Source organism: Arachis stenosperma, chromosome 2 (genome assembly GCF_014773155.1).
Source record: "Arachis stenosperma cultivar V10309 chromosome 2, arast.V10309.gnm1.PFL2, whole genome shotgun sequence".
In the NCBI taxonomy this organism is placed as follows: domain Eukaryota; kingdom Viridiplantae; phylum Streptophyta; class Magnoliopsida; order Fabales; family Fabaceae; genus Arachis; species Arachis stenosperma.
The window spans coordinates 61,892,575-61,964,663 of record NC_080378.1 but is presented as its reverse complement, the minus strand read 5'-3'; the positions used below and the strand labels follow the sequence as shown (position 1 = coordinate 61,964,663).

The following is a 72,089-nucleotide window of genomic DNA, read 5'->3' as shown; positions in this document are numbered from 1 at the left end:
AATAATACAAGCATATCACTCCTTCTATTTTCTGTGTTTTTGGTTTCTTACAGATCTTCTGTTAACTTGCTTCTAGTATTATTGCATACCCTTGTCATTTTTTAAAATAATTCCAAAATCATTTTCAGTTTTAATCTTAACACTGTAGAAATTGACTAAAATATTTTGAATTCTATAAAGAAATAGTTAGTAGATATATATTATGTTCTCCAGTTTTTATGGTGTTAGTACGTGTTGATCTAATGTTTAACTGTTTATATAAATTATTAGGTGTTCGTTATTTGGAGAAAGCCGTCTTTAAGTTTGATTATGGCCAACTAAAGTTAGTATTCCATGCACTCGAGGAGCGTAAACAAGTTATTGACAACGCACCCCACCTGTGCAATGCTTTGCCTTGCATGACTCCATGTTTTGACTGGTTTGAAGTAGTGTACTACTGGATTGGCTTGAAAATGTATGACTTGATTGCTGGAGCACGATTATTGCACTTATCAAGATTTTACTCTACAGAGGAGTCTGTTGAGCTCTTTCCCACTTTGGCAAAGGAGGGAAAAGGTAGAAGACTGAGAGGCACTGTTGTGTATTACGATGGGCAAATGAATGATGCTAGACTTAATGTTGGATTGGCTTGCACTGCTGCATTAGCTGGTGCAACGGTGCTGAACCATGCTGAAGTTGTATCTTTACTGAAGGATGATATTGGTGAACGGATAGTTGGTGCACAAATAAGGGACACTTTGACCGGTAACATGCAATTTTATTTTATTTTGTTAGTCTAGATATCTTTGATTTACCTTTCCGTTTGCATGATATATTGAATGACACCTATATATTGTACGATAGGACACAGTTTGAAGAATCACTTGTAGATTTAAAGTGCGAAGTCACAGCCAACTCCCCCTACATTCCTCTGCGTTTTATTTTAGGGGAAAAAGCTGCTGCCTTCTATCAAAAAGAGGGAAATAAAAAAAGTTGCAGTGGAATATGAAAGTGAAAAACTGGAGTATTTTGTAAGGAACTTGTGGGTTGGCATTGTTGAGTTTTTCTTTTACGATTATTTTGTTGTTATTTATTTTTAAGAATAAGATTGATTTTATCAGAACAAAAATGATCATATATTGATATCAATATGGTTGGTTCATTTAATAAGGATTTCAGATGTCATTTAATTTAGTATTTAATGTGAATCAAGTGACAAATAACTTCCAGTTGCATTTGTAACAGTTGGCATACATCTTAGTTTGTGACTTTTAAACCTAACAACTAGTTTTTCAATACCTCAATAGTTAAAAGTTCTATTTTTATATATATATTTCAGGCAAAGAATTTGATACATATGCAAAAGTAATTGTGAATGCGGCTGGCCCATTTTGCGACTCCATAAGGAAAATGGCTGACAAAAATGCAAGAGATATGATTTGTCCAAGTAGCGGCGTACATATCATACTCCCTGATTATTATTCTCCCGAGGGAATGGGCCTAATTGTTCCTAAAACAAAGGATGGCCGTGTTGTTTTCATGCTACCATGGCTAGGACGAACAGTAGCTGGGACTACAGATTCTAACACCACCATTACTTTTCTCCCTGAACCACATGAAGATGAAATACAATTCATACTTGATGCTATATCTGATTACCTTAATGTTAAAGTATGATATACCTCAAGCCACTCAGTACAGGAAACCTTTAAATTCATTATTTGTCATTTTATTTCTTGAACTAGATGCAGAATTGAATATTTTCATAAATATTGTCTGAGTTATAAATATTTTTAGATCATCTTAGCCATAAACGGTATATCGCATCATGTTTCTTGCTCTACTGCCATAGAATTCAATATATTTGTTTGTAGGAACCTTCCCCCTTCTCTTAATTAACTTGGTCAGCCCTCTGAAACCTTGATTAAAGAAAAGGAAAAATAATTTGATATTCCAAGTTAGACGTCACTCCATATTGATAGACTCGTTTGCTCTTTATTGATTTCTCCTTTTTTTTCATCTGTTGAGAACTAAATAATTATGGAAATTTAGGTCCGGCGCGCTGATGTTCTCTCTGCTTGGAGTGGCATTCGCCCATTAGCAATGAATCCATCAGCAAAAAATACAGAGAGTATCTCCAGGGATCATGTTGTCTGCGAGGATCTCCCTGGTTTGATCACTATCACTGGTGGCAAGTGGACCACCTATCGTAGGTAATGTATAGACCAAGCCAAAAGCTGTTGACCGTTGTTAACATGTTGCAAGGGTTAGGAACTTAAACACATTGACCTTTTGACCATTCAGTAGGTCAATTTAACGAGCATAATTTAATTGCATTTCCAACTTAATTTAGTTATTGCATTTACTCACTTTGATTCCAGCATGAAATGTCCCTATTGTGATTCTGGTTAGAATATGTTTCAGCATGGCAGAAGATGCTGTCGATGCAGCAATAAAGTCTGGGAAGCTGACCCCCACCAGTGGATGTGTGACTAACAATCTCCATATTGTTGGTGGGGAAGGGTGGGATCCTGCTTCTTTTACAGTTCTTACTCAACAATATATGCGCATGAAAATATCATATAAGGGTAAAGTTGTTCCTGGGGTAATGGACACTGCGTCTGCAAAGCATTTGTCTCATGCATATGGAACATTGGCTGAACGAGTGGCTGCCATTGCTCAGGTTGGCATGTATATATTTTAAGTTTTTCATAGCAGTATTTGCACAAGAACTTTTTATAATGACTTAGTACTTGATTTATCTTATCAATGAGTTGGGTGCTTAGTTGAGATTATCGATCCATGGTGCCATCGCGATCAAATCAGATTCTAATTTGATCATTTTCTGTAGACCATGAAGGTAAATGAATTATCAACTATGCATCTTTCTAGAGATATAAAATCATTTCTTGGTACCCACCTATCTGCTTAAGTTGCTTAGACCATTACTGCTTCATCACAACCTCTCAATCTATTTGGAAATCCAAAGCATCCCTCAAAGGTCAAACCCTTTAATTGGTCAGTTGTGCTGACTGGAATTAACACCAATGATACAGGATCAAAGACCTCAGAAGGCTATTTTGTCTAATATGTGCATTGGTTGCTAGTTCAGAACCAGTGGCATATCTATTTTTTCACTTTTCTATGACTAATTTCTAATGGAACTTGCTGTTTGGTAATTTGATGAGTATTGAGTTTGTCCTAGAGCGTTGGATCAGCTTGTATTGATTGCGTTTGTTGGTTTTTGGAGAAGCAAGGAAGCCAAACTTTTATAGCAATGTGCTGTCTATGCCTATATCTTTGCTTGGTGCAGATGCTTTCAGAAAAGTAGGTCTGTGGGATAGGGTTAGGTGTCTTTTAGACCAAGGTCGTCTGTTCTCTAGTTGCTTCCTTTCCCTGAGAAGAAAACCCTAATTCTCCAAACGAGTGCTGCCACTTCATGCCTTCCTAAGGAGGCCCTCCATCCATACTCTTCTCTTCCTATCTCATATCTTGAACTCTGTGGTGTTGTCTTGATTTTGGTATTTTTAGTTAATGTTGATGTTGTAGTAGTTGATTTGGAAGAAGAGGTGAGATGTCTCATCAAGGCGACTGCTGATGGTGGAAGTTGGGCCAGCCGTGAAGAGAGAGCATAGAATGAGGAGAAGAAGAAGAACGACATCAAGAGTCAGAGGAAGGGAGGAAGGAGAGAATGCTTTAGACAGAGAGAGGAAGGGGCAGCAACAGCAAGATGGTGAGAGAACAGCAATAGCAATAGTTCGATGCCAATGATGGTGGCGTGACAATAATATTCCAGTGTAGCTTTCGCTGGTTGTGTATATGCAGATTTTTTCCCCAGGGTGGTGGTTTGCCCGCTGGCATCTCTGTGGGGTTGCTGTTTGTTTCTAATGGTGCTTAGCAAAGGGACTAATGCTGGAATGTTTAAATAAGTCTTCGACTCTTTTGACGAAGAATGTGCTTGAGGTGTGGCAATGTGGTCCCAAAAACAGGTACTAAGAAAGGATTATAAGACAGAGGAGATGGTGCTTTTGGAGATGTGATCATAGAAAGGGAAAGGCAAGACATGGAACACAATGAAGACATAGGTACTTACAAATATATTTGCCGTACAATTTTAGTAGCTAACATTTATTTCAAAAATCTAGAAGAACATCTCATAAGAATGTCTAAGAGTGGGGCGATAAGTTTGCAGAGTATAAAACTTACTAACAGAATATACAACTTGGAGAAAGAGTAACTATCTGATGTAAGATATCTTGGGGATGAGTATACAACTTACTAACAGAGTAAAGAGAAATGACCAAGATAGGGTTTTAAGGATCAAGTGATGGCAACTGAAAATTGAAAAGCAAAGGAACTTTGCCTAAACGAGGATATGTAGAAAATATGTTGAGGGGTATACAGACATTGTGCAGAAAGTATAAGCAATTAAATCTTTAATGCTGCCAGTGAAGTGAGAATAGAGAATTTGATAGGCTATACCTTGTTAGACACTAAAGAGGGGGAAATGAGTATTTACAGGATTGCTAAAAGTAGACATAAAATGACAGTGTATTTAATACAAAATGAAATGCATCAAGGATAAACAGGGTAAAATAAGATCAGGTATTTTACAAGTGTGGCTGGTACTGCTATTTATATGATCAAGGATAAATGTGAAACTCTCATATCCTGAGGGTGTACTGCTATAAAGCAAGTATTTCTTTCTTATTATAAACTATTACTTATTCCCTCTAAAATCTATTATTTTTTCCTATATACAGAAGACGACATTCTATAGTATAATTCACATATGAGGAAGGGGTATATCATTGGCTTGTATATATAAACTATTTTGCGATATCACTGATATGTGCAGTTCTGCAAACAGGCTTTGAAGGTATGAACTGATCAATGTATTAGACATAGTTGGAATTCCTGTTGATAGAGTGGCTTACTGATATGGCGCCATTAATGATGTTGATCTATTATAATTTCACCATCTACAGGACGGGTTTCCGGTTTATGCCTTTTGTTACAGTACTTTCAGTGATTCAGTCGATTTGACTTTTTCCTTTTTTTATTGTTTTTGTTCTAAGAGATGGCATTAAGGGTGTGCCTAAATTATAAAGTCCAAATATTCAATATGCTGTGAAGTTTAGTTGTCACATTATATAATCATAGATGGTATTAATTTCTGTCTTAACTCTTAACCATTTGCTTTTGCATTTGATGCTAGTTTTTGTAATTTTGGTTGTCTCATCAATCAGTAAGGTTGTATTGAATATGTATTCTGTATGTAGGATGAATGCTTGGGTAAGCGACTTGCTCATGGTTACCCTTTTCTGGAGGCGGAGGTGGCATACTGTGCACGGCATGAATATTGCGAATCTGCCATTGATTTCATTGCAAGGAGGAGTCGTCTTGCTTTCCTCGACACTGATGCAGCAGGACGGGCATTGCCTCGAGTGATTCAAATATTAGCAGCAGAGCACAAATGGGATAAGTCAAGACAGAAGCAGGAGCTACAGAAGGCTAAAGAATTTTTGGAGACTTTTAAATCCTCCAAAAATGCTCAGTTCCATGACGGGAAACATAATTAGTACTGTATTTCGTCTAGCCATGTAACATATGGAAGCTCTGCAATTATTTCCTTTCTTCCTTTTTTATTTTATTTTCAGTTTTTTTATTTCATGTGTGTTATGGGGAAGTGAAGGTTGAGATGAGATGAGATGAGATGATACAAAAATAATGGCTTGGAACTATTTGATGTTTCTCAGATTCTGGAAGTAGTAGGGGCCAATTTCGAATTTGGTGTTCAGTTGCCTAAAGTTAAGTAGGTCAGTAGGAGACATCGATCTTTGAAATCGATTAATTGACCAAATTTATTACACTATCTCTGCCAAAAGAATGATTTGATAAACTGAGTAAACCTAATACATCATTGTAACGTGTAAGGTTAAATCTATCTGTTACTTTAAGATATTTGTAGTGCTCGATACAGAAGAAGCATGAGCAACTTTACTAGAGATCGAAGAGAGAATTTCAAAGGTGTGTAGGTCAACATTTAAGAGTGTGAATGTGTGATGAACTTGGGAAGAGTTTTACTGCAGTCGTTAGGCTTGGAGGAGGCTGAAACAGTCGAGGGGTGCGTTGTTGAAGAACTCCTGGTCGATGAGTTCAAATCTGAAGAGGCGTGCAAGATACTCCACCGAACTGAGCTTTGCAATGTGTCCAACGTTCGATGGTGACTTCCGTAATCCTATAGTGAGAACGGCAAGGACGATCTTCTCACTTTTCTACAGATTTTTCTGTTTTAGGATATGGGCATTAAAGTTTTAGAAGAGTTTTATTTCATTTTCTGTTTATTTGATATTTTGTATTATCTTAGTTATTATTTTTTTCTCGTCTTTATTTTTATCAATTTTGTAAGAGAGATAGGAATTTGTGATAAATAATGCTTGTAAGTATATGTTTTCAACGAGAAAATATTTTGAAAGGTTATACGGCTTTAAGTTTTAAACAGACTTCTATTTTAGTATTAATTATGATTAGAGTCGTCGTAATATCCAATTTATCTGAGTGACGCAGTCAGAAGCGTGACATTCTCATAGTGAGAGTATTACATTTGTGGTATCAGAGCAGTCTTTCCTGTAGATGCTGAAAAATGGACTGACTATACTTCAATTACATATTCTGAGCACCTGTCATGCATTAGTCTTATTCGAATAACAAGAATTAGTGTTTTATGCACATGATGGTCTAGTGATTAATGTTGTTAGTCTATCATTGCATACTTCTTGGTATTAAGTTTGGTTGGCTTAAAACTAGCCGATTATGTATTTAGAAGCACTAATGGGTTATCATGGACGAGATACGAGAAATAGGTAACACAATTCGTGGGTTTTGGGAACGTTAGAAGCTATTTCTCGAGGTTACTCATTATGTGTCTTGAATTCTATTGGAATCATGTGACTTGTTCTTTCATAGCCTATCTTAAAGTCCTTGTTTGCTATTTCTTTTCAAGAGTAGTTTGATTTTTTCACCCATATTCTTTTATTCATATGCATTTTTGTTTGATCCTAATTGCATATGCTTGCTTAAAATCCTTAGTGTATCTGCCTCTCTTTGTTTAAATTCTTCTTCTTGATTCATGTATTTTTCGATATAACTGTGAACTTATTTTGATGCAGTGTGCCTTTTTAAGTTCTTATTCCGAGTCCCTTTTAAAGAAATTGTGATTCAGTTTTTTATTTATTTATTTAACTGTAATTACAACCATCTTCCAAATTTTATAGAATCGCTTTTGATTCGATATGCACTTCTCTATATAAAACTTTGAAAATCCCTGATACAGTTTAAAAACTATTTATTTCCAATACTTCGCCCGTTCTTTTACTGGTTTACAGACATATACTTACTTTAAAAATAACTTGATTTTTCTAACAACTTTACTATAGTTCTTATGCATATCTTTACTTGATTTTGTATTTAGGTATTTTTCAAAATTCTTGAAAGAAAGGATTTTCGTCTTTATTCCAGTTGATCTTCGTTTGATAAACTTCACCTAATTTATTTTAAGTTGAATTTGGTTTAGCATAATATATTATTTACGTATTTGTTGTTCTTTTGAAAATATTTGGCTCATATCTTTCCTTTTTAGGATGGACTAATTCCTTAAGTTTCTGTTTTTATGGATGTCATGCTTGATTCTGATCTTAGTTATTCTTTTACATCTTGTGAGCATTACCATTAATTTCAGTTCTCTTCTCTTGTGAATCTCATTAATTTAGTGCACCGTTTATCCTCTTGTTGTTCTTACCAGAGTTCTTTAGTCAAAGATTCTTTCTTGAGAGTTTGCTATTGATGAGTTAATTTCCTTCTTAGCGTCTCCTAATCTTCTTGAATGTTCTTTTGAGGTGGTGATTTCAAGTATACTCTCGGAGTTTTGGTTTGAACCTTTTTAAAGAAGTTTTGAATTCTTTTTGAAGAAATTTCAAATTAAACTTTTCTGTTGCTTGATTGTAATTGAAACCATTCCTTAGATTTTGATAAAAGTGTTTTGAATTTTTTATGCACTTCTTTATATGAAGCTAAAAAAAAAGCAGCATTGGCTTGCGTACGCGAAGATGAACTTTTTCAGACACTCGCGTACGCGGCAGTTGGCACGCGACGCAGATCAGCCTTTCTGTTTCGAGCACTCACGTACGCAAAGGTGGCATGCGTATGCGAGATGGGCATTTTAACACCCATGCGTACGTGGAAGGGTGTTTGCGTACCCGAAATCCTATTTTTGCTAAAAGTGTGTTTACAACAAATTTTACCTCGGATTTTTTTTTCTAAATAGAGTTTGACTTCTTCTATCTTTGCTGTAACTTTTATACACGCTTGTTTGAATATGAACTTTGAAACTTTTTGAACAAATATTTGATTTCCTTCCGAGTTTTATGCATACCCTTGGATAAGTTGTATACCTAATTATCTTTCTAAATATTTGAAGAAATATTTTGCTTTTAGCCAAACTAGTGTTCATTTTGTTTCAAAAGTCTAAATATTTGAGGAAATTGTATTAAAGTAATGCCACATTTATACATTGTGATACTTTTACAAAATGTTTGTTGCACACTTTTTCTTTGAGAATATGAAATGGTTTTTGAAAAAGTTTTTCATTTTTTATGAGCAATGCATTCGAAAGTATTCTTAATCCTACTCTTGAGTCTTGTAAGCCTTGTCTTCGATTTTAGACATTCTTCTTCTGTAAAAGTCACACTTCTTTGACTCAACTTGATTTTGTTCAAAATACTGCACTGCTTTTTCTTTTATCGTTCCTATCGAAATTCTTTTATTCGGGGGGTCATTTTTGAGGTTGCCAAAGTGATTTTTTTTTCCAGCACTCTTCATTCCTTGTATATCCTTGATTACCTGTGATCCCAACAATCCTTTCAAGTTCTTGCGGATATTGACCTTGTCCTTTTCTAAGGTATAGTACCCTTCTGAGTAAAATTGAGAATTATTTTAATGTCACGTGTGACCTTTAGGTATAGTAATGTGATGCGTTAGTTCTTTAAGATGTGATTTGTGGATATGGAAGGTGAAGCGGTAAGTGTCCAACGTTATGAGAAGTTGTGGGAGTTTCGTTTCTCGCAAAAGAGTTTGCGGATGTTAAGCTTATGACCGGTTATGGGGTTGTGAAGTGATTGATGGAGTTAGGAAGTTAAATTTCTGAAGTGAGTACAAAATCTGTGAGCAAACGTTATATCCGTTGTTTAAATACCATCCTGCTTTGTAGCATTTTGCCACATTAATTACCGCTTTGCTTTGTGAATGCCTATCTTGACTTGCATCCTATTTTGTTCCTCCAAGTTTTTGTAAAATTTAGAAACCACAGAACCTTTTTGCATCGTGTCTATCTTGTATCTTCTCCTATACATCATACTTTACTCGTATATTTAAATCTTATGGTTATCCGGTATCTGAACATTTATATATGTGTGCTAAGATTTCTTACTTTTCTAAAAAGTATTTAAAAAGTAGAGCACTAAGGCTTTGTATTATCTTATGTATTACCTTAATTTTCGAGGACGAAAATTTTTATAAGATGGGTAGAATGTAAGATCCAAAACTTTTGAAAAGTCCTATTTTAAATTAATTTCAAATCATATATTATTTACAGTTTTAATATCAAAAATTATTTTATTGAAAAAAATTAAAGACAGTTTTGATTAATTGGATTTGAAATAAATTAAAGTTTTTATCCAAACTCTATAATTATGAATTATTTTTCTATTTACAATTTAAAGTTTTAGAAATTCAAAATAATGAGGTTTGGCTATTTAAATTAGTATTTTATCTAATTTTATAATTATTGAATTATTTTCTATATTTAAATTAAAAATTTGGTAGTTATGAAATAATAAGAATTTTTATATGATTTACTTTAAATAATTGATATTTTCATATTTTAATACTTTAAGTTTTATAAATAAAGAAAATTAATTACATTATCTTATAATTTCAATTCGAGTATTTGATTGAAATTTAATTAGTAATTTGATACAACAAATAATATTTCTAAAAGTAAATTTATGGGTTTAATTAGATTTCAAATTAATACTCTAGATCCTAATTTAATTAAAATTAACATCAACCCAAATTAATTCCAAAATCCCCAAATTGAACCCCTAACCCTAACCCTATTACACTCAAACACACAATTCTCCTTATCCAAGAAAATCCTAGCCGCCACCTTTCCCCTTTAGCAACATACACACAAAATTCAACACACAACACTGCAATAGCTGCTGAAAAAGAAAGATGGAAATGAAGAAAGAAGAAAAGAAATAAAGGGATAAGAGGAAAGGGGATCCGCGGGAAAGGGAGAAGAAGAGAAGAGGGAGATGCGCCGGAGCCGTGGGGCTTTGCTGCCACTGTCGCACCGTCGTCGGGCCTTGGAGGGAGGCCACGCCTCTAAGCTGTCGCTGCCGATCTGCCCACGAGCTGCCATCGCGAGTCATAACCGAGGCGAGAGGGAGAAAGAGAGAGCCACGAAGGAGGAGTTGTTACGACCCAATTTTTAGTAAGTCTAGATCATACCAAAAACTGAGCGCTACCAACTTGCCTTCCTAACTATTATCTATTATTTATTATATGAGCTTGATTTGTTGTTAAAAGCGTAGTTTTTTTTTTAGCGAGGCACTTTTTTTTTTGAAAAATGTTTGGATTAATAAATGGAATCATGCATAATTAATTTGCAAATAATAACAGATAAAACAGTTATAAACAACCACACTTAACTACATATCAAGCAATTAACAACATTCAGTTATCCAGTCTTTATTAGAGTATAGATCTTAGTTAGAACACCCCTAGATATAGTTAGATAATAACTATATACTTATATATACTTATAATCTCGTAGGCCCTGACCTGTTCAAGAAGTCCCTAAGCTGGCGCCCAGACTAGCCTAGATTCTATACTTGCCTAATCTCTCTAAACTACAAAAGTGAGGGAAAGTACGTTCTAGGTCTTCAAAACTCGAGTCAGGTGAAAAGTCATCAAAGGTAGAATATCATCTAATACTCCTCTGCACGATCATATGTCGTCAAAGAGCATCTAACTGGTACTTTATTGAGTGGCCACAAAACAGCAACATCGTACGAAGGACCTAGGCTAAAGTTCATAGATAAAAGGGGTATAAATTTTGGCTGGTCTCACGGCATTGGCGTATACATATAAACAGATAACAGAGCTCACCTTAGACTCAGAAGACTACCTAGAGCGGAATCCTCCTTGCGAAATGGTCATCAGCGAACTACGGAAGGGTATTCATGCTTCCATCTGAAGGGGGAAGGGAGAGAGAAGCGGTAAGAACTGGGAAGTTCTTAGTAGGGCCGGGGTTAATAGTTATATTCATTAATTCTGTGTTGTTCAGTAGACAAATAGCAAAATACAGAGAATTAGTAAACAGAAAAAATAGACAAATAGGGAAAATAGAAAAAACAGAAAGAAGAACACAAACAGAAGAATACATGAAAATAAAACACAGACACAGAAAATAGAATACAAACAAAGAAAGCATACATTCATACAACAATCATAACAGAGGAAATGCACAACCAAGTATGATGCATGTCTAGCCCTAGTGTAGGTAATAAGCTCATTTGTCGGTTACATACCCGCCCCGATGTTACCCGATGTCTTTTGACCAGGTAAGGCTTTCCTGTTGGCAATACACATCGCAAAAGTCCTTTAACTTGCAGGGCAGAGCTAGTTAATTTATATCTGTCCAACACACTCACTGTATGAGTCCTTTGATTTATAGGAGCATATGCTAGTTAAGTGTTATCTCAATACCTTTGTAAGAGTCCTCTGACTTACAGAATAGCATTATAGCTAAGTATCCCAGAAAAGCGTTCTCAGTGGTTGCACCACCATCTATCTGACTGCCTCAATGCAGCGGATGAACATACAAATATCTCTAGAGTTCCCTTAATGCAACAAATGACCTTTCAACAGGCCCTCTGCTTGTTTTCTAATCTCTTTATCATAATACTCTTTTATCTTTGCCTCTTTACTCTGCTTTGATTACTCTTTTCTCTTTGTCTCTTTACTCAACTCTGATTTCCCTATTTAACGTATGTATTTATAACTTACGTAAATTTTGATATGAATAGTTAGCTTGTCCCAAATATAGGTTCATTAAGTCTATACTAAAACAGTTTAACTTTTCATATTATACCTAGCCCTAGGCGTAACTCAAATACTAACAATGTTGCTCCTAGTATGCTCACTAATCACCATTTATTTCAATCATTACAACTTTTCTGACTTTTTTTTCGATCTTTGTCTTTTCTTCAACTTTTTATCTTTTCTTTATCTTTACCTCACTAATATGTTATTACTACTCTCTAAGTATTTTATGAAGGTAATTATGAGATTCTATGCTTAAAGTTGTATTTCTAAAACTTTTATGAAAAACTGTTTTTTCTGTATTATTTTATTATTTTTAATAAAACATTATTTTTAATTAAATAATATCATTTAATATTTTATTATTATTTATTCTTTTATTATTAAATTTTCGAAAATTAACTTACCTTTTACCTTTAACTTTAAAATAGACCTTTTACCCCCGTAACTTTTAATATTTTTACTTTAACCGCCCTAACTTTTAATATTTACAAATTAACTCCCAACACACCAAAATAATTACTTCCTTGCCCTTTTTAAGATCAAAAAGGAATTCTTCATTGTTCTTCATCACACTCAACGTGTTCTTCGTGTTCTTCATAAATTCTTCAGATTCTTTCTCTGTTTTTACCCGTTTTTCAATTTTTTCCGTAACCGATTTTTACCATTATTCAAAATAAAATTGCAGCCACCAAAGACCCATATTTTCCACTTGATTTCAACACAAATTCAATCCCAAATTAAGGGTAGGGTTTTGTTTTTCAGCAGCCACAAGAACACAAGTTCATAGCTTGAATTTCATCAAATTTCATCAAATTTTCACCAGAATTTCAACAAGAATCACTCATATAAACCATCAATTTCAAGCATAACCAAACCATATTATAATCACACAACTCAAACATAATTAATCAAGATTAATTTTACCAAACCCTACCTTGATTTGCTGCATCAAATCCGGTTATACTTTTAAGTGTTCTTTATGCACTTTTTCCTCTTAAATCACATTAAGAACAACTTTAAATACAAAAATCTTCAACTGACCGAACCTTCATATGAGTGTTAGGATGAGATTTCTCACCTTACTCTTGCTGGAAATTGAGGTTTCTTAGCCCTCAAGTCAAGTTAAGTATGATTCCTAAGGAAGAACATCAAGAAAACACATGTTTAAGCATGTTTTTTTGAAACCAAAGCAAAAGGGAGAAGGAGCAGCCAACTCACCTTAATTACAGCCGTGATTAGTCATATGATTATGAAGAGAAAGAAGAGAGGATCATTTTGGTCGGGTTGAAATTTTGATTTGAGTTTTAGTTCAGAAGAAATCAAGCTTTGAAGATTTGGAACTAAGAACTTTTATCTCTTTTTCTCTCTAGATATTTTCGGCCACAAGGAGTAAATGAGGCAGCCTTGGAGGTCTTGGGGGGATAGAGGTGGGCTGTGATTGGTTGGTTTGGAGGTGGTTTAAAATAATATTAAAATATCTCCGGTATATAACAACAAAAACTAGATGTATCAGAACACATGTAAAAACACTTCTAAAAAATTTTTTCTGAACTACTAGTATAAATGACACTAGTAACATATATAATATGAGAATATAACATGTATGATGAGACAGTAGAATTGCTAAAGTCATCCAAGAGTGTTGGTGCTAATATGCACCAGTAAACTGTGAATCCGGTCAAACCGATCTCCTGTTTTTAACTAAAATAGACCAGGTAATATTATAATATCATTCACGCAGCTTCTAGTACTAATATAGTGATAATATTATATTATTATCTCTCTTCTCTCATGAATTGAGTCCGATTCATCAAACTGAAACTATTTACGAAAACCAGAATAAAAAACTCCTAACAGATACGGCCCAAAAACTAGGTTCTTCGCGACTATGTTGTCGGGCTTGCCTCAAAAGAGGTTCTGGCTTAGTGATGACTTGATGATGATGTAGATTGCGGTGCTTGATGATATAGCGGAGATGTTTCCTTCACTAATCTTCTGGAAAACTCTGTATCTTCGAGAAAGATCCCGTGTACCCAAAAACTAGGTTGTTACATGAGTGAGTCATACCGCCCAGTCGTCGTTTGTGCCCCCGTCGCCACCGTGTCCTGCTGCTTGCGCCGCCACCGTTCGTCATCCCCGCTGCCAGACGCCGTCGCCATTCACAAAGAGAGAAAGAGAGGGTGCTCACGCTGCCTTCTCATCACCGTCAGATCCTCCCTTCGTCGCCGTTTTTGTTGCCGCGGTGACCGAGTTGCACCGCCAACGCTGCTGAGATCCACTGTCGGTAAGGGTTTTGAGTTTGGTTTTTGCTTCTTTCGAGTTTTCGGGAACTTTATCATCACTGCATGTTTGTTACAGTCGCCATCACTGTAGTTTTGGCCATTGTTGTCACTCGAGATAGTTGCCAGATTTGCTGCCGAGTCGATTCAAGGTTTCGATTCTTTGTTTTGTCATTACAGTAAGTGTTTATGTTTCAAAAATCCCATGCGTTAGTATTCTGTTATGTTTGGTTATAAACTCTGAAGTTCTAATAACGGAGGGTCGTGCTCTTAATGTTGCATGTCGCTTTAATGTTGCTGTGGTTGCTGCGAAAATGGTCTGAGCTGAGGTTGCGGCTTCTGCTGACCGCAGGCCTAGAGAAAAGATTTTCTATGATGCGTTTGGGTTAGGGGTTTGCTTATCGAGTTAGGAACTTTTTCTAAAAATTTATTTTTGTAATTGGAATTATTATAAATTGATATGGATGTGTGAAATGCATTTTTAGTGATTATCCAAGTCTTATGAACTGTCTGGTTTATCTTGGATTAATATGGTTGTTGTTGATTGAATTATTGACTGATTTTGTTAAAATGGAGGTTGCTAAAATTGGTTTGGTTTTGAAATCATTTTAAATACTTGAATGTTTGAATTTTGTTTTAATGGAAACTGATTTGGTTTTGAATCCGTTGGAAAGAGTTGAGGATTGTTTTAGTTGGGACCCAAAAAGGGTGGCAAAGTCCAAGTTTTAGAGGAGGTACTGCCAAAATTTCTATAAAATCTGAGACTTTGTTTGAAACGTTATTTTGAAAATAATGAATTATGCTTTGAATTGAATTATTGATAAATGAATTATGTTTAAACTTATTTTATTAAGAAAATTATTATATTTTAAATGTAATTTATTTAAGAAAAGAATTATGTTTTAAAGTCGATTTAAAGATGAAAATACTTATGTTTTAGAATTTGATTAAGTAAGCAGATTTGGAGTAGTTTTTAGTGGATTTAAAAGAAATTTGAATTTCAATTGACAAACTTCACTTTATGATGTTTTAGGAAAAGTTTGAAGTATTCTTTAAAATTTTGATTTAGCAAAACTAAAACAATTTTTGAGCATTTGAAAACACTTCAGATTTAAGAATGAAATTGAAATTAATTTTCGGTTTAAATGATTGGGTTTTGGTTTAAGTAAGTTAGTTTTGGAATTGGTTCGGAATATTTGGATACATGACTTTAAATTCTTTTTTTTTATTTATTCAAATAAAAAGCTAAGGTTTTAGAGATTTTCAAAGATTTAAAGAAATGAGTTAAGTTATTCTCCTCTAAAGTCTTGAAACTCTGCTGAGGAATTTTATGACCAAATCCTAATTTAAAATGAATGATTTTGAGTCTTTCAGAAGAGATTTTACATTTGGCATGGTTTTGAAGTCGTTGGGGAGTTTTGGCAAGATGTTGCGAAAAATGGCTCTATTTTGAAAGGAATATGAATTGAGAAAAATTGGTCCTTTAATATGTTTGTTACTTGGAAATAAATGGGCCAAGAATGATTTGTGAAATAAGATTTTAAGCCTGATTGATTGTGGATATTATTGAGATTGATGAGATATTGTTTGGTAGGCGTAAAGGTCGGGTTCGTCCCGTTTGCGCTGAGTTGTGGGCATAAAGATCGGGTTCGTCTCGCTTATGCTAAGAGATTTTACCATGAATCATTAAACTGTTTATGAAAATGATAATTTCTTTTGAATAATATTGATGAGATGTAGGCTTAAGAGCTGTGGTTCGTCCCGCTTATGCTGAGTTGTAGGCGTAGGGTGTAGGGTTCGTCCCGCTTACACTGAGGTGTGAGGGCTGTGGTAGAAGTCCCGCTCACATACTTTCGGTCATAAGAGTGGCCGAGCACTATATCTCATGGAAATTGAGTCGGACACTATATCCCAAGGGGTCCCCATTTATAAACGTGACCGAAAGCGACATTCCCATGGGAATATGTCAGGTTGGCAGTTGAACTGACAATGTGATATTGCAGCCAGTAGGACAAACATTCATCATATGCATCTATGTGACATTGTTTGGGTGTGCATATTGTAATTGGTTTGCGTATGTGAATAATTATGTTTAACTGCTACTTGCTATACTTGATGTAACTGCTTTGATTGTGGTTGAACCTCTTTACTTGTGTTTGTGACTGAAATTATTTGGATTGTGGTGATTTGGATGTTTATTGAATTGTTTGAGTTTGAGGTCGTGTTTGATTTTGTGATGGGCCTGAGACTGGGATTGGTTTTTGTTCGAGGTCTAGTTCTGTATGAAAAATCAAATTGGTTCAGTATAGACTTAATGAACCTATTCTTCGAATAGGTTGGTCATTCATACCGTCTAGAATAACTTTTAAGATTTTACAAGAAAGAAAAAAGGTTTCAGATTTTGTTGAATTAACTAAGTTCTCTTTCAAAAGGATTTTTAGATTTTTGAAAGTGAACCTTTGATTTTTGAAAAGGCACATAAGACGAGCAATGATCACTATACTTTAAAAATAGTTTTATTTTATGTATCTTATAATAACAATTTCTGTAACCCTATAGTGAGAACCAACAAAGACGATGTTCTCGCTCCCCTACATATATTTTTTTTCAGGATATGGGCAACGAAGTTTTAGAAGAGTTTTATTTCATTTTTTGTTTATTTGATATTTTGTACTAAGAAGGGATAGGACTTTGTGATAAGTAATGCTTGTAAGATAATGCTATATACATATTTTCTTCGTAAGTATTGTATCTGGTCTGTATGTATATATATATATATATATATATATATATATATATATATATATATATATATATGTTTTCAACGAAAAAGTATTTTGAAAGGTTATGCAGTTTTAAATTTTAAACAGACTCCTATTTTAGTATTAAATATGATTAGAGTTGTCATAATATTCAAGCTATTTGAGTGGCGCAAGTGGAAGCGTGACATTTTGATAGTGAAAGTGTTACAACAATACCTTCCATAGCCTCAACTTCACCTAATCTAATTTTTTTTGCCACAACTAATTGTCAAAAATACTCACTAACTATGAAATATATGAAAGCAAGAGGAATAGGAGTAGAAGTGAGGAACTTCAGATGAATCGCATTTCATATTTATAGGCAAGTCTCTCATTTAAGTATTATTTCCTATGCAAAACGCAACCTATATTTTGAAGTTTTCGAAATAAAAGTTTCTGACACATTTCATAAACGCAGGTTGCGTTTGGGCCAAAAGCAAAACAAAAAAAATTGAAAAATCTTAAACTACTAAAACGCAAGCTGCATTTGGTTATTTTGATAAACAAAAAAGATAAAAAAATAAAATAAAAAGGTAAAATACAAGTTGCGATTTGGACCGACATCATAACAGCAAAATTTTTAACATACGTTCATTTTATTGCATTATACCATATTTTTTTCTATATGAAAAAAAAATGAGCCTCAAATTTTGCTCTTAAATTTGGTGTACCTTCTTAATATTTATTTAAATATTGTCACAAAAATTAGATCAAATGGATAAGTCATTTGCTAAATATGAATATTGTTTTGTCACTTATAAAAAAATATTATTTATTGGTTATTTTTATCGCATTTTCAAATTATTCAAAAACTATTTTGTCAATAACATATTTCAGGACTTTTTTGCCAGCACCTTAATTTTTCGAGTACTAAATTAATAGTTAATTCCTATATAATTTTTGTTGTTTTGTGGCGATTTTTGCTTTTGTTTGTGGCAGTTTTAAACTCCATCAAAAGATTTATAGCTATTTCCTAAACACCAAAATTTGAGGTGTCAAGAGATTATTTGTGATTGTTTTCTAAAACTGCCCTCTGACGATTTTTACCATCTTTGTGGGAGTTTTAGCTTAATGTTTTGTAGTTAATTTCCTTTTTGTAAGGGTTTAAAATTTTAAAATTAACTTCAATTAAAAAATTGCTATTCTATGGTATTTCAAATCTCCACATATCTGGCAATATCATATAAAAAAGATTAATCGATAAAAATTAGAATTACCTTAGTAAATTTACACTAAATTAGTCGCATCAATCTCTTATAGGCTAATAAATAATACTAGTGTATTTGGATTTTCATTGAATCATCAAGAAGAATAAAAAACAATGGAGTCAAACCACGAAGAATAAAAAACAATGGAGTCAAATAATTTGTTTGACAAGTAGCAACTACTTTTAATAACTCTTTGTCCATGAGTGCCATTGGAAAAATTGTCTCAAATTTGTTACATACCAAACAAAGAAAAAATAGGGGGATTAATCAACCTTGTGGCATATTGGAGTCCTTCAAAGCTGGGGACAACGTAGATTGGCTTTAGTGTCAAAAGAAAAGGAAATAGTTGAAATTGTATGTTAACTAGTCTCAAAAGGAAACTAGACTTCATAAGTGTAGCGGTACCATGGATGAATCATGAATGTGATATTTGTTTTTCTTTGTTTTTTTCGCTTATTTATAGAAGGTAATCACTCTAAGTAGTCAATGTTGTATTAGAAGTAGGGATGCTTTAGAAATTGATGCTTGCACCGTACATGCTCTAAATGTAGTTGTAGACTTGTAGTTTAGTTAAATAACTATTTAATGTACTCATGTCTCACTTATAAAGCTGGCAATACTAATTTATCTGTAGATATCTAACTCAATTCAATTCGTTCAGATAGCATTGACAACTAGACTCATAAAGTTACATTTTGGATAAGATCTAGTATGAATTTAGGTTTAATCATATTTGATTTACCTATATTTTTAATATAAGAAAAATAGACAAAAGTATACATGAATTTTTATACGGTGGACAAATGTATATTCCAATTTTTTAATGAGTCATTTGTATACATTAATATAAAATTTCATTGTCATTTTTAACCTTTCTTCGCTTGAATAATTTTTTTGATGGAGGTAGAGACCAGATAGCACGTTATTGTGTGATATGACTGTTTTGGATGATACAACAGAAAATAAAATTATTAAATTTATTAAAATAAAATTATTCTCACTGCCACTCCTCCATTTTTCTTCCTCATTTCTATCACCACAACCACCACCCTCACACCTCCATCTCCAACTCTACAACCTTGACTTCATACCCCTTTTCTCCCATTTCTGTCTCCAAATCTGTTGTACCATTCTTCTATTTTCCTGGATCTTGATGTCTTTTTTCTCTCAAACTTCTTTTTATTATTATGAAAAAAAAAATTAATGTTGTTATTGTTGGAATTAAAAAATGTTATAGTACTAATAGAGTTGTGGTGACGAAAATTGAAGATGACATAAAGATGGGATAGGATGGAGTTGATAAATTAGAGATTCGGGAGAGTAGGTGACAACAAACAGTGAGAGATTGAGGGTTTGGGAGGGTGACATGGCTGGGGTGATAGTGGAAGGGACGTGGTTGAGTTTTGAGGTAGTAACCGTAAAAGGTGGTGTTGATGCCATGGTGTTCGATGTTTGTTCGAAAATGATGCCGCAGCGGTGGCGGCGGTGGCGACAAAAAGGTGAAGATGATACTGCAAATGGAGGAGTGACAGTGAGAATAATTTTATTTTAACAAATTTAATAATATTATTTTTCACTGCCATTCAAAACGACCACATCACACAATAACATACTACTTGGTATTTATTATTGTCAGAAAAATTATTTAGGTGACGGAATGTTAAAAATGACAACGAAATTTTATATTGATGTATACAAATAACTCATTAAAAAAATTAGAGTGTACATCTGTTCATTGTATAAAATTTGTGTATATTTTTCTCTATTTTTTTTAATATATTATAATATATTATTAAAATATATATATATATATATATATATATATATATATATATATAATGAAGTTGATAGGAATTAAATCTATATTTTTTTTTTATTTTATAATTTTATATATGTATAATAAAATTGATAGATTGATAATTATAGTATTCATAATTTTAATATGAATTTTATTATGATTTTGTTGCTTATATTATTTCCCACCGTGCCTATCATTAAAGAGTCTTTGGTCTGGAAAGTCCAGCAACACACCTGTCAATGCGCTTCACTTACATCAGCTCAGCATGTACTGAAAATGAAACCATTCCACACCATAAGATTTTTCTTACAAGATTACCCTTATTGCTTAATTCTTTCTTAATATGTCTTTGCTTACTTGCAACTTTCTTTTACAAGGTTCTGAAAATTAAATCCATCATCAAATTAATAGAGTTAAAAGTTCAAATGTTTTGAAATTCAACTAAAATTTAATTAAAATTAAATCAGATTAACAAAATAAAATATATATGTATAAAATATATAATTTAAAAAATAAATTTTTTTTATAATTAGTATTTTAAATCAGTTAACCGCTATAACATTGCATCAGTTTCACATATTGACCGGTTTTTTAACAAATTTTTTCGACTTTTAACTTGTCCATTAACAAACGATTTTTACCTTCAACCAAACCAATTTGATTTCTAGTTTCCGATTAACCAGGCTCAATCTGATCCTCAAAACCATTCTTTTTTACAAATCTCCTTCTATGCTTATTAGAGACACAATATTGGATATAAGTACACAATTATTGGGTACATAAATTAGAGATTTGGTACATAAAACTTGAATAGTCGACATTTATTTTCAGACTGAGACAGCAGAGTATAACTAACGAAAATCCTTTGGAAACAAGCATAAACATCGTCACTCCTAAAACTGCGAAAAGTGGAAGGGCAAGCATTCAAACTTCCTTTAAATTAAGCTTTCTGTAGATGCAGCTTGACGTGCTTCACAATATGCCAATGCATAATGATGGCTACCAGTTCATTTGTTTAGGCCACCTTCGTATCATTGTAACGGTCTTTTGGGACGCAAGAAGTTAACAAGAAAAGAGTCCAGTATAATCTGCAAGCAGTTTGGGGGTATAGCATGAGATGGAACGAATAATTAGAAACAACCAAAAGAAGAAAAAAGAATTAATAAAAAACCAGGAATAGCATACTTAATGGCATCAGATATTTGTTCTAAGTTCCAATCTCATCCAGTTAGTCTTTTGTTCGTTTTTTTTTTTCCACCAACCTTTGATTATTAACAACTTTTAACGGAAGAGTCAAATCAAAACCCTTTAGAAATGTTGAGGATAACTAAAATGTAGCTTCTCACTAACTAAGGAGTGCTGCACTCCTTATCAATTAAACAAATTTTCACTCTTTATTATATTTGATATAAATGGTTCAGATTCAGAGTTTAAGATACAGGGTTTAGGCGTTAGGGTTCAGGAACTCTGCACTCCTTACTTTCTCTAAAAATGCATTAGCATTCTCCCTAAAATGTTTTCAACTTTGGGGAAAAATTGAATCGTTATTTTCAGAACACGAGAAAGAAAAAAGGACGACCTGGTTTAGATGTGCTGCAACACAAGGAAGAACAAGTAACCCAGGTTCTCCAAATGCATTACCAAGTGGCTGTATCACTGCCACCATTACAGGCAATGTTTTCTGCAAGATTATGAGAACATATTAAGCTTTAGATGATCGAATCCAACAATAGTATGTATGGAAGTGCCTTTCTCACAGGTCTCAAGTAGTGTGCACCTGGCTTGCAACAAGTATGAGTGCACTGGCATTTTCCTTGCGCGAAAATGTCGATTTTCTACCCCCAGAGATAGCTGAAAGGGCCGAGACAGCTACAATATTGAATATCAGCAAGGTCAGATGAAGAAGTCTGCAGTGCATCAAGCAAACGAATTTCAGTAACCATCCATAACTCTATCAATGCTGGAAACCAATTTTAGCAATGAACTAAAATGTCAATTCCTATAATATTGTAAACTATGGTCCCTATGATCAAAAAGTGCATCTGGTCATAATACACAGCATTTCAGAATAAAAACAATAAAGAATATAACCAAAGATATTGATAAGAATTTTCACTAACAAAAACACACTTATTTCCCAATTCAATTCAATTTAAAGTCTATTATATAGTGAATGGTGAGAATGAGGAGACAGTCAAGAATTAGAAATAGAAGAGAGGATAGGAATGGGTAGTCTCTCTAGTACTACCACACTATGTTCTAATTTCCTGCCTCTCAGTATAATTGCATAACTAGGAAGGGGTTGATATCACACTGATTCCCTCTCTGTTTCATCCCATCTAGCACTCAATTTTCGTTCATTATCCTATTTTCTGTTGTAACCAGTTATTACAGTTAACCAACCCCCCCCCCCCCCCCCCCCCCCCTCAAAAATGCACCAACAAAAAAACTTTATTACATATATGGGGAACAGAAAACTGTACCCATGCAAAATATGACCTATACAACATAGGCATATATCATATAATGTTGAAAAATTATAAATACTAGGTCTCATTTCTATTTACTCATCGAAGAATGAAACATAACTTTTTATATTACAGCTTAAATTGCAAATAAACAACTAAAGAAAAAGAAGAATAACTCATTCCCAGTTATGTCAAAATTGTGATATAAAAGTCAACTGATTCATGTGAGCTTACGTTCCCAATCCAATAGCCACAAGAAATACTGTAGGCTTCACCGTTAATAATAGTGACTTTGACTTGCTAACTTGAGTCCAAGGTACCTGCATACAAATATATAATTAGACACAATTTGACCATACCATAACAAACCTATTATAACATAACCTGCCTCAGTGAAATATAATAACTTCGACAAGAAAAAATTAGTTCCTGAGAAACAGCTATGATCATAACTTTGCAATTTGTGACAGGATTAACTGCTAAAGGTATGTTGTTACACATGAAACTCGTTTAGGTAAAATTTACCCAACTTCTATCCTCCCACTAAAATAAGCATTAGAGTATCAAATTAAATCGAAGCATTTATGAATGCAGACACTTGCTTAGTATTCATTATGACAAAATTCATTATGACCTGGCCCCAAATGAAACTCTAGTAGCCATAAAGTCAATTTTAGCTTTAATCAAATGGAATGTGATAATAAAAGCAAAATGGTTTGATCTCTAAATGGTCAATTACCAAATTTGACGAAATATCAAGGAAAGAAATATGCTGACAACAAATATAAAAATATTATAACAATCTTAGGGGTATGAAAAGCACTATCAATACATCATTTTTATAATAGAACACATGTATGACATTGGTTTTGTAGGAAACTGTAACAGCCTAGAGAAGCATGGAAAGATTATTACATGACCACAAACTAATGGTTATTTTTTTCCATCGATCGATCACTTATGAGCAATGATCCCATGAACAGTGCACTTATACAATCAATTATAAGATATAGGAAAATGCATACAATCAATTTATTACAACTTATGATCTCATACAAATTTAAAGAAAAGAAACCATAAGCATCCCAACAAGACGCACATGTTAAAACCACCAACTTCAGGAAATGAAAGAATGAAGCAGACAAGCAGTGTAAGGGAATTTGACTTACTAGACTAAGAAAAAGAGCACTGATTCCTGAGAAAAGCTTACGGTTTCTGTCAACGAAGTCAGCCACATCTATAACAAAGATTCAATCATGACAAAATATTCCTTGATTACTTAACATAGTTCTTACAATATTAAAAAGAAAAATGGAAAGTGAACATCTCAATATTTAGAGCTCTTATAAAGTTCTAAGAAGCATATCAGATTAACATAGAGTGCTTTAAATAGTGATCTAAATGTGTGGTTAAGAACAAGGAATTGTACAAGAGATTAAAGAGGTGAAATGAATGGGCAATAGCAACACAGTGGGTCCTGAACAAAAATCAACATTTCGATCCAAACACAATTGAGGATTTTTCAATTATGGAAAAGCAGCAAAGAGGCTGAGCACCGGTTAATAAGACAGAGAAAAAAGGAATGAAAATGAAAATATTTAGCCATAACATCTAACAGAGACAGCATTGACTCTCATGCTCTTCAAGGGTTGCAGTGTGTCAGGGAGCATGGGGTGACATCTAGTGGCATTCTAAGAGTCTCACCAATCAGAGACTACTGAGCTTGAATATGAATTCACTTTTGGATGGGTATCAGTTAAGAACAAGGAATTGCACAAGAAAAACATGTAGAATATGATATTCCTAAGTGCATGACAGATGCATAGACCAGCTGGGTCAGAATCTGCTTTCACACCAAGTTGAAAATACAGGATGTGAAAAATATGAATCAAATTTCATTAATAAATAGTATGTTTGCACGTGCTTGCACGCAGCAGACACTGCACTATAACTCAAGCAGTATCAGCTATTTTCACAAAAAATTTAAGATCACATTTCTCCATTTTATGTATCTAAACACGTGCAAACTGTCTGCTCATACAAGCATAGACAAAAGAACACACCTTTAAAAGATTCACGTAGAACCTGCCCAATGAAAGGAACAAAGAAATTAAAATACTTCAATGAAATTGAGTGTAAAATAGGAACAAGACTGTCTAACTCTGCAGTTTAAATGCATCTGCTAAGAAAAATAGACAAGGAATGTAATGCATACAGCCAATAGTAGATACGGAATAGTATATTAGAAAAAGAAAATGACGTATTGAAAAATACTACTATAAACTGCTCAGAGAAAGACCAATATCTTAATCTGCAATCAATAATGGTGATGATATATACATAGCTAATTTTCCTTTGAAATTGGCATTTATTTTATCATAATGGTAAACATATCATTTGTTAATCAATCCTTACTACTAAGAATGGATTTGATAAAGTATGTTGAGATAATAGAAATAAGAGAAAAATTGCATAAATTATTGGCTAAATGACATAGGCACTATGTAATAAATACAAAGATATGAAGAATATAAACTAGGTCAAAATATATGGTTAATAACATATTTCTAGATTCTAACACTCCCCACCAAACTTGAGCATATAGATCACATTTGCCAAGCTTGTGAGATAGATAACTCATTCTATGGTTTAAACATTAGGTGACAATGCCAGCTAGTCGATAATTTGAATTAACAAAATGTTTGGTGATACCACAACCACCAGACAATATTCTTTGTGATGAAATGGAAATTGACCACTATGTGTTTGGTTCTCTCATGGAAACCGAGTTAAGAGGCAATGTGTATGTAGCTTGACTGACATAGATAAATTTCTTTTCCTTGTTCTCCCCAAATTTAAATTTAAGCTGCTTAAAAGTTGATTAAGCTAAATTTTGCTCAAGCCAGATGCCATGGCATGATACTATAATTCAGTACTAGACCTTGCAAATACTTGGTGAAAATGTCTCTTAGACTTAGATGATCATTTGAATTCACAAAATCTGTGGTGATATCACCAAACAATATTCTCTGTGATGAAATGGAAATTGACCAAAATGTGCTCGGTTCTCTTGTGGCATGAAACTCTAATTTAGTAATAGGAATGTGCTCAAGAGGTACACAAAATTAGAAGTAAACATCCATCAATAGACGAACCTGCCCAATTAACATTTGAATATCTAACCATATCGGTAGACGAAACAATCCAAGAACTATTATTAGCCGGAGGATCAAAAACCATGGCACACAGCAGGGGTAAAAACTGAAATTGGAAACATAGCATGACATGTCAGGTCTAAAATGAATACGGGTCAAAGCAATGGCCGGAGAGGTGGTGGCCTGCACCACACATGGAGTGGAAAGTGCCATGGGTTAATTAGGATGCTGCGTATGGAGGCAGGACATCGAACATTGAACTTAGGGCACGGAGCGAGGTGGATGGTGCGATTGATCATTGAAATCAGTGATGGAGGGCCACTGCTGACGGTAGTAAACAACACTCGATGCTCGTTTTGGCCTGTCAGAATGGCAACATAGCGGTGCTGATGCAAGAAACAGAAGGGCAACAGTGTTTCAAAAGAAAATTATTGGAAGGCACTAGAGCAGTGAGTTTTTCTGATGAATCAAATAGGATTGCCTTTCTCTCTGAGCTTTGATACCATGAAAAGATGAAAGGAAGGAGAAGAAAATTACATAACTTACATGTTTCAACTGCACAGAAAAGGTTGAATTAGGTATACAATGTCTAATAACTCCTAATAAACATGTTTACATATTCTAATAAAGTACATGATTATTTATTAAGTATGTTCATGATATAAATCCTTGGACTGAGTTGATTTCTGTCAATTTATTTCACACCAAAATGTTCATTTCTAATTTGCTAGCTAAGATAAAATATTGGGGATGACAATGGGACTAAAACACTGCCTTTTTAGTAAATCCAGCACTTTGGAACCCAGATACCCTGTCTTTATACCATCAACTATCCAAGTGGCATGCATTTTCATCGAACCTTGATACCTAACTGTCGTCACTGAAACCATCGTCACTTGCCTACACATGCTGCAACTCTGGTTTAGTTTCCCTAGTGCATGTAGCTCATGTTTCCCGTCATATTCGAACTAACTTGAAACTGAGTATTGATATTATGTCAATTCTATCTTTAAAATTTACACCACATTCAGTAATTAGAATAATTAGCTAATAAATCCCTAAATCTAATGAATTCAACTCTTCACATAATTGTGAATACTCACTTTACAAATGCTTTAACTGAGATGATTTCTTGCTAGTTATTTTACACCATGACCAATTATATTAAATAAAGAAAAAGAAGAAACCAGAAAAGCATCTAAACTGCCTTTTATTAAACCAGACTATAAGCTGAAGTTCGGTTTCAATATAATGTTTGAAAACAATGGTAAATGTAGTATTCTGTGGAACAAGAAGTTAAGGCCCTTATGGAATGTTTAAATAAGACAGAGGGTAGTTGGAAAAATCATTAATGTTTCAGAAAGTTGAACACCTCATAAACCTAAACTCAGCAAGATGAGACAGAGAGAAGTTATATTTCCATTCTAATATCACATCTCTCAAGAAATATCTGAATATGCACAATATTATGTTACAAAGTGCTAAAGAAAAGTAGATTACCTTTCCCAAAAGAAGGGGGATTAATATAGTCAGCACAAGACTTTTAAATAACTGTTGAGTCGGTAAGGTCATTCCAACTCCATCAGCTACAAATTTTTTGAGGGACAACGGAACCTAAAATAAGATGAAACATTATTACAGAATCATTATTACTATTTATTACAACAAATACTAAGCCAATTTCCAACACAAAATCATTACTAAAACATTTTGTTCACTTATTTGAAATAGCAGCAAACTAAAGAAAGCTATTCAGCGTAATAAAGCCACAGAAGCAATTGCAATCTAAATCGTAAGAGGTAAAGAGAAAGGGAGCACACACAGAAAATATAATCAAATCTAAAGCAACAATGTCGTGTAATAAAAGCACAACACAAATATAAAATTAAAGGGGACACAAAAAATAATATTAACAAAGCAAAGATAATTCATCGAAAAATGGTAAATATGCAAATTATAATAACTCACAATGAAAATCCCTAACATATTAGATATTACTGTCATTGCAAGAGCCAGTGCAGAATTTCCCCCAGCAAGCTGCAAAGCAAAATATGGAAGGATATAATTTGTATACAGTATATACTAAAATAAATTTACGTAGATATCCAATCATTTATTTGCTACATTAGCAAAAGTGCATGATTCGACGCTTTCTTATAAACTATACAAATGGAAGAATCTAATTGAATAGCAATGTAGAATTGTTTTACAATGTCAATTCATAGCATTAAACTCAAATGTAATGCAAGTTCACTGGATGATATAGAAAAAACTTTATATAAATTGATGCAAAGAGAAATGCAGAAGAAAAACAGGAGAGAAGAGGAACACTGTCAGTACCTGGGTAAGTGCAACACCACTTGATAATGTGGTTGGCATACAATTAAACATGGCCAATCCTGTATAAACGTGGAAATATTTAGAAACCAGATGTGAATGAATAGTAAATAAACTCCGCCTATGTTACACTTGCGGTACATAGCCGGTCCCAAGCCCGGATAAAGGAGGAGGGTTGTGTTAGGTCTTCGGCAACCAACATAAAAATATAGCCGAACCCCCATGACATGAATCAAAGACATTATTGCGCTAAAGCTAAGTCGTTGCCCGGAAGCAACGCGTCGTATGGCTCGAGTACGGTGTCGAAGCAAGAGCCGCTGCATCGGTGCCCGGATGTAGTGTTAAATGAGCAAGGGTTCTCGCGTTTTCGTGAACGGACGAGGGTAAATAAGCTAGTTCACAAAGGAAAAGATAAAGGTCGAAACGACAGAAGGTTGAGATTTGGGACATGGAACATAGGCACTCTAACAGGAAAGTCCATGGAGGTGGTGGACACCATGACAAGGAGGAAGATTAACATTATGTGCCTACAAGAAACGAAATGGGTTGGTGCAAAGGCTAGGGAGTTGGATACTTCTGGTTTCAAACTTTGGTATACAGGAAAGGTGAAGAATAGGAATGGGGTTGGAATAATTGTGGATAAGCAGTGGAAGAAGGACGTAGTGGATGTCAAGAGGGTGGGAGATCGGATCATCTCTATCAAACTAGTGGTAGAGGGAGGTGCTTTCCATGTGATTAGCGCCTATGCACCGCAAGTGGGTTCAGACGAACAACACAAGATAAGGTTTTGGGAGGATCTAGAGAGTTTGGTTCAAGGCATACCTTTGGGAGATAAGATTTTCTTAGGAGGAGATTTAAATGGCCATGTTGGGAGAGAAGTGACTGGATATGGGAGTATTCACGGAGGCCAGGGTTTCGGGGTGATCAATGCCGAAGGTAAAACTATTTTGGACTTTTCCTCAACTTTTGATCTTCTCATCGCAAATACATATTTTAAAAAGAGAGACGAACATCTTATAACCTATAAGAGTGGCATGACAAGCTCTCAAATCGACTTCTTCTTGTTGAGGAGAGTCGACCGGAAATTTTGCATTAACTGTAAAATTATCCCGGGAGAGAGTTTGACAACACAACATAGGGTGCTCGTCATGGATTTTCGCGTTGAGCAAAAGTTGAGGAAAAGACATCATACGAAGAACCTAAGGACGAGGTGGTGGCGGATGAAAGGTGAGGAACAAAGAAGCTTCCTAAGACGGGTAGGAGAAGAGGCAAAGTGGGATGGGAATGGAAGCGCGGAAGAGATGTGGAGGGAGATGGCAGAAGTTATTAGAAGAACAGCAAAAGAAAGTTTTGGTGAATCTAAAGGAATAGGACCAAGAGACAAGGAGTCCTGGTGGTGGAATGCAAGTATACAAGAAAAGATAAAGATAAAAAGGAAATGCTTTAAAGAGTGGTCTTTATGCCGCAATGCAGATAACTGGGAAAAATATAAGGCGGCTAAGAAAGAGACAAAAGTGGCTGTAAGTGAAGCAAGGACAAGAGCATATGAGGGTCTCTACCAGTCTTTGGGCACGAAAGAAGGAGAAAAATGTATATATAGAATCGCAAAGAGTCGGAAAAGAAGAACGAGAGATTTGGATCAGGTTAAGTGCATAAAGGATAAGGATGGAGAGGTGTTGGCTCAAGAGGAGAAGATTAATGAAAGGTGGAAGAGCTACTTCTACGAGTTATTTAATGAGGGACAGAAGACTCTTCCGAGCCTTGGTCGATTATGCACAAGGGAAGAAGATCAAAACTTTGACTACTATCGAAGGATTCGAAACTTCGAGGTAAAAGAGGCTCTAAAGCAGATGAAAAATGGCAGGGCAGTAGGACCTGATAATATCCCGATTGAGGTTTGGAAGGGTCTTGGAGGAAAAGGCATCAACTGGTTAACCAAGCTTTTTAATGAGATTTTAAGGTCAAAGAAGATGCCTGATGAGTGGAGAAAGAGCACCTTGGTACCTATCTACAAGAATAAGGGGGATATACAAAGTTGCGGAAACTATAGAGGGATTAAGCTTATGAGTCATACTATGAAGTTATGGGAAAGGGTGATAGAACGGAGGTTGAGAAAAGAGACACAAGTAACAGAGAACCAATTTGGATTTATGCCAGGCAGATCTACCACTGAAGCGATATACCTATTAAGAAGGATGATGGAGAGGTATCGTAGTAATAAAAGGGATCTGCACATGGTGTTTATTGATTTGGAAAAAGCGTATGATAGGGTACCAAGGGAGGTCTTATGGAAGGTTTTAGAAAAGAGGAGAGTAAGGATCGCATATATTCGGGCAATCAAAGACATGTATGATGGGGCCACAACTAGTGTGAAGACTCAAGGTGGTGTGACAGAGGAATTCCCTATTGGTATAGGATTACACCAGGGATCATCCTTAAGTCCATACCTTTTCACATTAGTCTTGGAAGTACTCACAGAGCACATCCAAGAGCCTGTGCCATGGTGCATGCTTTTTGCCGATGATATCGTCCTTATGGGAGAGTCAAGGGAAGACCTAAATAAAAGTTGGAGTTATGGAGAGAAGCTCTAGAAGTGTATGGTCTGCGCATAAGCCGTAACAAGACGGAATATATGGAATGTAAATTCAGTCTGAGAAGGGAAAACTCCAATATAGAGGTGAAGATTGGAGAAAACATCCTACGAAAAGTTAAAAGTTTTAAGTATCTTGGGTGCATCATACAGGATAATGGAGAGATTGAACAGGATGTAAATCATAGGATCCAAGCAGGTTGGTCAAAATGGCGGAGTGCATCTGGTTTTATATGCGACAAAAAAGTGCCTTTAAAACTTAAAGGTAAATTCTATCGCACCGCTATAAGACCGGCTATGCTGTATGGTACGGAGTGTTGGGCGGCTAAAGGGGAGTACGAACATAAGCTGAGTGTGGCAGAGATGAAGATGTTGAGATGGATGAGTGGTCATACGCGATTGGATAAAATAAGGAATGAAGATATAAGGGAGAGAGTTGGAGTAGCACCCATTGTGGAAAAGATGGTTGAATCGCGTCTCAGGTGGTTTGGACATGTGGGAAGAAGACCGATAGAACATCCAGTCAGGAGGGTGGATGAGATGGAAGATGGACAAAGAGCGAAAGGCAGAGGAAGACCTAAGAAGACCATCCGTGAGGTGGTCAAACGAGATCTACATGTAAACGGTCTCTCTGTAGACATGATACATGACAGAGCACAATGGCGTCGTTTGATTCATGTAGCCGACCCCACTTAGTGGGACAAGGCTTTGTTGTTGTTGTTGTATTTGTAACTTATATTTCCCCAAATTATCATAACCCAACTCAATTAATGTTTTTCTGTGTTATACCTTCAGCAAACAATCAATCCTTCAACAAATCTGGCCACCAGAAATAGTTTATGGTAACAGATATGTCATAAGCTTCAATGTGGAAAATTCTAGGAATTAACAGGTTGCAGCTTGAATTAATTAAGAGTAATTTGCTATTGCAATGGGAACAGAATTAGATCCCAGCCTTGTGTTCATAAGATTTAATCTTAACATCCTTTTCTTGCTAAATGCCTGAACTAGCTGTTATCATTGAGATATTGGATTTTAGGTAATAAAGGAGAAACAAGAGAACAAATATATTAAAATCAATAACTATGAATATATTTATGAAATAACAATATTATATCATAAAATTCTTGAATTTGACCACATTGATTTTGATTATAGAAATTTTTAGTTTCTCCAACTTCAATTTCATATGCCGCAAGTTGCATGTCTCCCATGATTATAGAATGGTTGGTGAATGGACGTGATGTGGAAGGTTGTGGTATGGAGAGAAGAGGGAACAAGAGGAGTATGGAAAGGGGGGAGAATAAGAAGGAGGAGAATAGAGGGCCTAATTTTGTCACCAACTAATGTCACATGATTGCTGATAGACCATTTGGATGGAGAAGTTAACAAGGTAAATCAAAGAGATGTTAGGTCTCATTTTTTAGAACTTCGAAGGTGAAGTGAACTTAGGCTATAGTTAGGGACGTTAATTGCATTTTTCGCTTGAATTAAAGAGTGTTGAAGAGTCCAAAATTGCTAAAATCCTGGAGTAGCATCATGTGTTTAAAACAACTAATAGTTCCATTTGACAATGCAATACAAGCCCATGCTAGAAGTAGACCGAAAATAAATGGAAAAACCTGTAATAAATTCTTGGGGTTGGAGCTGAATTTGCAATATTATCCGGGAAAAGTATGGTGTGAGAAATAAAATAGATACCTGCCATAGAACACATCACACATTCAGACATAAATAAAAATCAGTTGATCTACTCCTGTCTTTTAGGGATCTATAGATATGTAATGGCATTTTGAACACAATGATCAAGATGATCTGCGATAACTTCATGAAATACAGTAGTTCTAAGAAGATATGAGAGGCAGCAAAAAAACTATGTCTCTGCAGTCTTTCAAATCAAAAAGCATTCTTCGTGACCTAGAACAAGGTAATCTACATATGGAATATCACAACAGCCTCAGTCAAGACATTTACTTTTGATCAAATGGAAGTTAACCGAAGTAAGGGAGCAAAACCAAATTCAAGGAGAAAAACAAGATGCATATATTGCTCCTGGTACTTAATAAAACCTTGAAGGAAATCATGAGATTATTCTTTGATGCCAGCCACTTCGAAAGTCTAGAGAAATTTTGTTAAGGCAAGAAATGAAAGATAGTGGATATTTTGGGAAGAACCGCAGAAGTAATAACAGGGCTCTAAGCTAGTGAGTGAGTTAACTGACTTTATCTAAACCGAAGAAGGGATTAGTTCAGGCCTTTTATCTTTGGTATTTGTTTCTAGTCTTGGGAAGGTTGAGTGTTCTTTCTACTATCCTCTCTATCATGTAATTCCTCAACCATCAGGCAAAACTTGGTCAATAATAAGAAAAATCCAGAGTTTTTACTACGCTTTGCTGTAACTGATTGGAAACAAATGCTAGACATTATAATGATTCATTTTTAGCTGTTATTAAAAATACCATATTTGGGGCATATTGCATTATTGCTCTGTGCATAGTCTGTTTAATGGTATTTCTTTAACCAATGTACAAAGGCAGGGACGGATCCAAGTATAGAGGTGTGGGGGCAAGCGCCCCCACTACCATTTGGAATGTTTTTAGTAGTGTATGATAATAATATTTATTTGTTCCATTAATTTATTATATTTGATCCCACAATAAATTTTTATTCAACTTTTGGTATTTAATCGTCAATTTAAAAAATTTATATTAGATATTCATTAAAATAATCAATTCTCATATTTAAATGAAATTAGTGTTTTTTTTTTAAATTAACTCAAAGAAATATTATTTATCTTCTTTTCAAATTAGCTTTAATTTTTGTGTAGCAACTGTATTAATTAAAAGAACTTTTTTAACTATGAATATCAATAAGAGTCGACTTCTAATTGTGTTGGGAAGTGAATTTCTAAATAATTGTTTAATAATATATATGGAAAGAGAGAAATTTTGATGGTAGTGTTAAGAGAAAAATTACTTAATTTTTTAAAAATATAAAACCTAAAATAATAGAATTTTAAATTATATATTATTATTATTTAAATGACTATTTTAGTGTTTTAATTTGTATATTAGATATTTTGAAGGCTAATCATATTTTACAATAATAAAATATAATCATAACAATAATTATGCTATATATACATAAAAAATAATTATCTATTAAAATATAAAATACACAATAAAAATAAGTTAAACAATATATGTATTTATACACAGATATATAATGATTAATAGATAATTTAATATTTAAGTTTTTTATACACATTATTTTTATTATAAAAATCATTACTATGTTATATAAATTTTGTTCCCACTACTAAAATTTTTTAGATCCGTCACTGTACAAAGGTATTAACATACTTCAATTGCATGGTTTATCCATATGAAATGCTACGCTTGTAATCAGTCTATAAAACACAGATATAGGAAATTCAAGGTCATACTATCCCAAACAGCCCAACAGGGAATGCTTCTACAGCTGCACTGATTTCCTCACTGCGCAACATCAACCCTACATGAAAAGATCAGAACACTTTGAAAAAAGGGCACCAAAAACAACACATAATGCAAGAGAGTAGACTCCAAAACAAACCTGAGATAATAAAAATTCCAAATGGCCCAAGTTTTGACAAATTGTATTTATCAGCAGCACAACCAAGACTAGGATATGCTAATCCTAATCCCACCGCAGAGACCAGAGCTGCACATTTTGCCACAACACAGATCAACTAATTTGGTCATCTGTCAAAACATAACAAAATTAAGTAGACCATAAAATAAGATCAACAAGAAGAGGGGAAAAATTACAAGCAAAATTTGAATGCTCAGGAAGACAGAGAGCTACCCAAGGGTAAAAGATTGTTCCCAGCAAACCTCAAAATGGGTTGCACCAAACTCAATCCATTCGTCCCTCTGCTTCCACTCCCACCCATCTGAATTTCCAAAATGAAGTAAATTGAAAAAATAAATTTAAAAATAAATCAAATTCAAATAACAAAAAAAAAAAAAGAAAAAAAACTATGCTTTGTCATAAAACTTCCTTACCCACAGCTTAAGCTAAGAGTAGGAGTCATGTGAAATTTTTGCATAGCCTTTCTATCATTTTTTATTGGTCCTGTATGCTAAAATTCCCTCTTTAGAGTCAACAACGATCGAACACTTCTAAGTCATAAAGCATGTCATGAAATCACTACTCACAAAAATAGTTAACCTAATAGGAAGAGTTACATACATAAATAGTTATATCTTATATCTCTAAGATTGCTCCTTTCCTCCTTTCCTCAAAAACACGGGACCAAAACCTAAAAATGGGTTAAAAAAAAATAGAAACATAAAAGATTGAAGTTTTTCGCCAGTCAATACATTTCAATTCAGCTCCAAAGTTTTGGTTCGTACTTAAATATTATTGACGATGAACAAGAGAAGGAACCTGTTGGGGTTGGCCACTGGCTCTTACGGGTGAGCATTTCGGACGGAGAGCTACGCAACTTGTGGGGACAAAATTGGCAACCTTAACTGCTGAAGGAAGACAGCGAAAAGTGGTGGAAGGTTTTGTGTAATTCGGGGGGAAATGAAGGTTGGGGCGACAGAAATATGAGGAGATCGTAGCGGTAGGAGGAAGCAGCGTAAGGGTGAGCGAGCGGGTGATCTCCCACATGGCTCCAAGGCTGTAATACTAACAACTAAGGGTGGCAGTCCCGCGGGTTACTTCTTCTATTGTTCAAGTCAATTGGATAATTGTGCAACCCAAATCTCGGGTTTAGTCAAAAAGAAAATTACCCAATTGAGTAAAATACCGTGAAAGACTATGGGTCTGTTTGGTTTTGCCTTAGAAGGAAGAGAAGCACGTTTGAGTGCATTGAACGCTTCCTCTTTTTGTTTGGATGCTTTTTTTTCTTTAAACGCTAACGTGATTTTAGGTTCTTAACGTGCGTTTATAAGAAGCTAGAAATTGTAGCTTCTGCGTTTAGATAATCACGTTAGGATTGAATTTATTTTGTTTTATCAATTTTACCCTTTACTTCTTTGCTTGTAATCCTTTTAGTATTCAAATATTTTAAATATATAATTATATTTTTTTATTAAATTTTTACTTTTGATTTTGTATAAAAAAATATTTTTGTTTGGCTTTGTTAAAATTTGTAAGTGTAATTCTTGTATATTAATTTATTATTATAATTTTGTTATAATATAAATTATTGATCCCATTAAAAAGAACAAAATAAATAAAAAATTAATTATAACTAAGAATCAAGTCATGAATAATTAAAATTTATAGTTTAAAATAGTATTAAATAAAAGAGTACAGAGAATACTAAAAAAATTATAAGTAATATAATTTAATAAAGTATATTTTGATATATATTTTTCATATATTATTTTTGTTTTTGATATAAAAATATATTTTGTCAATTTTTATATATTATTTTTATTTTAGTAAGTAAATATTAATTTTATTATAAAATTAATTAATAATATTTATTTAAATAAATAAATTAAAATGATAGAATAATATAAAAAAATTTATTTAATTTGATGTCTATTTTAGTAATTTTTTATCTAAAAGTAATTTTGAATAGTGTAATCCAAACAATATTTACTTTACTATAATCCATTTTGATAAAAGATTACCAAACATAAATCACTTTAACACAAACTCACTTTTCATCAAAATCAAGTTTGTAAAATCAATTTTATGCAAACTCCCGTTTACAAACTGAAATCCAAACACACTATTTGTCCTCAGGATTGAAGAGAATCTGTGTGGCATACATTGAGTTATGCAAATAATAGTTGTCAAAAGTTACACACTCCAATGTTTTTCTGTGACAAATATAAATTTTATAATTCACATGTATCATTGATAGAAAATATATTTTAATAAAAAAATAAAATGATTGATTATCTTTCTTCTACTTCCAATGTAACTATAAGACTTACCTTAAGGATTCTAAACTAGATATAATTAACGTATAAATATAAGCATGTATTGTTTGTCGAGATCTTGTATTAGCCAAATAAAATATAAGTTAAATAATCAAAACATGCAGCATATAATTATACACAAGCATAGTAATAATATACTTTTTCCGTAGACTCAGTTTAATACACCCTAAAAATTACATAGATTGCTTATTTATAAGTATTTATAAATTTTAGTACTTACATTAACAAACCTCATTTCTATAAGAGTCATCCTAATTTAGGATCAGTCAAACTTATATAAATATTTATAAAAGATGCTAGTCTTCTATAACAACGTGAGGATAAAGACTGCTACTACTACTACTACGAACCATAGATCGATGGTAGCTGAAGGAACACAAAACGTTACTACTATTACTGCTGCTGCTACTACTACTACTACTACTAGCCATAAATCGATGGTAGCTGAAGAAACATGATACGTTATGATGAAGTAAATGGAGTCGTTCTGGCATGCCAGTAGTGTCAATGGTAGCTAAAAGAACACAGAAGTTATGCTGAAGTAAATGGGGTCGCTCTACGGTTTCTAACAGGGTACTACACAGAAAACTTAAGGGATTCGCAGCTTAAGTCTAAGTATTCACGAGGTTACAATAGTAATTCACACAAATAAGTACAAGAACAAGTATATAACAGAATAACAATCATAGGTACAAGTAAGCAATCACAAACACAAAGAAATGCAGTAACCAAAAATGATGTATGCCTGGTCCTATACAGGTCATGAGTTCGCGGGTTAATTTACATCCTACATCCTACAACCCGACATGACCTAAAAACTAGTCCTAGATACATTTTTTGAATTACATTAGTCTGTGCATATGTGTCGTGTGGTTAAAATACCACCAGTTTGTTATAATAGACAATCATCGAAGAGTTTGACACCATAATTATGCCCTTAGTACTTTATAAGTTTTCTGTTTGTGCTTTTTTCATTAAATCTCTCTTCAGCTATCATTCTTACGTTTCATAAAGACACTTTTATTCTTAGAGTTGTTACTTTACCACTTTACCCTTATAATTTATACAAAAGACCATTTGACTCCTAATTGTTTAATTTATACAAAAGACCGTTTAACTCCTAATTGTTTTATTGATTGACTCTTCTAAGTTTTGTAACAAGTCTTTTGCCAAAACAAATTTAGCGAATCAATTTCTTTATTATCTTAAAAATATTAAACAACCTCGAAATCATACAAACTTCATATCCATCGACTGTCTTATACTAAGGTTTCTAGCAAGCTAACGACCTAGGAACTAGTCCTCAAATCTTAAAAATATAAAATTTTAAGGTAATAAACTATATTGAATAAAATTTCAAATAAAATTAGTTTCACTTAAAAATTCAACTTGTAGAAGTTGCAGAAAAATGCACAATTTGCTACCTCATTTCACATCCTTGTGTGGCTGACTTTCCAAGGATATATTTTCATACTTTTTTCCACTCTTTAATAATTTTTAAGGCTTGAAACTTAAATCTCAAGTGTTACAACATTTTTAGCCCTTTCATACAAGAATAATAGACATTAAGACTTCATATTTCACATATATATTAAGCCAAAAATAGAGGTACATCATAAAATTTTTAGAATTATAGTTTATGCACAAGGTCATCATAAAATGGTTCATATGAACACATAATCAAGTACAAAAATAATCTAACTAATCCTAACCCTTACCTCTTCTTTAAATCAGCCCTTAAACACCTTAAATATCAGAAATTACCCAAACAAATGCAAGAAGATAATAATGAATTTTGGAGTTCTCTTGGCCAAAAATCTACTGAAAAAGTGATGAACTTCAACCACTTTGAGCTTGAATTTTACATGCTTTTTTGGTGTGCTCCTTAGTAACTCTAAAAGTGGTTTTCTAGATATGGAAGAGAGCAATTATCCTCTTAATTTCAGGCTGAAAATCGAAAAGAAAAGGATAAAGAACAAGAATTACTGTTGTTGGAATTTGTATGGATGTTCAAGAAAAATCAAGAAAGAGCAAGGAAGTGGGCTGGGATGACTTGAATCCTTGAAGAACCAACCAAGAGCTATGGAAGAATACGATGAATACTTGCTGGAAAATATATGAACTTGGTTGAAATACTCTCATCTTTCTCTCAAAAGAACTCGGCTCTTTCTCTTTCAATCCTTACTAATTTTGTCAAATTTTTGCTTTAAGTGTTTGCTTAAATAAAAGGCTAAAGTAAACATGTAATTATAGTAGTAAAAGTTGCTGAAAATTTTGTCGTCAAGGGATGGAGATTAATGAAGAAGGGGTTTAAAACCTAGGAAGCTTGGATAACACTTGTGTGTTGAGTTTATCCGCAGTTAACCGTAGTTAATTACTTGGGGTCAAAAACAATGTAGAGAGGTTAAGAAGCAAAGAGAACTAGATTATTCTAGGGGAGAGTGGTTCGAGTTTCTTGGGAAGCAAGCAATAGAATTCAGGATCTCTAAGAGGTGTTTGCAAAATACTAGGTGGAGGTTTGCTTCGAATTAACTTTAAATTTTACCGCGTGGTAAAATAATAAGAGGCTGAGATTTATTTTTAAATGAATAAATCAAGAATGACTGGTTAAGATTAATCACGGGATACAATTACCAACGTAGGAATTATTTTTACCATTGATTCTGAGATTTTTGGGTGCTAACTTTTTTCCAGCGCACGCAAAACCGTCACTAAAAGTGAATTCCTATTCAAAAAGTCTCTAGTGAGAAAAACAGACCAATGAAAATGAATATTTTTTTTTGCTAGTCAAATTTGACTAAAGGGATTAATTACCCTCAAAAATTCAATTTTAACTTATTTATTACTATTTTTCTATTTATTTTTGTTTTTTCTTTTCTTTTTTTTATAGTTGGACTTGTCTCAATAATTCTTTTTGGACTTTGATCCTGGGTTTTAAGGAATAAGTCATAAAATAGCCGAAAAAGTCAGTTTACCAAAAATCAGGTCCTCACATCCAACAAAATAATATTGTACTTGATAGATTTGTTATTCATTTCGAGAGCTTTTTCAACTTTAATTCCAGTAAGATATCCAATGACATAAAAAATGGGGTAAAAAAAAAACGCAAAAACTTTGATATAAAAAGAATGCTAGCCAAATTACCATTTAATTAAAATATTTTTATTATTAAAAAAATAAACTTCACAATTAAGCAAGTGAAATCAAAGCCAAATACATGTGCAATAGTTGACACTAAAAGTATGCGCTCATTGCCACGTTGGTCAAAATTGACCATAAACTCATGTTGTGTAGTCTTGAAGTTACTAACATTGAGTCAAACTTCAACATATGTGATATGATAGGCGACCTCTTCTCTCAACAAATGATGAATCGAGACACCAAATTCTTCCTAACTGAGACATATACCTTTTCCTCCAAGAATGTGTGAGTAACATAAAAGTGCGATAAAAAATTGTATATAAAAAAATTTGAAAAAATATAATACAAATTAAATCTAATTAAAGAATTGGCTGAAAGCTTACATCTTCATTGAATTAAACCATCTCAATTGAATATCGTGGTGGAAAATTTTCATAGCATAGTAGTCTACACAACCTTATCACATGTACACACACAAATTTTCGAAAACAAGGTCGATTGCATAAGTCTTGTGTACACCAACCAGAGTTGTACAAATTTGGATCCAATCCAAAAGATCTGCAATATTTAACTGCATTTAATTTGAAATTTACAGATATGATTTGATCTACAAGAACATCAAATATAATAGTATTTGATCTGAAGATAAATATGATTTGATCACAAATTTTAAATATGTATTTGTAGATAAGATCTATATATATATATATATATATATATATATATATATATATATATATGTTTGTTTGTGAACTTATGCAATTTTAGTATGTTTTGTTTAAGTGTTCTTTTATTCAGTTTAGATTTTAATTTATATTGTACTTTTAAAAGTCATATTTTTTCATCCTTCAAGGAATCCATCCAAATCAAATATCTCCCAAACTCTTCTCAACCTTTCAAATATCAAATAATTTATCAACATAAATATTCTTGGCTTGTTATCTTTAATTGTCTTTAAATTATTAATTTTTTAATCTTTAAGATAACAAACAAAGGTTCAAATTCTAATCTACCCAACAAGAAATTTCAAGCATTATTACTAATAAATTTTATTATTAGTGATATTTATTCATTTTTAACCTTTTCAAAATTTCATTCAATTATTAAAAATATTCATAAATTATCAAAATTTAATTAATCAAACTTTAATAAAGAGAATCAAGCCATAAAATATGAATCAACTCTATACATGTATTTGCTAAACTTTTAAAGAATTATAAATTTATAAAACAAACATCTCCTACCTCAATTAGTCAAAACTTGTAGAAATTAGAAAATTTAAAACCTCGTAGCAGCTATACATCATGATTCACAATTGAAGCATCCTCAATTAGTGAAGAAGAATGGCGAGCAAAAGAAATAACCATAGATGTAGCAGTTCTGGGTAACAGACAGAATCAAACACGACAATGAAGGTAAAAAGGGACATTACACACGATTAGAACATAATTAGTAATGGAGTATTGCGGTAAATTAAAACAAAACCAAATAATCTCACCACAAAAGACAATGCATGATGGTGCAATAGTAGCCCCGACAGCCACCTACAATAATAGTGGCGGCCGACCAACTCATGATGACAGAATTGCAACCACAACGACACCGTGCAACTCGCCGACAATCATGGCAATGGCAGAGAATGCCTTTCTCTCTCCCATTTTCTCCCTTCTTATATGCCTTGTTTGGCATCGACGGTAGCTTTAACAGGGACAGCGACAGTTTTGACGGTGACGGCTTGATGGCGACAAAGACAACCCCTAATCGCTCTTCTCTGTTGGATTTTCTCTCTACAAACTCTTTCTCTCTCTTTGAAGTACCTTTTTCTGCACAATGTTTGGCGGCGATTAGAAACTCCAATATAATCAACTCTGGGGGCGACAATGGCGATGGCTTGGCAGCGACAGAAACTCTCTCTCTCTCTCTCTCTCTCTCTCTCTCTCCATCCACACACACACACCTTTGTTTATATCTCTCTCTTTTTTGACTTCTCTCAACTACGGTGATGGCGGTGGCAATGACTCCCATCGATGCTATCTCTCCTTTTCTTTCGTCTTCTTCCTCTTTCCTCTGTTTCCCTCTCGATCATTTCTCTTTCTCTTTCTCTCTTTTGTGCGTGGGTGTGGGAGTGAGATAGTGAGTGTATGTGAAGATGATGAATGGTGGCTTAGATGTGTGAGAGAGTGTGTGTAGATAAAATTAGGGTTAGTGTTACAAAAAGGAGTAAGGGTAAAATTGATATTTTGATAAAATTGAAAGGTAGGATAGTAATTGAAAACTAAATGTAATCTATTAAAATAACTTTATGAACAATATTTATTTATCAACTTATTAATTGATTTTAAATAAATACTCTAATTTAAAATTAGAGATAATCTAATTAGTTTTCTTTTAGTTCATAAAATTAAACTAAAAATTCTAATTATTCAAATTAAATTATCCAATCCTCATTATTTCTTAATTACTAAATCTTTAAATTAAAAAAAATATGAAATTATTATAAAATTTATGAGTCCGAAATAATGTCAAACTCAAAGTATCATTAATTTGACTTAAATATTTTTAATGAAATAATTTCCTAAATATAAAATCCTAAAAAAATATAATAAGTTATAAATAACTAATTATTTTAATTTTTAAATACTCAGTGTTACAACAAAACCACTCACGTTTAAACTTTTATTTATTTTGAACAAGTAGTACAAAAAATATTAAGTACGTGGTTTAAATGCTCGAACTTCACTTATAAATCCATAAAAATTAAAAATGCATCACCTTTGTTTGCCAATTTATATTTTTGCAATTTAAATTTTTATCTATATTTTGTAAAGGTTTTAATTTATCATTAATATTAAATTCATTCTTTCTTTTAAGTATATTTATTTTGTGCTTATAGACTAACAAAAAATAGTCACAAATGAAAATTTAAAGGTCAATATCCTTAATTTCTTATATATTATATTTATTTTATTATATTAAAAAATTGAAATTAAAATTTCCTTCCGCGGATGTACATCCTTATATATTATATTTATTTCTTTTATTTAAAAAAATTCATGTATATGTAAATTTTTTTTAAGTGAATCAATAAACCCCACCGCCCCTTAAAGGATTATTACTAAACCCTCGCAAAGAGAAGAGCGGAGCCGGCACTTGTTTTTCTCACAGCCATACAACATTTCGTAACCCTCTTCCTTTTTTCATTTCACTTTACAACATGGCCAAGCAGGGCAAGAAGCGCTTCTCCATCACCGCCGCTGGCGAGGAGTCCGGCGTCCTCTCAAGGGTGTCCCAGTCGCCGGCCGTACGTCGCACGAAGCAGCTGCCTCGGATGCCGCCTTTGTTGTGAAGAAGCTCCTCCGCAGCACTGGCAAGGCCGCTGGATCGCCGGAACCACGTTCGCCTCTCGTCGTCGCCATGGATCGCAAGCAGCAGATCAATGAGCTTGAGTCTCAACAAGCTAGCATCCTTGAATTGGAACCCCTCCTCCTGCACTTCAAAAATCTTAATAGATTCCGATGATTCTTGAAAGTTCCTCCGGTTATGACAGGTTTTAGGGTTTGGTTTGTTTATTTATTTTGTAATTCTTGATTTGAAATTTTTATCTCTTATTGTTTTAGGGATGTGTTTGATGCTGGAATCTGGATGTTTGAAACTTGGGTTTTGGTGTGTGACTGTATGAGCATAATCCTGTTAACTAGTTAAATCGGAAATAGCATATTTGATGATATCAATATTTTATATGAAAAATGTAAAAGAGGTCCATTCCAGGATTCAAAAAATTTTGATAGCGGAGACAAAATTGATATAACATGATAATTATTTTTATAATAAAAATAATATGTGTTTATAAAATATTAAATATTAAATTATTTATTAATCATTATATATCTGTCTATAAATACATGTATTGTTTAACTTATTTTCAATGTGTATTTCATATTTTAATATATATTTTATACAGAGAATTATTTTTTATATACATATAACATGATTATTGTTATGATTATATTGTGTTATTGTAAAATATGATTAGCCTTCAAAATATTTAATATACAAATTAAAATATTAAAATAGTAACTTAAATAATAATATATAATTTAAAATTCTATTCTTTTAAGTTTTATATTTTTAAAAAATTAAGTAATTTTTCTCTTAACACTACCATCAAACTTTCTCTCTTTTCATATATATTACTAAACAATTATTTAAAAATTTACTTCCCAACACAATTAGAAGCCGACTCTTATTGATATTCATAGTTAAAAAAGTTCTTTCAATTAATATAGTTATTACACAAAAATTAAAACTAATTTGAAAAGAAGATAAATAATATTCTTTTGAGTTGATTTAAAAAAAACATTAATTTCGTTTAGGGGTAAGTATGGTTTTGGTCCCTAACGTTGAGGGCCAGAATCGAAACTGTTCCTCATCTAATTTTTGATTTAGAATCGTCCTTAACGTTTTTTCGTATTAAAATCGTCTTTTTTAATAATTTTTTTATTTTATTCCTAAACTACCCATATTTCTATTTTAATAATAAAAATTATAAAATTAAAAAAAGAAAATGCGTGTTGGGAGAAGGGGAAGAAAGCGCGTTGGGGGTGGGGAGTGGGGGGAAGAAAAGGGTATACGAAGGGGGAGGGGGAGGGGGAGGGGGGGGGAGGGGGAAGGTGGGGGGTGGGGAGGGACGGCGACGGCGAGCCTCCGTGACCTCGTCGTTGCCGCCGCCTCCTCCAAAACTATGATGATGATGACGATGAAGAGGGAAGGCCAGAACTCTGATGATGATGACGATGAAGGGGAAGGGAAGTCGTCGTCCCGCCGCTGCAGTCTCGCCGTCCCGCCACTGCAGCCGCTGCCTCTCTCCTGTCTAGATCAACCACGACCCTCTCCCCTCCTTCTCTTCTTTCCTGTCTCAGATCTCCTCAAACCAGACCTCACTGCTGGCGAGCCTCTCCTGCTTCACCATGGCACAGCAACATGGAGCCTCCCCTGCTTCACCACCACGCAGCAACGTGGAGTCTCCTCTGTTTCACCACCGCCAGCGAGCCTCCCTGCTTTCCCTCCCCCAGTCCCTGTCGCAGAAGGAATCAAAGCCACCACTACCTGTTACCATCCCTCCAGCCCCTTGATTTGATTCTGGGTTAGTTTAGCTGGATTTTAAATTTCTGTTAGTTGATTTTAGGTTATTGAATTGCTGAAAGTTGCTATTGAATTGTTGTTGTTATTGTTGAATTGCTTAGGTTATTGAATTTCTGTTAATGGTTAATTGTATATAAGATTTATGGTTGTTGTTCTTCTGCATCTGGTTGTTGTTGTTTTATTATTTTTTGCTTCTGCTGTTCTTCCGCTTCTGGTTGAGCTTGTTGTTATCCATTGTTGTTCTTCTGCGTTTGTGCATCTGCTTCTGGTTAATGTTGAGGAAGAAGATGGGTGTTGAGGGAGAGTTTTGGGTTTGTTTTTTTGAGTTTGAGTTCTAGATCTGAGATCTGGGTTCTGATGAGGATAATGATGATGATGTTGATTTTCTGAGTTTTGGTTAGTGTGATGCAGATGGTGATGGAGTGGCAGTGGGTGGGGGGTGGTGTTGGTGTTGGTGGTGGTGGTGGTGGTGGTGGTGGTGCTGGTTGTGGCAGTAGTGTTGGTGTTGGTGGTGGTGGTGGTGGAGGAGGTAATTGTGTTGGTAGTGGTGAGAGTATTTTGGTTAAAAAAAAAAAATTAAAAGGACGACTTTAATACAAAAAAAAACGTTAAGTACGATTCTAAATCGAAAATTAGATGAGGGATGGTTTCAATTCTGACCCTCAACGTTAGGGACCAAAACCATACTTACCACTTTCGTTTAAATCTGAGAATTGATCATTTTAACGAATATTTAATATAAAATTTTTAAATTGACGATTAAATATAAAAAACTGAGTAAAAAATTATTATAGGGTCAAATTTAATAATCTAATGAAGATAAATAAATATTATTATTATATACTACTCAAAAAAATTTTAAATTATAGTTTGTCCCGACACCAATATATTTGGAACTGTCCCTGGTTCATTCTGTTAGTAGGTTCTTGTTATGTTGTTTATATGTAATGGATATTTCAGTGGAGGGGATTAAGGCTTTATTTTCTTTTGAAAAATAACGGAAAAAAATAGGAGAATTTTATTTTATTTATTTTAATTTTAAATGTTAATTTTAGTTTATGTGGAATTCGGTTGGGAATATCACTAGTGGTCTAGTGCCAAAAGAATTTGGTGTTTAAGATGAATTTGTGTACGTATTGAATGACTGTTGGATTTACATACCAACGTAGTTTTAGTCAAAAGAATGGCTTCAAACATATGACTGTTCTGTGTTATTCTGGTTTGCATATATTTTCCGCATAATTCCATGAGTGAGTATCTTTCTTGCCTAACTTAAGCTCTGGTGTGGGACTAACTTGTTCCTAAGGAAGTAAAAGTTAGATGATCATTTTTCCTATTTTATAGGTGAAAAGAAGTATTAGATTGTAGAGTAAAAATGATTATGAAAAATTTAAACTGGTGACAAAATTAGTAAAAAAAATTAAATTAATCATATATCTATTAATCCGTCTGTCACAACTCGGTTTAAAAAACCTATAATCTCAGAATCAAGTTAAAGTCAAAATAAACACATGCCAATCTCAACTCACCACAAAGATCTCTTTGCAAATCTCTCTAAAGAAATTCATAACAAGCCAACAAAGCTTAGTTACTGAATAATTAGGAAAGCTCTAAAGAGCAGTTTTAGAAATATCGATAACCGCTTCAACCACAACAAATTTATATATACAAGTGACCCACTAAGTACAGGTACGTTATTCACTCTGAATACCATCTCTATTATCTCGTACTCACTCTAACTTGAGCGTCGGAGTATTTTTTGCAGGTATTCCCTCCTTGGTGCTCATCCCGGCCGATGTATAGATCAACCATCATCCCACTAGGACGAAAGGAAAGCTAGCTCGGCCATATTACTTGAACCAGAACATTTGGCACCCACTGTGGGGTCGAGTTTATCTAACACCACCGTCTTCTCTGCCTGATTTTTACTTTCTTTTATAGGATGTAATTAATGGCGGGAGAGCAAAACAACCCCCTCATCCTCCACCAACTCAAGACGAGCAATAAGTTGAAATGTTGCACTACAAGTTGATATCCAAGGGATGACCGACTTCGTACCAACTCAGACTGAGCTATAAGTAGTGAACGTTGCACTCTAAGTTGAGGTCTAAAAAATGACCGACTTATTAGCTCAACTACATGATGCAACGAAGACACAAATGAAGACTCAGGGTCGGTTCTCTTTACCAACCAAGGTCGACATCACAATGAGCAAGACCCTACAACGTATTATAAATTGCAAATTTTCCGATAACATCGTCTAGCTATATGCAGTTTTAGTTACATACTACACATTTTTTGTTTTCATATTTATATAAGAAATGTTGGCTTCGTATGATTATATAACCGTTTGATCAAATAGCAAAAGTAATTTCATTATCTTTGATTAAAAGTGAAATTCCATAACAATTTGAACAAGAATAATCTCGTACGTTCAAGATGCTAGTTCAAAAAGACTTATCATCTATTCTACTCCTTTAGTAATAATGAATCTTTTGAACTCATTTGAAATTCATATATTATTTGTGAATAAGAGTTCCTGTCTTATTTTTTATTTCACATTGCTTTACTCTATTCACAACATTTATTCTTATACTAATTGCTCTTTTCCTTCTTATAACACTTTCTAATTAGTTTTCAATGAAGCAACACAAATGCAAAATTACTTATTCTTATAAACACAATGAGATACATTTCTTTTCAATTGTTTTTATCTATCGTAAATTTCTCTAGTTGTTTTTACATTGATATTGCTAGTAAGTACTATTTTATTTTTCAATTGCATTTTAATTGCTCAATGCTCATAGGTGCTATTTGTGTTTTTCCTTCGTTAACTTCAATTATTTGTTTCTTAGAGTGACGAAGTTTAACTTCATCATTAATCAATAAACTCAAAATATGCATTTGTATTGTCACGTTTAACTTCTTTTCTAAATTGGAATTGTCTTATATATTACTATATCATGAAATGCTGAGGTCAATATAAAAAGACGAATTTGAATTTGTAATAACCGAGAGAATATGAATAAAAAAAGAGAGGGGAGAACACGTGGGGGGCACATGCCCCCACTTAAAATTTTCTTTCTCTCTTCTCATCTTCTTCGACACTCCCCCTTCCCCTCTGTTCTCATTCCCTTTCATTTCCTTTCAAAAATCAAAAAATGTAAAACCCTCATTTCTCTTCTCTTACCAACTAGATTTCTTCATCTCTTCTCCTTGCAACCAACCACTCAATACCATCAAACTCACCTTTATCATCTTGCTTCCTTTTCTTCTCTATTCTATGATTTCTATCTCCATTTATTCAAATCTCATTTTCTCAAAATCTCCAAATTAGGGAATTTCAACTTAATGAGTGAAGGAAGCATTTAACTTTGAGTCCCGGTTATTATTGAGACTTCTAGGTAACTCTTTGACTCAATAATTAGGCATATCCCCAATTTTTGTCATCTCTATATTTATGGGTATATATAAATCCGAATTAGGGTCATTAGGGTTAGAAAATTTGGGGCTTTTGTCAAAGTGAGTAAGATTATGTTAATTGACAACATTAGTAGCTCACAAATATTATTATTGTCATATTTCTAGAGTTATAAAGTTATTGGACATCAATTGGTAGCTCGGTGGCGCGCTCAGAGTTGCTTCCGATTTTTTAGAACCAAGTTGTGAGTAGATATTATGTCTATAATTATTTTTAGATATATTATTATCAATATTTATGTTGAATCATTATTTTTGTAGTTTGAAAATATTTGATTTTTGTGATTTTTGAATTTTTGAAAATAAATATTGATTTGTGAAACTTATAATTTTATAAAAATACACATGAGACGATATTTATAAGATACATGTTTTCTCATTTGACTTCATTGAATTTTAATTAAAATTTTAGTATGCAATCTTATATATATTGGATTTGATATGGAATTTAGTAGTATGTTATAAGCATTATAGATTTTTATAAGTGCTTTGGTTTGGATTGCTTTGGGAGACTTTGACTAGAAAACTGTAGTTAACGGTGGTTATGAGTTAACCTAGATGCATCTGGCTCAGACCTCAGCTAGCAGGGGCATTGCTAGCCTAACGTGTAGGCCACATGTTGGATCTATTATACCATACGGGCACACTAGAGGAAAGGGCTACCCTTAGAGGTGGAGCCACCCTAAGTGTGTAATATTTGATTTGATTTGACTTCTGGAATGAGAACTCCCATTTCAATTCATCCGCTTAACTACTCATTTATTTATTTGCATAATTAATATGAATTTCTCATCTCTAAAAAGAAATATAATTTTCAAGGTAAACTTTGTATTGCCTCGTGTGGGTTATAGATGTAATGTTTGCTCACTGAGTTACAAAACTCACCCTATTATATTCCCATGTTTTTCAGATACAAGAGTCATTCCAGGTTCCATTCCACCTGTCCCTTAGTAGATCTTTTTCATTTTGGTGAGCCCTTCTTCTTTCCAAGGGCTAAGTAATTATGTAATGGAACCTTTGCTCAAAATTTAGATTATGTCAATGCTCCATGTGTCACAGGCAGGATCCACGTGAGTTATGTTATTTTGAATCTTGAACTGTTTAGATAGTAATTATAAGTTGGTTATGTAAGACTTATGGATTTAACTATATACTCTAGTTATCAACTTGATATATATATATATATATATATATATATATATATATATATATATATATATATATATATATATATGATGCGTATTTTGGTTATATGTGGTTGTGGATATATTGGAATATGCTGTTGTTGTTGTCTTTGAAAATTGATGTTTATTATTGATACAAGGAGTTAATATTTATGTTGGTAAGGTCCAAGAAACAGAGGAAATTTTGTCCGTTTTTTCTGAAAATTTGGTTGTTTGGCTTGTTGAGGGACTTGTCCCTTGAGCGCCAGTTATGGCTTGGTTCGGGCCATGACAAAGTGGTATCAGAGCCTTAGGTTTTCCTGTGTAATATGGAGCAAGTATCCTTTAGTAAGATCACAATTGTGCAAATGGAAGCCCGCCCATTTTCACAAAGTGTGATGTTACTAGAGGCCTATAGGAAATTGTCCTTAAGGCCTTGGATTTGAAAACGTGTAAGAAGCCAAAACTCTTCTCTGAAGTGGATTGTTATTGGCCACTCTTTCTGGTGGGTTATAATGAGAAGGATTCCCTTCCATTTCTTGATATTCTTCTTCAAGAACTTCTTCATCAATGACTCCCTTCCTTCTGGCATCTCTTCTTATTCTTCTCAAAGTTCTTTCGTTAGGATCACCAGAGTTGGGAACCTCTCTTCTTGCCTTTGTTATACAAACAAAACACAAGAAACACACAAAACCAGAAAACTAGTAACAATGCACTCTATTGCTAGAGTGAGGTTATGGTTAGCTTAAGCAAATATTCGAACAGTTAGTGTGTTAGTAAAAAAAATGAAGAAAAGTAAAAAATGCTTAATCTAGACCACCACCTTTCTTAATCATTGTCAATCTAATCAATCTCCGGCAACGGCGCCAAAAACTTGATGTGTGGAAAGCGATCCAACACAAAACTCACCGGCAAGTGTACCGGGTCACATCAAGTAGTAATTACTCACATGAGTGAGGTCGATCCCACAGGGATTGAAGGATTGAGCAATTTTAGTTAGGTGGTTGATTTAGTCAAGCAAACAAGTGTTGATTTGAGTGATTTGTATCCAACATAAGCTAAATTGCATGAAATTTAAAGGGAGAGGGATAATTGACTATAAATTAAAGGGGAAAGGAAGTAAATAAGATGAATCTTAAAGTGCAAGTAATATAAATGATAGAAGCTTAGATTGCAAGAAATGTAAATAGCTGAAGCTTAAAGTGCAAGAAATGTAAATTGCTTGAATCATAAAGGGCTTTGGGAGCTGGGTTTTTAGAAATTAAACAAGAGAAAGTAAATGACAATCAACAGAGAAGTGAAGGGTGAATTAAAATGCAGCAGATCTAAACAGAAAAGAAGAATTGCTTGAAGAAGCAAAACAGAAGGCAAATTCAGTTCAATTGCAATAACTAAAAGAGAAGTTGAAGATCTCAAGGGTTGAATGAGACTAGAGAACAAGTCTAGATCTCAATTCCTTCCTTGATCCAACAGAGAACAATTGTAGAAGAAGTAGAGATGAAAATAGTAAAGGAAGCTTAGATCCAAATCACAATTCTTTAAAATTATGCAGAAAGTAAACAAAGAGAGATCTCAGATCAAGAATGAAACAGAATTCCTTCAATTCTCAATCCAAGATTTAAAACAAAAAATGAAGAGTGTAGAAGTAAGAACAAAGAAAAAGAGAACTCAATTCTCTCTTCCAATTCCCAAACCCAAAGCTGAAATCTCAAATTCAGCTCTCCAATGAAAATTAAAAGTGTCTAAAAATCCTAAAAGTTAAGAAAAGGTAAAAAAAAGTCCTCTCTAAATCAAACTAACTTCTATTTATACAATTCCTATTTTTGGATTTTAGAATTTGGAGTGGGCTTTTTAATTTTGTGAAAATTTGAATTTAATTGGAATTTTGGTTGAATTTTGGCCCATGGGTACCACCCCAGGGCAATGCTCGGTTGATGCCAAGAGTGCAGCATCCAAGCCTTGCTGGCTTTCCAAGTTTGCGTGATAAGCTCCTTTGGGCAGCATCAGGGTAATGCTCGGTTGTTGGTGAGAGCGCAGCATCCATGTTGCTTATGTGCGTCAAATTGGGCGCTCCAAGCTCCCTTGGCCGTGTCAAGCATCGCACCAAACTCCCTTGGCGCTGCCTCCCTTGCGTGACAAGCTTGCTAGCGCTCGGTGAATGAGAAGAGCGTAACTCTCTTTGCTTGGGGTGAGGCTTCAGGTTCGAGCTCTGGTGGAAGCACTTCAGCGCCAACTTTGAGGAACAACCAAGGGTAGTGCTCCTCCAGCTCCTTAGTTCAAACCTCCATGAATGCATTTCAGCCAATTTTTGCTTGTTTTCCTTACAAGGAGCGCTTCTTCCTTCACTAGGCACATGGGTTTGAAGCTTATGGTCTCCAGTAGCAAACATTTCACCTTGAATTAAATTGGAATGGAGCCCGATAAAGTTATTTGTGTTAACCGAGCATTGTGATTTTTGCCTTGCTTCTTTGGTGCTCGGTTAACAAGGAGAGCACAACCTTCCTTGCTTTGCTTCCTTGGCCTTGAGTAGGGCTCTCATAGAGAGCGCTATAGCTTTTCTTCCTTGATGTGCCACGCTTTTCTTCTTCCTTAGGCCACGCTTTCCTCATTTCTTTCTTTTCTTCACCTACAAGAAATCAAACAACCAATCAAAGTATCACCAATTCACAAGGTTTACAAATCATTCAAAAATCAACAAATTTTAGCTTAAACCTCATGATTTTGTGTCAATTAAAGGATGGTTGATTGATTCAACAAAACCATGCAAATCCACTCTAAACCACTTACTTATAATGTAAGAAAGTGTATAAAACCTAATGAAACAAGTGAAAAATGCTTGAAAAGCTAGCATAAGATGACTTGTCATCACAACATCAAACTTAAACCTTGCTTGTCCCCAAGCAAGCACTAGACATAAGAGAAAATGAAATGAAACAGAGAAGTATGCATGTCCTTATTTAGCAGATAGTTGAACTTGGTTCATGGGATTTTATGCAGACAATGGTAGCTCATTTATCACTTGCTGTTATATAGGAAATGTTTCCTCAAAGGTTCACTAAGGTTGCTGCTACAATGCTTTGATTTTGCTTGATCCCTTGCTAGCTTTTCCTTCCTTATTTTGCTTAGAGAGCTTATTACTCATTGAAAGCTTGGTGGCAAATGTTGCAGCAGCCTTTGGCTTTGTTTTGCTCAACATCTCTTCACCACAAACACATGGCTCACATTTTCTTCCTAGAAGCATTGATGCCTAGCATCTCTTTGGATTACTAAGTGTTTTGTAGCTAGGTTGTTCTTGATAGTGGACTTTCAGTTGGCAATCCCAAATTAGTTGATCTAAGTGGCCAAGATTCAAAATACTCCTTAAAACTTACTTGTCCAAGCATATCCTAGTACACAAACACCATAGTCATATGTCCTAGGGTCTAAGCTATTGGTGTCTAGCCTTATTGTTTGTTTCTTTGCCAATTCTTGGCTTTTCTCTTTCTTTTCTTTTTTTTTTGTTTTAATTCTTTCTCAAGAGAATTTCATTAATAGCAGACTTTGTAACAACAAGCTAGTTCATACTTCAAGGAATCATGTTATTATTCAGCATTTATTTTATGAACTATTCATTAAATCAAGCAAATACCACCACTAACTTTCATTCAAACTTCTACAACATTAGACATTCACTTTCTATTTCAAACATTTTCCTTTTATTCAAACAACAAGGAAATAAAACAAAATTCAAGCTAATGATGGATGACAAACATTATGTAGAGCTTAACAAGAATTTTATTAGAGCATGGAAGTGTAAAACATGAAAGAATTGGAGGCATACCATGTTTCAGATATGCATCTTCCTTATTTAATTAAAAACCATGAAAAGAACTTTACCACCTCTAATTATCAGGCATTTCCATTCTGTTGGATTCTCCCTTCTTCTTCTTCTTCTTCTTTCTTTCTTGGGGTTCTTCAGCAGGGCACCTCCGATCCCAAATTTGGTCTACTTGGCATGAGAGTCCAGCTTGCTCCAAGCCATGCTGCATGTGTGCTATATTTCTCCTAACTTGTTCACTCTGCTGCTCCATGAATTCTGGGTATTGGGCAAATGGCTTGATTTCCTGGTTCAATGTGGGCATGTTATGGACTATATAGTCTAGCTTTGCTTGACCTTGCTTATCGTACTCCATTCTGTCCACATTCCTATGCTCCCCAATGGTATGATATATATTTTTCCATTGGTACAGATTCTGAGTATATTCCCCGTATTTGGCTTGCCGCAAGAATAATCTATCATATGATTCTCGAAAATCTGCTGATTGTTCCTTTTGCCCTTCAAGAATCTTTGTTTGAAATTCTTGTTGTTGAGCCATCATTAGTTGCTACCAGTTCTCTTGTCATTCTTCCATGTGGCGCTGCCATCTCTCTCTTTCCTCTCTATCCTTCAAATATTGCTCCTGTTGCCTCAGATACTATTCTTGCTGTTGCTCCTGTGCCTTCATAAAATTTTGAGACATTTCCTCAATTGTTCTCTGCATTTGACTCAAGTCCAATGCATCAGGAACTTGCTCCCCCTCCACTTGTAGTCTTCTCATTCTATTTTGAGTTCTTCTTTCCTCTTGATCATCATCTTCAGTAATACCTTCCATGATTCTCTTTGTGATTCCCTTTCCTTTTATTACTTTCTCTGTGTCTTCGTCTTCAAAGAGCACCGCAGCCCTATTGCATAGCCTTAGAATGGTGCTTGGATGACCAAGCCTACCAAATTTGCTCGTGTTTTCAGCCATCTCCTGAATACTGTCGGCTATGAGTTGTGAGAGGTTGATTTCTATTCCATGTAGGATGCAGTATGTCAAGAGTGCTCGCTTGACTATGACCGCTGAGGTGTTACCAGTAGGGAGTATAGATCTCCTTACTATCTCATACCACCCCTTGGCCTCAGGAATGAGATCTAGTCTTTTCAAGTGGCTTAGGGTTCCCTTTGAGTCTCTTTTCCAGTCTGTGCCTTCCAAACATATCCCCTGTAATATCTCATCAGGGTCATTCTCTCCCTGCATTCTATCCTCGAAGTTAAGCTCTCCATAGGTTATTCTCCTCAACTGTAGGACTCTCATGACTGAGGCTGGGCTAAAATCTACTTCAACACCTCTGACAAAGCTTTTATAAGAAGGGCTGTCTGCACTTCCCTTCACAGCATTCGCATAAAATTCTCGTATCATGACTACACTAATGTTAGTGAGAGGTGCACATAGAAGTTCCCATCTCCTTTCCTTGGTAATTTGCCTCATGATGGGATACTCTCCCTCCCTCAAGTTGAAGCCTATCTCAGGAATGACATGCTTTGATTCCATGAGCCTATGATATCTTCCTTCATGAAACTGAGATTTAATTTTCCTTGTATCATGGGTTGGGGGTTCGGCCACCATTGGTTCCTTTCCTTTTCTTCTACTAGAGCTTGATGGAGCCATGAGTTTAGAAAGAAAGAAGAAGCAAGGATGAACTTTGGTGGAGGTGAGGTTCGGTTTTGTTGTGAATGAAATGGGAAATGATATGCTGTTTTGGGAAAAAAGGGTGTTGTTGAACGTGTTTATGGGATAGGAGAATAGTGAACTAGAAGCTTAAAGTGTGAGGAAGGCTTGTATGAATGTGTAGCTCATGAAGTGTCTCAAGCTATTTATAGACAAGGCACCAAGGCTTTGAACAAAAACACACTTAAAGAGTGTAATTCGGTTAAGGCCATGAAAGGTGAAGATTGAGCTAAACATTATAGGAAACTCATGAGATGGATGGCTTGCATGCATAGTTGAAGGTTGACAAGGATTCCTTCCCCATTGGCTGCATGAGGTTCGGCCTCCAAGGGTACATGCATGCAGATTTGTTTTTCCAAGGGGCATACTTTTCTAAGCACATGTGATCACCCTTCCTTGCATTGTCATAGCCATGACTTCCCTCCTTTTTGTCCTCTTCTCAATCTTCTTTCTTCTATACAATTAAATCAACAAAATAGTGAGCCTTAGGATTTAAAAGTGGCACGGTGGTGTGGTGAGAATCATTTAAACAATGTATCATGCTCCTTATTCATAAAGAGACAATTGTGCTCCTTAGATAGTGAACCAAGATTTGGTGAACACCAAACTTGTTCCTTGCTAAGGGATCAATGTAAAATGCAAATAATTCATCACAATTGGTATATTCATCATAAGGAACATTTTTCTTTCTATCATAAACTCCTAAAATGAAACAATGTATGATCCATCTATTCATAAATTTGATCATATGAACAAAAATTGATTCCTATGAAATTCAATGCATGTGCAGACACCAAACTTAATTTTTGGCTATATACTTCATCAAAATGAATAAGCATATATTCTAAGAAAGCTTAAAAAGTTATTTTGGAGTGCCTTCAGGCACACCAAACTTAGATATCTAGCATATGCTTCAAGACAGTGCATACAATTTTCAGATATGTTCATGAGAATTCAAATTCATGCTAGAGGGATCATTGATTATTGGATTTAAAATAAGGAAAAAGTCTTAAATCATGGGCTGCCTCCCATGGAGCACTCTTTTATTGTCATTAGCTTGACATTAAGCCTTCATTAGGGTGGTTGATTACTGTAGTGTCTCAGCCTGTCTCCCCTCACCGTGAGCTTCCTTCTAGTGCCTTTATGTTCAATTTCTGCATGCTCTAGTGAGAGTATCCTACTGACAGTGTAGTAGTCATCAGCTTGTTGGTTTGTTCCCAACTGTTGGTAGATTAACTGCACTTTATCTCCCTTTTAAAATCCCTCAGTTGGGATCCTTTTGTTCTTTCACCCCTTTTGAGCTTTTTTTCTTGATTTTCTTTCTTTTTTGTGTTGATCCTTCTTCTTTGACAGTGGACTGCATTTTGGGACTTTCCTTCTCAGTGGTCAACACTTCAATTTCTTCTTGCTTTCCCTCATTACTCTGCTCAGTCTCCTTCTCTTTTTGTTCTGCTTTGTTGCTTGTTTCTTGTTTTGGAAGGGAATTTATGAGTGTCTTGTTGGTTTCTTCCTTCCACTGCAAGTCTTCTTCGTTGATCCCCATGTATTCTTTCTTTTCATCAGAGTGCTGTGTTTCTGGAAAGACATTTAGAGTTATGCTTTTATCATGCACTCTCAGGGTCAATTCCCCTTGTTCCACATCTTTAATAGCCCTTGCTGTAGCCAAGAATGGTCTTCCTAGTATGATGAAATTGCTTCCTTCCTCATCTAGGTCCAGAATCATAAAGTCTACAGGGAATATAAACTTATCCACTTTGACCAAAAGGTTTTCAATCACACCTTTGGAAAATAGCACAGACTTGTCCACTAGCTCTAGTGACTTCTGTATGAGCTTTACCTCCTCTATGCATAGCCTTTTTATCAGAGAAGAGGGCATTAGATTAATGCTAGCTCCTAAGTCACACATTGCTTTATTGATGCTTATGTTGCCAATAGTACAAGGTAAAAAAAAGCTTCCAGGGGTCCTCAAGGTTTGGGGGAAGCCCTTTCTGGATTAATGCACTGCATTCTTCAGTAAGTAATATAGTTTCCTTCTTATGCCAACTTTTCTTTTTATTGATGAGCTTCTTCAAGAACTTGGCATATAGAGGCATCTGCTGTAATGCTTCAGCCAGAGGGATATTAATCTCCAATTTCTTGAAGACTTCAAGGAATTTGGGGAAGTGTTGATCCTTGGTTTCCTTGTTGAACTTTTGAGGATATGGCAAGGGAGGTGTGAAAGTCTTCACTCCCTGCCTTTGCTCCTTGGTTGGTTCTTCTATTGCTTCCTTCTCTTTTCTTAAGTTTTGTGGCTGCTTCACTCCCTCTTTAGGCTTCTCTTAGTTATCTTTCTCTTTGAGCTTCTCTGAGGTTTGCTTGCTTGTTGTCACTTCTTTGTCGCTGGCTTTCTCTTTCTCTGTTGGCTTTTTGTTACTTTCCATAGACTTCTTAGTTGCCTCTTTGTCATTCACCAAGGTTCTCCCACTCCTTAGCTATATAGCTTTGTATTCTTCTTTAGGATTTGGAATTGTTTCACTTGGGAGTGAGCTTGATGGCCTTTCAATCACAGCTTGCTTGGAAAGCTGTCCAATCTGCCTTTCTATGTTTCTTATGGAAGCTTCATTGTTCTTATTTGTGAGTTCTTGCTGTTTCATCATTTTTCCATCAAGATCTCCAAGTTCGAGATTCTTTGAGAGTCTTATGAGATTGGTGGTTAGTTGTGAGCTGTTGAGGGTGGATGATAGTTGTTTTGGTTGGTGGTTTGGTTATTGGATGGATAATGGTTGGAATTGGGGTAGTTGTTTTGGGATTTTCTATATGAATTTTGGTTACTATTCTGCTGGTTGTAGTTCTGGTTGTTTCTTGAGTTGTTTTGGTTTGAATTCCTTTGCCATGGTTGCTGGTTCTGGTTGTGGCTATCTCCCCATCTAAGGTTTGGGTGGTTCTTCTAGGATGGGTTATAAGTGTCACCATAAACTTCATTTGATCCAGAACCTTGGTTGTGCATGTAGTTCACTTGTTCTTGCTGTTGATCTTCATAAGCTTCTTCACATTGCCCCCATGTGGTTGATGGTTGGCTTGTATTCACTGCTGTAACTTGGAGGCTATCAATTCTCTTGGCCATTTGCTTAAATTGTTGCTGAATTTGCTGCTGCATCACTTTGTGTTAAGCTAGGATTGTGTCCACTCCTTCCAACTCTAGCACTCCTTTCTTAAATCATGGATCAACTAAGCCCTCTCGGGGACTTGCTTAAGAATAAGAAGAATAAGAAAGAGGAATCTTATGTAAATACCATGGAATAAGGTTTGGTCCTATTCAAAAGTAGTATATAAAGCATACCCAGTAAAACTTACAAGTAAACCAGATATAGAGATAGCAACTAGGGTTGCTGTTTCCATTTTTCTCAAATTTCTTTGTGATGGTTGGTGCTGCTTTTGATGAGCAAAGAAATATTGGTTGTTAGTCACCATATTAATGAGATTTTGTGCCTCCTCTATAGTCTTCATCAATTGTAAGGAGCCTCCTGCTGAGTGAGCTAGTACTTTTTGAGCCTTCATAGTTAGTCCTTTATAAAAATTCTGAAGTATGTCCCATTCATTGAACATTTCAGGAGGGCACTTTCTGATCAGGGTCTTGTATCTCTCCCAAGCCTCATAGAATGACTCTCCATCCATCTGAGTGAATGTTTGGACCTCTGTTTTGAGCCTGATAATTCTTTGGGGAGGATAGAATTTGGCTAAGAACTTGTTCAGTAGATCTTCCCAAGTGTTGATGCTATCTCTTGGAAATGACTCCAACCATTAAGTAGCTTTGTCTATGAGGGAAAATGGGAATAGTAACAGCTTATAAATATCGGGATGCACACCATTGGTTTTGACAGTGTCACAAATCCTTAGAAAAGTGGATGAATGTTGGTTTGGATCTTCAAGTGGGCCTCCTCTATAGGAGCAGTTGTTTTGAACCAAAGTGATGAGCTGTGGCTTCAATTCAAAGTTATTTGCATTGACATTGGGAGTAAGGATGCTACTCCTACAATGCCTTGGATTTGCAAACGTGTAGGAAGCCAAAACTCTTCTCTGAAGTGGATTGTTATTGGCCACTCCTTCTGGTGGGATAGAATGAGAAGGATTCCCTTCTATTTCTTGATATTCTTCCTCAGAAACTTCTTCACCAATGACTCCCTTCCCTCTGGCTTCTCTTCTTATTCTTCTCAAAGTTCTTTCGTCAGGATCACCAGAGTTGGGAACCTCTCTTCTTGCCTCTGTCATAGAAACAAAACACAAGAAATACACAAAACCACGAAACCAGTAACAATGCACTCTATTGCTAGAGTGAGGTTATGGTTAGCTTAAGCAAATATTCAAACAGTTAGTGTGTTAGTAAAAAAAATGAAGAAAAGTAAAAAATGCTTAATCTAGACCACCACCTTACTTAATCATTGTCAATCTAATCAATCTCCGGTAATGGCGCCAAAAACTTGATGTGTGGAAAGCGATCCAACACAAAATTCACCGGTAAGTGTACCGGGTTGCATCAAGTAGTAATTACTCACATGAGTGAGGTCGATCCCACAGGGATTGAAGGATTGAGCAATTTTAGTTAGGTGGTTGATTTAGTCAAGCAAACAAGTGTTGATTTGAGTGATTTGTATCCAACAGAAGCTAAATTGCATGAAATTTAAAGGGAGAGGGATAATTGACTGTAAATTAAAGGGCAAAGGAAGTAAAAAAGCTTAATCTTAAAGTGCAAGTAATATAAATGACAAAAGCTTAGATTGCAAGAAATATAAATAGTTGAAGCCTAGAGTGCAAGAAATGTAAATTGCTTGAATCATAAAGGGCTTTGGGAGCTGGAATTTCAGAAATTAAACAAGAGAAAGTAAATAACAATCAACAGAGAAGTGAAGGGTGAATTAAAATGCAGTAGATCTAAACAGAAAAGAAGAATTGCTTGAAGAAGCAAAACAGAAGGCAAATTCAGTTCAATTGCAATAACTAAAAGAGAAGTTGAAGATCTCAAGGGTTGAATGAGACTAGAGAACAAGTCTAGATCTCAATTCCTTCCTTGATCCAACAGAGAACAATTGCAGAAGAAGTAGAGATGAAAATAGTAAAGGAAACTTAGATCCAAATCACAATTCTTTGAAATTATGCAGAAAGTAAACAAAGAGAGATCTCAGATCAAGAATGAAACAGAATTCCTTCAATTTTCAATCCAAGATTTAAAACAAAAAATGAAGAGTGTAGAAGTAAGAACAAAGAAGAAGAGAACTCAATTCTCTCTTCCAATTCCCAAACCCAAAGCTGAAATCTCAAATTCAGCTCTCCAATGAAAATTAAAAGTGTCTAAAAATCCTAAAAGTTAAGAAAAGGTAAAAAAAGTCCTCTCTAAATCAAACTAACTTCTATTTATACAATTCCTATTTTTGGATTTTAGAATTTGGAGTGGGCTTTTTAATTTTGTGAAGATTTGAATTTAATTGGAATTTTGGTTGAATTTTGGCCCATGGGTACCACCCCAGGGCAATGCTCGGTTGATGCCAAGAGTGCAGCATCCAAGCCTTGCTGGCTTTCCAAGTTTGCGTGATAAGCTCCTTTGGGCAGCATCAGGGTAATGCTCAGTTGTTGGTGAGAGCGCAGCATCCATGTTGCTTATGTGCGTCAAATTGGGCACTCCAAGCTCCCTTGGCCGTGTCAAGCATCGCACCAAACTCCCTTGGCGCTGCCTCCCTTGCGTGACAAGCTTGCTAGCGCTCGGTGAATGGGAAGAGCGCAACTTTCTTTGCTTGGGGTGAGGCTTCAGGTTCGAGCTCTGGTGGAAGCACTTCAGCGCCGACTTTGAGGAACAATCAAGGGTAGTGCTCCTCCAGCTCCTTGGTTCAAACCTCCATGAATGCATTTCAGCCAATTTTTGCTTGTTTTCCTTACAAGGAGCGCTTCTTCCTTCACTAGCACATGGGTTTGAAACTTGTGGTCTCCAGTAGCAAACATTTCACCTTGAATTAAATTGGAATGGAGCCCGATAAAGTTATTTGTGTTAACCGAGCATTGTGATTTTTGCCTTGCTTCTTTGGTGCTCGGTTAACAAGGAGAGCACAACCTTCCTTGCTTTGCTTCCTTGGCCTTGAGTAGGGCTCTCATAGAGAGCGCTATAGCTTTTCTTACTTGATGTGCCACGCTTTTCTTCTTCCTTAGGCCACGCTTTCCTCATTTCTTTCTTTTCTTCACCTACAAGAAATCAAACAACCAATCAAAGTATCTGTGATGCAAATGCATATTTGCATTATTAGTTAGTTAGTTTAGTTAGTTTTAGTTTAAATTCACTCATTTTCTCTAAATAAACAAGTCCTTTTATGAGTTTTGTTTCCATGCATGATGATATCAAGGAACATGTTAATTCTAGCCAAATTCATGCAATTGATTTAAGGAATGCATATATGAATGAGTATGAATGAATCTCATGAAATTTATTGCTTGAATTGGTAAGACTTTGAAGCTATCTCCCTTGTTGATGATAGGTGATGAAACAAGGAAGCATGGAAGCAAGAAGGAGGCAACCAAGGCAAGAAGTTGGCGTTGCCAACTTGGGATTGGCGTTGCCAACTCCACAACACAAGGCAAGCTTGGTCCTGGAGGCAACCAAGGCAAGAAGTTGGCGTTGCCAACTTGGGATTGGCGTTGCCAACTCCACAACACAAGGCAAGCTTGGTCCTGGAGGCAACCAAGGCAAGAAGTTGGCGTTGCCAACTTGAGATTGGCGTTGCCAACGCCACACACAACCACACCAAGCAAGCTTGGCAACCCTGGAAGCAAAGTTGGCATTGCCAACTCTAGAACCAAGTTGCCAACGCTCACACACAAGGAACTTGGCCCTGGAAGCAAGGTTGGCGTTGCCAACTCTAGAACCAAGTTGCCAACGCCACACACAAGACACAAGCAAGGAACTTGGCCCTGGAGGAAGCAAAGTTGGCGTTGCCAACTTGAAGCTGGCGTTGCCAACGCCCACACAAGGAACTTGGCCCTGGAAGCAAGGTTGGCGTTGCCAACTCTAGAACCAAGTTGCCAACGCCACACACAAGACACAAGCAAGGAACTTGGCCCTGGAGGAAGCAAAGTTGGCGTTGCCAACTTGAAGCTGGCGTTGCCAACGCCCACACAAGGAACTTGGCCCTGGATTTGGAGCCTCGAGCACGTTGCCAGCCTAGAAATGAGGGGCGTTTTTGAGGACAACGCAGGCTAACAACGCCAAACAATCAAGCTTGGCCCTGGAAGAAAAGGAGCTGGCGTTGCCAACTCAAGATGGGCGTTGCCAACGCCACACAACCAAGCAACAAATGGAGCCCTGGAAGAAAAGGAGCTGGCGTTGCCAACTCAAGAATGGCGTTGCCAACGCCACACAAGAAAGCTTGGCTAGGCACCAAGTTTTGGTGCCAGCCAAGTTGCCAAACGCCCAATGGCGCACCAACCAGGCTGCCAAACGCCCAATGGCGCACCAACCAGGCTGCTAAACGCCCAATGGCGCACCAACCGCGTTCTAAACGCCCAAATGCCGCACCACTCACGTTGCCAACGCTAGATGGGCGTTGCCAACGCCAACTTACCAAAACAAGGCAGCCTGAACATGTCCACTTCAATGGAAGATATCTTGAGCTACAGAGATCCAAATTGAGTACTTCCAGTTGCGTTGGAAAGCTAACATTCAGAGCTTTCCAACCATATATAATAGTCCATGGTGGAGCACAAGATTGGAGCCAAACCAGAGTCATCTTTAGGCCCTAAAAACAAGAACATGAAGTGAAATTCAAGGGAGCTAGAGATGATCCTTGGATGTGGGATCGAGCACGTTGCCAACGTGCACAAAGGGGGCGTGTTTTGCAACAACGCCAGCCTCAAGTCCTTGCCTTGGGAGAGTGATGCTCGAGCACGTTGCTAACTTGGGGTTGAGGGTGCGTTATTCACAACAACTTGGCAACAACTTGGCAGCTTGACCTTACCTTCTTTGAGGAACCATAACTTGAGCTAGGAAAGTCCAATTGAGGTGATTCCAATGGCATTAGAAAATAGACATCAAGAGCTTTCCAATGATGTATAATAGTCCATATTGAAGCTGAAGGTTGACACTCAAATTCTGGGCTACATTTAGCATGAAAGTAAGGCCAAGAAGAGAAAGAGCAAGTTGTTTGCAACAACTTGGGCTAGCAACGCCCAAGTCTCAAACTCACTTCCAGGAAATTGGCATGCACGTTGCCAACGTGCACTAAGGCCTGAGTTATTGCCAACAACGCCCCTCAATGGGCCAGAATTGGTGCCAACTTGCTTTGCTTCCCCTATTCATCACAAAGGCCAACAACTTCTTCAATTGAGCCAAGAATTCAACAAAGAGAAGCCCATATTGCTAAACCAATTGAAGATCTTTGGAAGAGTTTTAGAGTAGTATAAATAGAAGAGATTGATGTACTTGTGGGGGATTTTTTTTTTACACTTTTACTCTACTTTTTACACTTAGTCATTTTTTACACTTTTAGCACTTGTATTTGGAAACTCTTTTGGTACTTCCGAGAGAAGACCCAGAGAGCTAATTTTGGGTTCATCTTGGAACTTCTCTTCTTCATTTCTTAATCTTCAAGCAATTACCTCTTCTTTTTCATCTTTCTTTGCAATTTAGTTTAACTTTGATTGATGGCAATTGTTGTTAAAATTGGAGCTATGATTCACTAAACCCCTTTCATTAGGGGGAGGAGCTCTGTTGGTTGGAATGAATTGGTGAACCCATCTCCTCTTTCTCAATTTTAGTGGTTGATCTAAAGAGGGAACTCTTGCTCTTCAAAGATTCAACCACCATCGAGAGAGGGGTTAATCTATATGAATTAAGTGGTGAAATTGATGAATGAGCCACATAATTCAGTTTAGAGTTCATCCTCTCATGGTTTCCTCAATCAACATACCTTGGTTAGTATGTGAGATGTAACTCTCCTTGGTTGAGATTTTGGAAATTGTGTGGCTGGATTAAAATTGATCTTCATCTCTTCTCATGAACAATTAGATCACGAGAGTGGCAATTGGCTATGTTGAGAGAGATTGAATCACCAAGAGATTGGGATTCAATCACCCATTTGCCATGGATCTATACCCATGATTGAGGAGGATTTGACTAACATCAATTTATGAAAACTAACATCTCTAATCCCTAATGATCCTCTCTATCATTAATTCTCATTTCTCTTGCTCTTAGTGTTGAAAACCCATCACCCAATTCCCTTCTACATTCTTGCAATTTATTATTCTTGTCATTTACATTCTGTTCATTTACCTCTTACCATTTACTCTTATGTTGTTTTAAATTTCTGCACTCTTTAATTTCTTGCAATTTACTTTTGATGTCATTTAAGTTTCTTGCACTTTAAGTTTCCGTCATTTACTTGCACTTTATTTCTTTATTCTAGTTCTTTACATTCTTGCCATTTAAATTCTTGCAATTATGTTCAAAAATCAAAATGCTCATGAAATCAAAATCTTATTCGCTTAACTAAATCTACCATTTAACTAAAGTTGCTTAATCTACCAATCTCCGTGGGATCGACCTCACTCTTTGTGAGTTTTATTACTTGATACGACCCGGTATACTTGCCGGTTGTACGTGAAATCTTAATTTTTACGTATCAAGTTTTTGGCGCCGTTGCCGGGGATTGGAAAGATTGACAATGATTAAGTGAAAGGTGGTTTAGATTAAGCATTTTTTTTTATTTTTGTTAAGCCCACTAACTGTTTGATAATTTGTTTCACTAACTCCAATTCCATTCTAGTTCTAGAATATTTCACTTGTGATTTTGGTTCTGTTTGTGTATGTCAGGAACAAGTAGACGTGATATTGAGGACGAGAAAACCCGCCGAAGGTTAAGGAGAGCAGAAAGAGGAAAGTTCATAGTTGGTGAAGAAGGGTCAGAGGAATCAGAGGGAGAAGATCAAGTCATGGAGGATGAGATGCACAACCCTCCTGGAGGGGTCAACAATAATGGTGGACACGCTAGAAGGGTGTTATCCTCATATACTATCCCTGATCCAAGACATTGTGGGAGCAGCATTGCTACACCAAATGTTCAGGCCAATAACTTTGAGCTAAAACCTCAGCTCATCACTTTGGTACAGAACAATTGCTCTTATGGAGGGGGACCTCTTGAAGACCCAAATCAACATCTCTCTGTTTTTCTGAGGATATGCAATACAGTGAAGACAAATGGAGTGCATCCAGATGTCTACAAGTTGTTGCTATTTCCATTCTCCTTGAGGGATAAAGCCACTCAATGGCTAGAATCATTCCCCAAGGAAAGCCTCAATGATTGGAATGAAGTGATGGGCAAATTTCTAGCAAAATTCTACCCACCTCAAAAGGTCATCAAGTTGAAGACAGAGGTTCAGACTTTTAGGCAAATGGAAGGGGAGTCATTGTACGAAGCCTGGGAAAGATATAAGGCACTAATGAGAAGATGTCCACCAGACATGTTTAGTGATTGGGTTAAGCTCCAAAACTTCTATGAAGGCTTAAGCTTAGAAGCAAGGAAGGGACTAGACTACTCATCAGGAGGATCACTCAACATGATGAAAACTGCTGAGGAGGCTCAAAACCTCATTGAGATTGTGGCAAACAATCAATATTATTACTCATCAGAGAGGCAACACAATCCACCCCCAAAGAAAGGTGTAATGGAGCTTGAAGGTGTTGATGCTATCTTGGCACAAAACAAGTTAATGCACCAACAAATCCAACAACAAATGGAGATGATAACAAAGAGAATGGATGGTATGCAACTTGCATCAGTGAACACAACAAATCAACCATCACTTGAATGGAACCAAGGTGAAGGGATCACGGTTGAACAACCACAAGAACAAGTTCAATACATGCAGAATACCTCAAACTCTCAGGATGAATTCCATGGTGATACATACAACTCATCTTGGAAGAATCATCCCAATTTAAAGTGGGGAGAAAACCATTGGCAAAAGAACAACAACCACAATCACACCCGTAACACAAACAACCAAAATCACCATACTAACAACACTAACCAATATAGAAAAACACAAAACACATATCAACACCCCCATCATAACTCACAAACCCACCAAAATAACTTCTCTGCACCAACATCCAACTCACAAAATTACCACACTAATCCACCCAACAACTTCCAACAACAATCAACCCCCATCATACCTCCAATTGACCATCATGAGGCCAGAATCTCAAGTCTGGAAGCAACCTTGCAAGCACTTGCTCAAACCACTCAAGCTTTAGCTAAGGGACAACAAGAACAAGCGGTCACTATGAAGAACATTGAGAGACAAGTGGGACAACTAGCCAAACAAGCCGAGAAACCAACCCATGTCCTCCCAAGTGACACAATACCCAACCCAAGAGAAGAATGTAAGGCTTTGCAGTTAAGGAGTGGCAAGGTAGTTGGTGAAAGTTCAAATAAAGAAGCAACAAAACCCAAAGAGCAAGACACAGTGGAGAGGCAAGATGGAGAAAAGGCTTCAACATCTAACAAAGGCAAAGAGGTTGTCAAGCCACAAGGCAATCCACCAAGTCAAGGAGGCAACCGTGATGGCAAGGAGAGTATGAATCCACAAAAAGAAAACAAAGATGAAGGAGTGAAAGCTTATGTACCCAAGCTTCCATACCCAACTAGGATACACAAAGGAGCAAAGGACCAACAATTCCCAAGGTTCTTAGAGATCTTCAAGAAACTTGAAATCAACATCCCATTGGCAGAGGCTCTAGAACAGATGCCATTGTATGCAAAGTTTCTTAAGGAGTTGATCACCAAGAAGAGGAGTTGGCAAGAAAAAGAAACCGTGGTTCTCAATCAAGAGTGTAGTGCCATCATTCAACAAGGGTTACCTCCAAAACTCAAAGACCCTGGCAGCTTTCTCATACCTTGCACGATTGGGAGCATGGCTGTTGACAAATCACTTTGTGACCTGGGAGCAAGCATTAACTTAATGCCCCTTACCATGATGAAGAAAATGATGATTGAAGAGCTCAAACCCACAAGGATGTCACTCCAACTTGCTGACAGATCCATCAAAGTGCCAAATGGAGTAGTTGAGAACCTCTTGGTGAAGGTGGGAAACTTCATATTCCCAGCTGATTTTGTGGTCCTAGACATGGATGAAGAGGGAAACAATTCAGTCATTCTTGGTAGACCCTTTTTGGCTACAGCTAGAACAATCATTGATGTGGAAAAGGGAGAGATGATCTTCAGGGTGCATGATGAGCAAATGACCATAAATGTCTTCAAAGCAATGCAACACCCTGTTGAGAAAGAAAATTGCATGAGGATCGATGTAGTAGACTCTTTGGTTGAAGAAGTGCTTGACACAAACCATCAAATGAAACAAGAGGAAGTCCATAACATCAAAGGGCAAGAAGAAAACACGTTGGAAGCATCAAGAGAACCAAGTGAAGCTACCAAAGAAAAGGCACCACAACAAGAGTTGAAACCACTACCCCCTCATCTTAAATATGCATTTCTTGGTGAGAAGGATAGCTTCCCAGTGATCATCAATTCCACATTGAATGCAGAAGAAGAAGAAAAGCTCCTAGTGGTTTTGAGAGCTCACAAAGAGGCTTTGGGGTGGACCATTGATGACTTGAAAGGCATAAGCCCTGCTGTATGCATGCACAAGATACTCTTAGAGGAGGGTTCCAAACCGGTGGTACAACCCCAAAGAAGATTGAATCCTACAATGAAGGAGGTTGTTCAAAAGGAAATCCTTAAGTTGTGTGTAAAGCTGGGATCATCTACCCTATATCTGACAGCCCTTGGGTCAGTCCAGTGCACGTGGTTCCCAAGAAAGGAGGGATGACTGTCATTGTTAATGAGAAGAATGAGCTTATCCCAACACGAACAGTGACAGGGTGGAGGATGTGCATAGACTATAGGAGGTTGAATGATGCAACAAGAAAAGACCACTTTCCTCTACCTTTCATTGATCAGATGCTTGAAAGGTTGGCTGGCCATGCTTATTATTGTTTTCTTGATGGATATTCTGGGTATAATCAGATAGTGGTTGACCCCATGGATCAAGAGAAGACTTCCTTCACTTGTCCCTTTGGAGTCTTTGCATACCGGAGGATGCCATTTGGACTTTGCAATGCCCCAGCTACCTTTCAAAGATGCATGCTTTCAATCTTCTCAGACATGGTAGAAAAATTCATTGAAGTCTTTATGGATGATTTCTCTGTTTTTGGTGATTCATTCAATACTTGCTTGCACCATCTTACCTTAGTCTTGAAAAGATGCCAAGAAACAAACTTAGTTTTGAATTGGGAAAAATGCCATTTCATGGTACCCGAAGGCATTGTTCTTGGTCATAAAATTTCAAGAAAAGGTATAGAGGTTGACAAGGCAAAAGTAGAAATTATAGAAAAACTTCCTTTGCCAACTAGTGTGAAAGCCGTTAGGAGTTTCTTGGGGCATGCTGGATTTTATAGGAGATTTATCAAAGATTTTTCCAAAATAGCAAAGCCACTAAGCAATTTGCTGGTGGTAGAAAATTCTTTTATCTTTGATGATGAATGCAAGCATGCTTTTGAAACTCTAAAGGCTAAGCTCACCACAGCACCAATCATCACACCCCCAACTTGGGGACTACCTTTTGAACTCATGTGTGATGCAAGCAACCTTGCAATCGGTGCTGTGTTGGGGCAGAGGAAGGAAAAGAGGCTTCATGTTATCTACTATGCAAGTAAGGTATTGAATGAAACTCAAAGAAACTACACCACAACAGAGAAAGAGTTACTAGCCGTGGTGTATGCCTTTGATAAGTTTAGACAATATTTGATTGGATCTAAAGTCTTAGTGTATACTGACCATGCTGCCATTAAGTATCTTATGTCAAAACAGGATGCCAAACCAAGGCTAATTAGATGGGTGCTACTCCTACAAGAGTTTGACATTGAGATCAAAGATAGAAAGGGCAGTGAAAATCAAGTTACTGATCACTTATCAAGGGTGCCACAAGATGAATGCCAAGACAACCTTCCATCAATAAATGAAGAGTTTCCAGATGAACATCTCTTGCACATTCAACATGTCCCATGGTTTGCAGACATGGCCAACTACAAGGCAGGAAGAATCATTCCACAAGAGTACACAAGACAACAAGTGAAGAAGCTGTTGCATGAGGCTAGGTTCTTCTTTTGGGACGAACCATTCTTGTTCAAAAGATGCCCAGACGGAATGATAAGAAGATGTGTGCCAGAAAATGAGATGAAGGACATACTATGGCATTGTCACAACTCTAGTTATGGTGGTCATTTTGGAGCTGAAAGAACTGCTGCTAAGGTCCTTCAAAGTGGTTTCTATTGGCCTTCAATCTTCAAGGATGCTAGGGAGTTTGTGAGCCAATGCAATGAATGTCAAAGAGCAGGGGGTTTGTCAAAGAAAAATGAGATGCCCCAAAAGTTCATTTTGGAAGTGGAACTCTTTGATTTGTGGGGAATAGATTTCATGGGACCTTTTCCTCCATCCTACACGTTCAAATACATCCTGGTAGCAGTAGAGTATGTCTCCAAATGGGTAGAAGCAATAGCCACCACCACATGTGATACCAACGTGGTCTTGCAATTCCTCAAGAAGAACATCTTCACAAGATTTGGAGTACCCAAAGGGCTTATAAGTGATGGGGGAAGCCACTTTTGCAACAAGCAACTCAATTCCTTACTCCACAAGTATGGTGTTACACACAAAGTAGCTACCCCATATCACCCACAAACCAATGGACAAGCTGAACTTGCTAACAGAGAGCTAAAAAGGATCTTGGAGAAAACTGTGGGAACAACAAGAAAGGATTGGGTTAGGAAGCTAGATGATGCACTTTGGGCATATAGGACAGCCTTCAAGACACCCATAGGAAAATCTCCCTTTCAATTGGTGTATGGAAAGGCATGCCACCTCCCTGTAGAGCTTGAACATAAGGTTTTCTGGGCCACCAAACTTCTAAATCTAGATGCTCAAGCAGCAGGAGAGAAGAGGTTGCTACAACTCAATGAGCTTGAGGAGTTCAGATTGGAGGCATATGACAATGCCAAAATATACAAGGAGAGAGCAAAGAGATGGCATGATAAGAGGATCTCTCAAAGAACATTTGAACCAGGCCAAAAGGTGTTATTATTCAATTCAAGATTGAAGATCTTCCCTGGGAAGCTGAGGTCTAGATGGACTGGTCCATACACCATCACCAAAGTATCACCTCATGGCTATGTTGAATTGCTTGATGAAGCCTCAAAACAAACCTTCACAATCAATGGACATAGGGTGAAGCACTATTTTGGTGGCCCTTGGAGCAAGGAAGAGAGTGTGCAACTCTTAACATGAGCAAAGAAGCTGCAATGTCGAGCTAAGGACAATAAACAAAGCGCTTCATGGGAGGCAACCCATGCACAGGGAGTCTTTAATTTCATGTTTTAGTAACCAATAATGATCAAGTAGACTAGTACATGGTGTATGCAAGGCACTAAGTTTGGTGTGGCCAATCTTGAAGTAATGGCAAATGTGTGTTCTATAACACTTAGCCACAAACTAAGTTTGGTGTCCATACATACACGAAAATGCTAAGCTATGAAAGTTTTGTCATCTACTTTAGTTATAAAATAAAATAAAAAAAAAAAAACGTGAAAAAAAAAGCATTTAATGTAGGTAAATTACTAAGTTTGATGTGGCTATCTTTGGAATTAATTCCATAGAACACTTAGTCACAAACTAAGTTTGGTGTCTTTACTTGCATTATTAATGCTAAAAAAATAGATTAGGGAATCTAATTTAGTCAATTTTGTATAGGAACATAATCATAAGTTTTTAGCCATTAATGTCACTTTAAGAATCTCAAGCCTTTGGCATTTTGTTGCAGGAAAGAAAGAAAGAAGTGATGGGGAATCTTGGAAGCATATAATGAAAGAAGGAAAGAAATGATGGGGAATCTTGAAGAAAGATCACGGATACATAAGGAAGGGTAGTCACATGAATTTTAAACTTTGTGCATGGGGAAAAAGAAATCAACATGCATTGTGCACAAGGAAGCATGCCATGACCGAGCCTTAAATGCCTTCCCACCAACTTTCACTTTAAATACTTCAACCATATTCATTCATCATTCATTCTTCTACCCACCAACTTTCACTTCACTAGCCGAACTCATACTCAACCTCCAACCTACTCCATGTTTCACAAATTCTAACCTTGAACCTCATCTTTACCCAACAAAAACTCTTGAAGCATCACATCTCTCACATAACCGAAACACTCAATCTCCTTCACCATCATTTTCTACCTTCTCTAAGTCACCGTGCTTATCCCATATCTCTCTCATTCACAATCATTTTCCTTATGCTTGAGGACAAGCATTCATCTAAGTTTGGTGTTGGGGAGATTCAATCTTGCAAGTGAATCTCAATGGCCTCATCATCAAGGGATAGGAGAGAAGATGAATTTGATCAAAGAAGATTCAAATCCAAACACAATGAGCGAATTTTTAGTTGGATGTCAAGCAAAGATGTTGTTCCAGAGCTACCATTCAAGCTTAAAAAAGATGAATACCCTGAGATACAAAAAATAATCAGAAAAAGGGATGGGAGCTTCTCTGTGACCAACCTCAAGAAATAAGCATGCTTCTCATCCATGAGTTCTTCACTAATGTGATAAGAGAATATGATGATGAAGAACCATACATGAGCTATGTAAGAGGTGTGGATGTTGATTTTAGCCCGGACACCATCAATAGGGTGCTAAGGGTCAAGCACAAACAGTTCAAACGACCTAGCTATGAAGAAAGGGTTGAAAATGACCCAAGATATGTGGATGTGGTGAGTGACTTGTGCAGAATAGGCACTGATTGGGTATTGGATTCACATGGCCGACCACTCAAACTTCGGAGAGG

General features: G+C 35.6%; 2 protein-coding genes across 8 annotated transcripts in view; one reads left to right on the top strand and one right to left on the bottom strand.

The window, feature by feature from the left end:
- LOC130961182 (glycerol-3-phosphate dehydrogenase SDP6, mitochondrial-like) overlaps positions 1-6,394 on the top strand; it is a 9,941-nt gene extending 3,547 nt beyond the window's left edge. Inside the window, exons 2-6 of the mRNA XM_057886926.1 lie at positions 271-744; positions 1,319-1,650; positions 2,032-2,192; positions 2,404-2,662; positions 5,262-6,394. Coding sequence (XP_057742909.1) covers positions 271-744; positions 1,319-1,650; positions 2,032-2,192; positions 2,404-2,662; positions 5,262-5,561 — 1,526 coding nt within the window. The 3' untranslated portion in view covers positions 5,562-6,394. The remainder of the gene's footprint in view (positions 1-270; positions 745-1,318; positions 1,651-2,031; positions 2,193-2,403; positions 2,663-5,261) is intronic.
- A 14,533-nt stretch (positions 6,395-20,927) lies between these two features.
- On the bottom strand, positions 20,928-35,518 carry LOC130961026 (probable sodium/metabolite cotransporter BASS4, chloroplastic). 7 transcript variants are annotated; one of them, XM_057886637.1, is made up of 15 exons: positions 35,217-35,451; positions 35,019-35,088; positions 34,832-34,908; positions 34,632-34,719; positions 34,380-34,487; positions 34,231-34,298; positions 32,409-32,487; positions 28,200-28,258; positions 27,828-27,896; positions 27,360-27,473; positions 24,768-24,789; positions 23,874-23,941; positions 22,939-23,024; positions 22,014-22,143; positions 20,928-21,917 (listed from the first exon to the last, which is right to left on the bottom strand). In XM_057886637.1, exons 4-15 carry the CDS (start codon positions 34,717-34,719, stop codon positions 21,756-21,758), a joined length of 1,053 nt encoding a protein of 350 aa, XP_057742620.1. In that variant the 5' UTR covers positions 34,832-34,908; positions 35,019-35,088; positions 35,217-35,451; the 3' UTR covers positions 20,928-21,755. The 7 variants fall into 7 exon arrangements, with proteins under 7 accessions (XP_057742620.1, XP_057742622.1, XP_057742621.1 ...); XM_057886639.1 differs by having other exon boundaries at positions 34,832-34,901; XM_057886638.1 differs by having other exon boundaries at positions 35,183-35,395.
- Positions 35,519-72,089: the final 36,571 nt, after the last annotated feature.

What these genes read in the sequence shown, in the direction of transcription:
- LOC130961026 (XM_057886635.1), bottom strand. Translation starts at nt 35,444, where the DNA reads ATGTGGGAGATCACCCGCTCGCTCACCCTTACGCTGCTTCCTCCTACC. An exon ending in TCCCCCTTCTTTTGGGAAAG is followed by an intron (nt 24,790 to 27,359) that starts GTAATCTACTTT and finishes TTCATTGGGCAG; the next exon opens with GTTCTACGTGAATCTTTTAA. An exon ending in TCTACGTGAATCTTTTAAAG is followed by an intron (nt 23,942 to 24,767) that starts GTGTGTTCTTTT and finishes TCTTTGTTATAG; the next exon opens with ATGTGGCTGACTTCGTTGAC.